At 38.4% G+C, this 72,089-nt stretch overlaps 1 protein-coding gene and 1 long non-coding RNA gene across 2 annotated transcripts in view; one reads left to right on the top strand and one right to left on the bottom strand.

The window, feature by feature from the left end:
* Positions 1–2,694, bottom strand: part of LOC132513387 (uncharacterized) — a 20,277-nt gene extending 17,583 nt beyond the window's left edge. The window contains exon 1 of the long non-coding RNA XR_009538456.1: positions 2,536–2,694. This is a non-coding gene — a long non-coding RNA (uncharacterized LOC132513387). The remainder of the gene's footprint in view (positions 1–2,535) is intronic.
* A 13,554-nt stretch (positions 2,695–16,248) lies between these two features.
* On the top strand, positions 16,249–39,117 carry FAM199X (family with sequence similarity 199, X-linked). The gene is made up of 6 exons (XM_060137784.1): positions 16,249–16,633; positions 24,410–24,629; positions 34,489–34,638; positions 35,025–35,186; positions 36,274–36,540; positions 37,824–39,117. The coding sequence occupies exons 1-6, from the start codon at positions 16,437–16,439 to the stop codon at positions 37,992–37,994; spliced, it is 1,167 nt and encodes a 388-aa protein (XP_059993767.1). The 5' UTR covers positions 16,249–16,436; the 3' UTR covers positions 37,995–39,117.
* The last annotated feature ends 32,972 nt before the right edge of the window (positions 39,118–72,089 follow it).

Genomic DNA, 72,089 nt, shown 5'->3' with positions numbered 1-72,089 from the left:
GGGATGTAGAGAAAAATCCTAACAAACAGGACTTGTTAAGTCTCCCCCAGTTTACTACACTTCCCTCACACTCCTTAATTTGTCATATTTCTCCATGACTTCCCAATCTTCGTCAAACCTAGCATAAAATACTCAGCTCTGTTTCTCTGGGTCTTCATTTCCCTATGCCGGCTCCTGTGTCATGGAAAACTTACATTAAATACATTTGTATGCTTCTCTCTTGTTAATCTGTCTTTGTCAGTTTAATTTTCAGACCCAGCCAGGGACCCTAAAAGATCCAAGGAAAACTTTTTCTTCCCCTACAGTGTCCTGCTGACTCCCTTGCAATGTGGATATGACAGACCCTTAGATTTCTGAAACATCCAGGGTACTGGTCATCCTAGCATCTTGCTGGCCCCTGAAAAGGCTCACAATAGACCAAGGCCAGTTTATTTGGACTTTTTTGTGTGTTTTATGTGGGTCTGCATGTTTGGTTTTGGGGCTTGGTTTGGTTTTGTAACTGGCCTGTGGGGAAATTTGGGATCCAACACTGACAGGTCTAGAATGAGTGACATTTCTAAAAATCTGTCCTGGCCTTTTTCAGGCTCATGGGAGGGTATGGAGGGTAGGCAGAACTGGGGACTGCCACCCTCCAGTAGGCTGTTTAGGTCAGTCCCTCAAGGAAGGTTTCAAGTTAATCTCTGGCACAGTAAGAATTCTGGTCCCTTCTGTGCTTTACAGTGAATAAACTGATTATTTCTTCTGAAGAGGAAGGGGTTTCATTGAGGGTGGAAAAATAAATAAAACTACTTATCACACCATCTCAATTCTGGCTGCTTATACAAATCTTTGTGTTGATTAGATTGTCCCAACTGTCTTTTCATGTTTTAACTTCAAACATAATTTATTACCAGAAGTTAGAACACCTCATTTGGGGGGGTGATGACACAAGCAGGGGTGTGAGTTCTGTAAATAACTAGCTACTTGAATATAACTCAGAAAGGGATCTGAAAAGGAAATAACTACTTTGTTTTTTAAACAATTTAAGGAACTCTGAACCCCATGAGTGAAGAAAAAGCTGATGCAAACCTTACTTTGTTTAGTTCAGGAAGATTCATCTTTGCTCTTCCATTCAAAACATACAAATGAACAACAAAAACACATCCGTTTTATTTCATATCTACCATGACTTATTTCAGACTTGTCTAACCTTTAGAACTGTGCCCAGTCTTCCCTAGAGATGTCCTTTCTGGTTTACTAATCTCAGTTCTGTTGAGACCAGTACTTCTCCAAGTGTGGTCCTGGAACCAGCAGTATCAGCATCTCCTGGGAACTTGCTAGAAATGTAAATTTGGGGGCCTACCCCAGACCCACTGAATCAGCAACTCTGTGGTGGAATCCAGTAATCTGTGTTTTAACAAGCCCCCCAGCTGATTCTGATGCACAGGAAAGTTTGAGAACCATTGACTTGGACTGTCTGCTATACTGTTTTTTCTCTGGTAAACAAAGCAGCAGTTTTGATGATTCAAACTTTTAAAAAGATTGCTTAGGATTCCAGGTAAATTCACAATTCCCTGCTATGAACTGAGTATGCTAGAAAACCAAAGAGCTGGCACAGAAGTGTTTCATATGGTTAAGGCAGAGAGCCCTTGAGTTCTGCACTCTGGTCCTACCCAGAGCTTGCAGGCTATGTGTGCAAGGGGAGGCCTTGATCTCAAGTTAAGAGTGACTCTCCGGCAGGGGTCCTGGAAGTGCCACTGTGATGGACAAATGCTCTCACCAGGAAAAAACGAGTTTGGGCCTTAAGTGCTACTCAGTCCTCCAGGTAGCTGCATCTGAGCTAAACAGGGAGGGAACACGCTTGGAGAAATTGCACATAGTTTTGCCCTGCTTATTTTATCTTTAAAATGTATGTCAAATCACCACATCAAAGATCATCCCAGATGGCAACCTCAGGAGAGTCTGTGGCACCCAGTAGGTTATCAAAACACTTGGGGTATCTCTATCTCCTTTTATTGTAATTGCCTGTCTCCAAATGCATATAGTAACTGACAGGCTGTAAGTGTCGAGGATAAAGGCTAATTCCTTTCCTCATACAGAACTTCTAGTACAGTACCCAGCACAGAGCAAGTACTTTGTAATTTGTTAATTTGTAAATTTGTAAATTTGTAAATTTGGTAATTTGTTAAAGGGAGTCAAGCCATCAAAAGTAGAATCTGAAACCAGGAGCCCAATAAAATCACTCCAAAGTCATCCCATATAGGTACGATTCATATGTGCTGGTGTCCCGCCAACAACACGTTTTCACCCTGCTGATTTTACCCTCCATTCGTCTATCCGCCACCTCTCCCATCCCAAAAGATTCACACAACTCATCACGTACGTAACATATTTACACGTCCCCTTCCGACACCCACGCCCTCAATTTTCGCCGCCGGGTCCGTCACTCTGTCAGTTCCCCCGTCTCCTCACCCCCTCTCACTTCCGTTCCCCTGTCCCAGCGCGGCTGGAGGCAGTACATGCCTACGCTTTCAGCCCAAAACAAGTGCTACAAACCTCCGCCTCGTCCGCCCTCCCGGTGGCGGCCGACGGCCCATGCCTTCCGGCCTCTGAGAGCAGTTGCGCCGGCAGTGGCCAGACCCAGCCTGCCGATGGCCCTTACTTAGGGTCGGTCATAATAGAAACGCGCACTGGATATTTCCCAGGCGCCCTGGGGCGACGTACAACGGAGCTCCCACAATCCTCTTCGCCTCCGATCGGTCCACCCCCAAACTCCGGTATTAACCCCTTCACGTCTATGTTCATTGGCCCATCGACGCCCCTGGCACGCAGATTGCTTCGTGGAGATTCCGGACACTTAATTGGTAAAATACATAAAAGACCGGGCCTGTCCCTTAGTTATAGTTATCTATTGAAGATTTTCTCAACTTGCTTGTAAGTTGACTTGTAAACTTACTAACTCATTTTTAAATAGGAGCTTAACTTGTTGACAACATGAACGGTTTATAATGATGCATTTAAGCTTCCGGACCTACCGAAACTCTCAATTTCCTGTTTCTAACTGTTCACCTTGAACCTGTGCCTTTTCTACCCTCCATTCCCCATCTCTTTTTGGTTCTTGACTGATTATTTAACTGCATACCTCAATGGTTAAGGGCACAGGCTTTGTAAACCTGACTTTCTGGGTTTGAATCTCCATTCTACCACTATGCAACCGTGGAATCTTGGGCAAGGGATTTAAGCACGCTATTCCTTGGCTTCCTCATCTGTAGAATGGTTATGATAGTAGGTTGTAGTGAGAATTTTAAAAGTCACATGCAAGCAGCACCTAAAACATTGCCTAGCACAGAGTTAAGCGGTATATTGAAATAGAAATTATAATTATTGACGCTAATGGATATGTCTTATCAGCTAAGACCTTCTCGCTGATAAATAATAAACAGCAATCATGGTTAACGTTTGAGCGTCTGTGGACCAGGTACTATGTTAAGTGCTTTACACCCATTTTTGTTGTTATTGTTTAATCCTCATGATCATTGGCGGTAGTTGTAAGTACTGTCCTTCTCTCTTCTCTTTGTTTTTCTAAGCAGCTAAGAAAATTCAGGCCAGGAGCTTCCCTGGTGACGCAGTGGTTAAGAATCCACCTGCCAATGCAGGGGACACGGTTTCGAGCCCTGGTCCGGGAAGATCCCACATGCCGCGGAATAACTAAGCCCGTGCGCCACAACTACAGAGCCTGCGTGCCACACCTGCTGAGCCCGTGTGCCACAACTACTGAAGCCCGTGCACCTAGAGCCCGTGCTCCACAACAAGAGAAGCCACTGCAATGAGAAGCCAGTGCACTGCAATGAAGAGTAGCCCCTGCTTGCTGCAGCTAAAGAAAGCCCACGTGCAGCAACAAGGACTCAACACAGCCAAAAATTAATTAATTAATTAATTAATTTTTTAAAAAGGAACATAAAGGTTCATATATCTTAAAAAAAAAGAGAGAGAAAATTCAGGCCAGTGAGATAGCAGATAACTCAATAACTTGCCCACGGTCACAGAGCTAATAACAAATAGAGCCAAGACTTAAACTCAGAGATGTCTTGGCCCTTCTCAAATATCACTGAGAAAATGGCCATAAATTCTTTTGGAGTGTTCTTCTTTTCCCTAAGAGTTGCCTCAATATCCATGCAGGTCAGGAAGGCTAGGTTCTCTTCAGAGACAGAAGGGACAGCAGGCGATAAAGCAAGGGTCTCTCCTTTGAAGGCTGACAGCAAAGATGACTAAAATAGCAAGTCAGAGTGAGCTCAATTATTGTGCCCTATTGTGCCCCACAGGCCCCATTACTGCCCAAGGCCACCGGAGATAAAATGTGCAGGATCCGCAACTCACCCCATCAGTCTCTAAAACTTGGGTATTATAAAAGATTTTGCTTGTTTTAAGACATCACCAAGAGACTCTTTAATATACTATTCTGACTCCACATAAAGTGGTAGTAATTTCCACATTAGCAGCAGGTAGAATAAGGTATTTCTACCTCAGCCCAAGAGCACAGGGAAATCTCCTCTTTCCCAGATAAAAACAAAAAAGGAATACCCTCCTTTCCCTCAGAGCCTACAGTACCCAGGGTCTTGTTACTCTTTCTCCACACCTACCCACTCCCACCTCCCAACTTATTCTCAGGCCGTCCACAATGGTTTTTTTCAGGAGAAATACTGGTGATGATAAAGGGACTGGTGAAGGAGAAGAAGGTAAGTCCCTAAATTTGCTGAAGGTAAACCAAGTACTGCTTTGTCCCCACTCCTGTACCACTTTTATAGCTCCTTGACCTTCTTTACTCCTTTATGGCACTTCAGAACACATTACCCTGCACACCCAGGAAAGCCTCTGGGCTTGAATTGCAGAAGAATCAACTTGCCTTTCTCTCTTCACAACACCCAACAATAGCACACGTGTCTGGGCTTGGTTTTCTACTTAAAGTGGGTCAACTGTACTCCAATAAATTTTTTTAAGTGGCTAAGTTTAAAAAGAAAAAGGAGAGATAGCATGAGAAAGCTTTTAACTTAATTTCCTCCATTATTTCTAGTGTCAAACTATTAGAAAATGTCAGCATAAGGGTAAGGCTGAGAGAAGTCCAGTTCCAGAGGCCTGGTGCAAAGCAAAAGTGTTGACAGAGGGAAAACAAGCAGACAAGGGTGTCTCTAGGGCCAGTAGAAATAAACAAAGCAGAGAGGTTGGGTGCAGATCTCAGACACAAACAAGAGACCCTGCCCTTACAGCTCCTTTCACCCTAAACCACATATCCCCATTCCAGAGACTTCATCTGCTTTAAATTCTCCCAACCAACCCTGTTCTTTCACTGCTGGGCATCTTGCCCTGATCACAGAAGCCACCACCAGCTGCTATTGCTTAGCAAAGAGAGTAGGTAAGGGGAGAGGATATTCCTAAATCGAATGTTAGAAAGGGAGATGTGTTCCCATCATCTCATCCCAGTTTTTCTCATAACATAATTTTAGAAAGTGTCATACATAGTTTGTGTTCAAGTTCTGCAGTACTTTCTGTGGTATTTTTCAGTTATATGTTTCTTAAGGGCTGATCTGGGGTCCTGATACACATATGACAGTGTTTCTATAGTGTACACACACTGCTGGTGCCCAGTTCAGGCCCCCTTTGCAAGGCAGATGGACGCACCCCCAGAAGCTGTGGGTGTTAGCAGCTAACTACACCCGCTTCCTTTTCTGGATAATTGTACTCTGCAGAATAAGAGCTTCAGTACTCTACAAGACTCCTACTCCCCACACACCCCTGCATCCTGCAGTCAATGACTGATGATGAGAGTACATAATGCCAGACTTTGCCTCAAGGTAGACCAATTTTGTGGTGCAAAATCTATCCCAGCACTCCTTGTGGGGTCAGGTTGAAGCTGGTTTCCAGCTGGCTTAAGTTTTTTCTCCCTGCTGTATCCTGCTTCCTTCACTCCCCTGCACTTGAGAGCACTCCCCTGATAAATCACATGAAGAACCCCCCTCCCCGCACCTCAGTCTCAGGCTTTGCTTCAGGCAACCCTCCCTAAGACTTTTTTTTTTTAACTGAAATATAGTTGATTCACAATGTTGTGTTAGTTTGGTATACAGCAAAGTGATTCAGATATATATAGATGTATATTCATTTTCATATTATTTTCCATTATGGCTTATTACAGGATATTGAATATAGTTCCCTGTGCTATACAGTAGGACCTTGTTGTTTATCCGTTTTATATCTAATAGTTTGTATCTGCTAATCCCAAATTCCTAATTTATCCCTCCCCCACCCCCTTTCCCTTTGGTAACCGTAAGTTTGTTTTCTGTGTCTTTGAGTCTCTCTCTGTTTTGTAAGTTCATTTGTATCATTTTTTTAGATTCCACATACAGCTCATATCATATATTTGTCTTTCTCTGTCTGACTTACTTCACTTAGTATGATAATCTCTAGTTCCATCCATGTTGCTGCAAATGGCATTATTTCATTCTTTTTTATGGCTGAGTAGTATTCCATTGTGTATATATACACCACATCTTTATCCATTCATCTGTCAATGGACATTTAGGTTGCTTCCATGTCTTGGCTATTGTTAAGTAGTGCTGCTATGAACATTGGGGTGCATGTATCTTTTCAAATTAGAGTTTTCTCTGCATATGTGCCCAGGAGTGGGATTGCTGGATCATATGGCAACTCTATTTTTAGTTTTTTGAGGAACCTCTATATATACTGTTTTCCATAGTGGCTGTACCAATTTACATTCCTACCAACAGTGTAGGAGGGTTTCCTTTCCTAAGACTTTATTTTATCTCATGTTTATCAGAGGACTAAGCAAGCAAGGCCCTCTGTAGGCCCCCCATTGTAGGCAGAACAGTCATAACCATCTCTGGGGAAGCCAGGGGTGAGTTAAGGTGCAACTAGATAGGGACCCTCAAATTAAACTTGGATATATGACCTAACAAATGAAAATGAGGCTCAGCCTATTCATAACATCTCTTGTCTTGCTGACATTAACAGACTACATTGACTGAAATTAGAAATAAAAGTAAATTATTTCATGCTTCATTGTAGTTCTTTTTCAATACAGAATCTGAAAAAAATCTTATAATTGTTAGAAAAAGCTATGTGACACTCCTTAAAAATTTGGTTAGATTGTAATTATTTTGTGATAGATATTCTTGCTCTAATAACACGCATCTTAAATTTATCAGTTGTTGGTTGTTTCATTTCTGTTAACTGTAAACCGTTACTGAAGATGGCCAAAGAACAAGCCCAAGGTTGGATACCCGATAAGGATGCTCTTATTAATCTAGAAGTGTTAAAAAAAAAACAGGCCAGATTACCAGTTTGCAAATAATAAAAATATATCCTAATTTAATAATTCTGCTATGACTCAGAAGACATATTGGGGTCATTATTATAAACCTTGATCATAATATTGTAGAAGTATATAGGTATTGGTTGAGTAGGGTTCAGGTTGAAAAAGGGTTTAGGTTGAAAATGACCAGATTTTTAAAATTACATTTGCAGACATACAAAGTCCTTAACTTCTGGCATCACATTCAGTTTTTTTCCTCCAACACATAAATCCTATTATATATCCTTTGTAAAACCACCCATACCAAAACAGTTAACTAAATATCACTCTTCTGGCTTAAAATAAAAGAGCCAAGGCAATTCTTTTCACTGGGATTATCCTCTCAATTAACTTCCATCTAAATTAAGACCTAAACATATCTGAAAACTTATTTCTGTATATTTGAATATATTCCTTTTAGTGTGACCTCTCATCATTAATTCCCTTTTTTATTTATTATTTTTATTTATTTACATGTATTTATTTGTATGTTATGTTATTATTTATTTCAATTCCTTTTTATTTGTTATTTAGCAAAATATATTGATTGTATCCTCCCTTGAAAAAAGTCAGGTTATGGAGGGTCTTTTAAGTGGTTGTTTTTGATTTGGTAACTGAAATAAGCATTTCCTATTTCATAAGAATAAAATATCATTATTAAAAAATTTATACTAATCTGAGAAATATTGGTTGTTTCTGAAAAGCCCTTTCTACATTAGTCAAATAAATCTCAATGTGTATAGGTCTTATGTATTATTTTACTTCTGTACAAGATTTTCAGTATAGCATAGGAAAGAATACTATTTTAACTTGCATAACACAGGTATACTGAAGAGGAGAGATGACTTTCCTAACTTGTAATAATGGTTAAATGAAGTCTTGGTAAGAGCAATTGAAGAATGGAGAATTACTCATTAAAAATTTTAAAGTGCTAAAACATTGGACTGGATAGAATTATACAGGGGAATAATATATCTTATTTCCTTTTCAGAAATAATAAGAAAATTATATGAGGGCAGATATGTACATTTTATTACAATAGTACCCTCTGTTGGTATTTCTCAAACATTTTCTGGCCACCAACCCTTAAGGGTTTCCATGATTGTATATGATTAATATCACATCATCCATTTCTAATAAAAAACATTTGCTAAGCCTTTCATCTTTCAACATTCACCAGTTTCACCACAAAAATTACATGAAATTTCAGTGTCACTGTTTGATCCAAAATGCCCATCTTTCCTGGCCTAGTTGACAGATACTCATATTCTAAAATCCCAGGCCAAGTGTCACTCCCGCTGTGAAGACCTTCCCAGTCTCCTTTTTCCTATGCAGAATTCATCCTTTCCTTAAATGTGCACTCATAGGTCTTTATACATACCTCTTTTAGACCTTACATCTTACTATATTATAATTATATGTTGTATCAATTAGCAATTGTGTTTGCCTGTCATTAAGAAACCCATTATTTTTCTATCACATAAAAGAAATCTGAAGGTAGGCAGTTCAATATTGTTACAGCAGCTCCTTTGATCTTTTTGCTATGTTTTCCAAGCTCAAGCTCTGCCTTCCTAACTCAAAGTTTCCTCAGTGTAACAATATGGTTGCTGTAGTTCCAGCCATCACACCTGTGTCCTAGGCAAGAATGAGTAAAAAGGTAATGCCTCCCAGCTTAGCAACTTCATAAGCATCATCACTCCTCCTCCCCACCCCAGTGCATGTATGTGCACACACACATACACATGGACAAAATTATGAAGCTTTCTAGGAAGCCCCACCCAACAACTTCCACCTATGTACCATTGACCTATATTTAGTCACATGGGCACCCCTATCTGAATGGAAGGCTGAGAAACTACATTATTTCCCATTTGGGTACATAGCCACCCCCCAACAAAACCACATTTTATCACTTAGAAAGAATGGGGAGAAAGGTATGTGATAGACAACTAGCAATCTCTGTCACATTTTTTTCACTTTTAAAAAAATCATATATGTTTCCTTACCTAGATTGTAAAATCTTGGATGGTTTAGAGTATGTCATATTTATTTTGTATTTCCAGGGCCTAGCATAGTGCAAGACACTGTTCACTGTTTATTTCCTTCACCTACAATATGAAGGGTTATTCTATGTAATCTGCCTAGATAAAAAAGATTTCATGTTTTACCAGAATAATTTTCCGTGCTTTGTATTGACTTTATCATGTCCTTGATTATTTAAGAAAACAAAGTTTCCTCACTTATGAAAGAGCTAATGTTCTTGATAGTCATATTACTTCTGTTTATTTTTAAATGCTTTATTGTTCCTTTCATATGAATAGCCAAATATTGTTTCTTTTCACCAACTCTCCTATTTTAAGTATCCAAATCTCCTGACTTTTGATTTTGTTTCCTTCCTAAGATTGACTCCTAAATGTAAAATGAAATAAAATAACTTTCAGGATATATTTTCTACCAGGCCCCTGGACAATCAAAAACTTGTTCTTTCACCTTAGAAAAAGATGCTAGAAACTATTATGTTTATTCAATATTACTATTGATGAGATGCATGGGAAGAGTTTTCTAATCAGAAGAGATGCTCAGCCTTCTCCAGGTTAAATTTGTATGGGCAAAATGTTATTAACATAAAAATTTCAAAATTGTATGCTAAATGGGAAGTACCTAGAGATTTCTCAAGGCCCTTGGTCTCCATGATGTTTCTATTTGTCAGAGTCCTGGTGATTCTTTGCCTGAGAATATTAGGCAATAGCAGTATAGCATGATCAGTTATAATTTCAGTTACTATTTTAAACCGCTTCTTGGCCACAACCTTCTTATTAATTTGAATCTAGCATCTTCAAGGCCAGTGGTTTTTAAATGAGGATGTGCATCAGACTTAACCTATGGATTTCCATTAAAATAAAGTTTTTTTGGTAACTGCTCCAGATTTACTGAATCTCTTTAGTTGGTATTCTTGATATCCTGTCAATATATATTCTTCCTGTATGTTTGGTATGTTCATGGTATAGAATGTACATTATATCTCTATTATTACTTTTCTTACAGTTTTTTCCTCTAAAAAAACTATGTTCATCTCTTTTTGTAAATCAGATGTAACATTTACTGTCTGATGAAAATAAGCTCAATCATTATCCTTATAGATATTTTGTCTAAAACTTTGGGAATTGGCTTTATTATTGGGATTGTCTCTTATATCATACATTTTGGCCCATTGGTTTGTCTTCTAGGAAAAAGGATAAGCAGATAATTTAATTCAAGAAAGAAAAAAGGGAGGGGGACTCTGACTAGAGAACTGAAGCCCTAACTACTTTTGGGGAATTCTGGATTTCTTTTTCCTCTCCTCAGACCTCTTAATTTCATGCTTTATAAGAGGCCCAGAAAGTAGAGGAAATCTTACATGCTGTGGTTCAGGGAATATCAAGCGATTTAGACAATGCCACTGCAGTGGGCTGAATGGTAACCCCCTGAAACATATTTCCACTTCCTAATCCATGAAATCTTTGAATATTACAATATATGGTAAGCAAAAAATAATAATAATAAATTTAAGGATTTTGAGAGGAGACCTCATCCTAGATTATCCAGGTGGGCCCTACATCCAAAGACAAGTGTCATTATAAAAGTGAGGCAGAGGAAGATTTGACAGACACACAAAGAAGGCAGTGTGATGAAGGCAGATGTTGAAGAAATGAAGCTACAAGCGCATTAATGCCAGGGCAGCTACAAGAAGCTGAAAGAAGCAGGGAACCACTTCTCCCCTAGGGCCTCCAGAGTGAGTGTGGTCCTGCCAGATTTCAGATTTCTAGCCTTCACAACTGTGCAAGAATAAATTTCTGTTGTTTTAAGCCACCAAGTTTGTGGCAATTTGTTATAACAGCCTTAAGAAACTAATACAGCCACTAAGATGATAGAACTTCTTGCCTCAGAAGTTCATAAAATTGAGCAGGCCATGGTTCAGAATTGAACTGTATTAGATATGATTGGCTTCTTGAGGGAGAATGTGAGCTACTTTAACAGTAGAATGTTGTGCTTACATCCCTGCAGACTTCTCTGAGATCTGTGATACTACTAAAAATCCAGGAAGTAAACCAAGAAATCAGAATTTGAGTAATCTGGAGAATGACCTCATAGCTGGTTCAGCAGACTCTTCAGATCAGGGATGGGATATATTCCCTTGGTTTAATATAGGCACTCTTGGCTCCTGGCTGAGAAGTGTACCACAAACTCTGATCATAATCAAACATACAAAATCTGATCATAATCCTTCTTTTAGTATTTAGTATTGTTTGTTTTGCAGTTTCAGATTGATGATCTCCATCACAGCTGTTGTTCCATCAAACAATTGAGCAAATGATTATATAGCAGAAAGAGCAGAAAAAGAAAAAAAAAATGATTATATAGCAGAAAGAGCAGAAAAACCTGATTATATAGCAGAAAGAGCAAAAAAACCTGATTATATAGCAGAAAGAGCAGAAAGAGCAGAAAGAGATATAAACCACTGTGGGAAACTTGGAGACTGGAACAACCATAGACAGAAACTTGACATATGATTGTGACACCTCAAGCAACAGTGAAAATCCAGAATGATCACACCTTAGACATTAATGATGTATTTAAGGAAAAACTGAGAGCCCAAACTAGCCCCACACTCAGCCTGGACTCTGAGAATCAAAACTATGCTTTACTGTCTATATTAATATAACTTTGCTGTTCCTCTGTCTTCATGAGCATCTCTTTATTTTCAGGACTGTCCTGCCCAGGCAAATGGTTTGATTGCTCATCCCAAGAACTTCCCCAGGATACAAGGTTAATATACAAAAGTGTCACTTTCCTGTATACCAGCAATGAACAAGTGGAATTTGAAATTAAAAACACAGTACTGGGGCTTCCCTGGTGGCGCGGTGGTTGGGAGTCCGCCTGCCGATGCAGGGGACATGGGTTCGTGCCCCAGTCCGGGAGGATCCCACATGCCACGGAGCGGCTGGGCCCGTGGGCCATGGCCGCTGGGCCTGCGCGTCCAGAGCCTGTGCTCCGCAGCAGGAGAGGCCACAGCAGTGAGAGGTCCACGTACCGCAAAAAAAAACCCCAAACAAAAACAAAAACAAAAACCCCCACAGTACTATTTACATTAGCACCCCCAAAATGAAATACTTAGGTGTAAATCTAACAAGATATATATAATATCTATATAAGGAAAACTAAAATTCTAATGAAAGAAATCAAACATGAACTAAATAAATGGAGAGATGTTTCACATTCATGGACAGGAAGACTCAATATTGTCAAGATGTCAGTTCTTTCCAAATTGATCTATAGATTCAATGCAATCCCAATCAAAATCCCAACAAATTATTTTGTGGATATTGACAAACTGATTCTAAAGTTTATATGGAAAAGCAAAAGACCCAGAATAGCCAACGCAATGTTGAAGAAGAACAAAGTCAGAGAACTGACACTACCTGACCTGAAAACCTACTATAAAAGCTACAGTAATCAAAACAGTGTGGTATTGGCAAAAGACTAGACAAATAGATCAGTGGAACAGCACAAAGAGTCCCAGTTTAGACCCACATAAAATAATCTTTAACAAAGGTGTAAAGGCAGTACAATGGAGAAAAGATACCCTTTTCAGCAAATAGTGCTGGAACAACTGGACATCCACATGCAAAAAAATTAGTCTAGACACAGACTGTATACCCTTCATAAGAATTTCCCAAAAGACTCACCAATTCTTCACTGGAAAGCATCAACAAAGTTTGCACCCTAAGTTTCTCTGAATTTCTTACCTCAATTCTTGCCTTGCTGCTTCCACCACTCTTAGACTGTTGTATCATGATTCTGAATCCTAATTGAGTCTCCACACTGAAATCTCTACTTTAAACCAAACTTCCAATTTTAATGAATTCTATCCTTACCTCTTCCCTCTGAGACACTGCCAAATCTTTGTGGAATAGATGTGCTCCCTTGCTGTGATAAGTAATATCCTCAAGCTTTGTTTTTCAGGTTGTGTTGGTGATATTTGGGGAGCTGATTTTATATATATATATATATATATATATATATATTATTATTTAATATATATAGATGTAGATATAGATGTAAATACATACACACTCATACGTTGCATCCATCAATCACATGAAAAAATTATAAGGGTTAGATCATAGATCATTGGGTCAAGTTCAATATTTTTCTATCCAATAGTAACTACAACGATAAAGATTGGTTGGCAATTCTCAATCCTGTTCAGTCTCTCACAACCCTCTTGCAGTTCATCAACTATCTGGGTACTAAGTTATGCATCTGAGGAAGGTAGATCACTCCAGAGTTTCCTTCCAGGCCCAGACCCTCAAAGAAGGTAGGGAACTAATACATACATATTAGAATTATTCCATTCCATTATAATGGAAGGGAGGGACGAATTGGGTAAATGCATTCAGACTAGGTACACCCAAGGGACAAACCAAACAAATTGAAGTGGGGCAAGAAGGGAGGATGCACAACAGTTATCAACTCCTAGTGGCTAAGAGCATAGTAAAGATGTATTAGTACGTAATTACCACGTATTTAAGTAAACATTACACACAGTGCGCATACTCTATGTACTGTCATTATATCACTGTTTCTCAGCTGAAAATTATATTCAAGGGAACTCTTAAAAGAAAAACATTCTCTCAGACCCAATCATTTATGTAAATTCTTTTTATACTACTATTTCTTAAATATAAACAAACAAAACTAAATATGAACTCTGCTGTTCATAAAGCTATTATACAAATTCAACACCAAAGTAAATTTACAAACTATGCACAAATAAAAAATAATGTTCATTTAATGTGATACATGATGTTTGCTGAGACAAAACTGCCCTTAGAAACCTGAACATACTACTGACTGGCCAGTGTGTGCTCTTGACCTTCAGCATGCTTGTATGTCTTGTGAGGACTCTCCTTTCCCATCACTTTCCTCTCGCAAACTACTGGAAAATCTTCATTTGTACAGTAAGCCATGAAGTAGGAGGTTCACCTCACTTATTTTCTCACTAGCTTATGACAAAGTAGTATTACCTTGTGCCAACTTGATTTTAAAAACAGACCCAAATACATGTCCAAATTATGTGGCAGCTGTTATCATTCAGTCATCCAGGTACTCCAGAATATGCTTGAAACTGGATGTAAAAGTAAGACATACTTGTAGAAAAACTCAGACTGTCATTGGATTCCAGTTTGAAAAACACTGTCCTATTAAAGTATGTGTACAAAATATATGTTTAAATTAGGCTATTTTGTTAGCTTCTTATTAAGACTTTCTGGTGCTATTACCTGAGTACCTACATTATAATGCAGCACTTGACTCTTGCTTCATTTGGACAATCAAGTCTCTTGTTTGTGGGGACTAAGCTATGGGCCATTCTATCTCACTAGTCCCAGGCCCCTGAGAATGGGTGCATTGGGACCGCAGTTCAAACCATCATCACTCTCACTTCTACAATCTCTAAATTAAGTTAAAGAAGACACACATACTCAACAGTTGGGTAAACAAATAACTGAAGCAAGACGTAAATTTTAAGGAGTGGTTGAGGAGTTGTTTTCATTATAAGTTGCATTGGTAGGACAAGGCACCGAGTTTAAGACTGTTTGGGGCTCGGGTGAAAACTCCCCACTTCTCCAACCCCCTTTCTCCTTCCCTTCCTCCTGCATTCTTTCACTGTTCCTCTTCTTTCCACCTACTTTAGTTCTATGCTTCCCTCAAAGTTCATTGTGATGTTTTCCCGTGAAGCTAAATATATTTTTATTGAGAGATTATGTCCTTATCATTTTATATTAAAATGTTCTTCCTTTTATGAAATAGCAGTAGGTAGTTTTAAAAATTGTCTTTGTTTGGCAAAATAAGTAATTGGCAATGTTGTGTTTTCCTCTGACTATTTTTAAAAATTTTACACGTCCAAGATCTGGAACCACTGTCTAGAAAACAGAGAAAAGGGAAACAGGTAGGAAGAAAGAAAAGCATGTAAGTTGATTTAAGTTGAACAAGTTTAGCGCCATAATATATCTTCTACGGGAGCATTGGCAGAAATACCTAAGTCTCATTCGGGAGTCAGGGAAGGCTTCACAGAGGAGGTAACGTTTGAGCTGGGCTTCAAGGATTAGCAGTGGAGAAACGGCAGGGCATTCCAAGCAGAATGCATAATGCGTGCAAGAGCACAGAGCACAAAAGAACACTACGTGTCCAGCAACTCTAAGTAGCCTGGTGGCCGTTGCGCAGTTCTGGGGTTAGGTGATCAAGGGTGAAGCAGGGACTATTTCTTCCTACTTGGCCCACTTCCCCTGCAGGTCATTGCACAGTGCTGGGCACACACACTTCAGGAGCTCAATAATTGTTGAATTGGGACAGGGTGATCGAGTGTGCTGGGAACCAGAGCCTCCGGATTCTTTCTCACGCACCGCAGTGTGACCTTGGCCAAGTCCCTTTTCTCAGGACTGCGGCTTGCTGCTTAGTAATCAGCCGAGGGTGAGAAAGCGGAGGAGGAGGTTGGCCTGAAGCGCCTGGCCTTTCCAGCGTCTGGAATCCCTGATTCGACGCGTGAAGGGCAGGGCGGGGCGGGGCGGAGCCGGAGGCGCGGGCTGCGGCGGGCGGAGATTCAGTTCCTCCTCCGCGCCAGCAGGGGGCAAAGGGAGCGGCTTCCCGCCGCCTTTCCCCTCCCTGCGGGTGTCGGGCAGACTGCTGCAGTTGCGAGCGGCGAGCGCAGTGGGCGGGCCGGGTGGCGGCGGCGGCGGCGGCGGCGGCGGCGGCGGCGCTGCACTGACTGGGTTGGGCCGGGCGGCAGCGGCAGCGGCAGCGGCAGCGACGGCTGAGGTGGTTGCAGAGGCCACTGAGGCGCTGAGTGGCCGGCAGGCGCCTGTACCTTCGAGCAGCCCCTTCGTGCCGCCCGGCAGTCCCCGGGCAGCGGTGGGCCGCGGTGCGCAGCCTGCCAGGGAGCTGCGGCGGGCACACCCCGGCGGCGGCGACAGCGGACAGGTTAGAGTGGGGGCAGGGACGGTCGCGGGAGCAGCTGGGGGCCGGAGAGGGAGCCCGAGCCAGGCCATCTCCAACCATGTCCGACGAAGCGTCAGCCACCACTTCGTACGAGAAGTTTCTAACCCCTGAGGAGCCCTTCCCGCTTCTGGGACCCCCTCGCGGGGTGGGCACCTGCCCGAGCGAGGAGCCGGGCTGCCTGGACATCAGCGACTTCGGCTGCCAGCTCTCGTCTTGCCATCGCACGGATCCGCTCCACCGCTTCCACACCAACAGGTACAAACCTCCGCTGAGGGCAGGGGCAGACTGCCCACACCCCTGCTTCCAGCCGGAGAACGCCGGGTTCTCCCCATTCTGGCCCTCCGCCTCGGGTCTGCGTTTCCAGTCGCCCCCTCCCCCACCTTCCTCCGCCCAGCGCTCATTCCCGGGCTCCTTCCCTCTTCCCCTCCGCATTTCACCCCTGTCCTCCGATTTTCCTTTTGGCCGGCATTTTACTCTCTCTCTTTTCCCCCATTCATCTTCTGACCCAGCGACTCCTCCCTTCCCCCTCCCGCCCCATCTGTACCCTGCGAATCCCAAACCCCAACCCTTGATTCTTAGATGCTTCCCTGTTTTCATTCACCCTCAAAAGTTTAACCCCTTCCATTTCCGGTACAATCCAATCCTCCATAGAGAGGATTTCGGATGGATCAAAATCAAAAGTCGATCTTTTTGAAAGGTGGCACTTTAAAAGCTAGAATCTTCCTTTTCCCAATTTTTAACCTGTCTCATAGCCCTATTTTCACCCCCCAACCCCCCATTTTTTTAGTGAAGCTCTAGGAAACCAGGCGATTCTTTTTTTTTTTTCTTTGCTCTATGAACTCTGCCCTAGCGCTTTAGGCCCTGCCAAAATGTATAAGCTTAAATCTGGAAGATTCCTTCCTGAAGCACATCCTTTGGTTTGCTCCCCCAGTGGAAGGATGCAGCGAAGCTTAGGATGGGCTTGCTTATACAAATTTATTCAGAGGGTGCATCCCCTAACTGGATTTATTGGAAGGTAGAATGTTCTGGAGAATTCTCTCATGCAGGCATTTGTGTTATATCAAATGTGGGGGATTTGAAGATGTTTTACACATACCCCAACCTATAACATAGGTGCATATTATATGTATATGTGTGTATACACACACACACACACACAGAGGCCTGGGGGGGGTGGAGAACAAGGGAGGAGGGAGAGAGAGAGGGATTCAGCTATGGAAAATACTGGAGTTGAATTAAGGAGTCTAGTTCTGATTTCTGGTCCACTTTACAATATGAACACGAACAAATCCTTCCACATTTTAATGACTTTTGCATGCTCCCCCCCAACCCCTTAAATCAATCTACAGAGTTACTAACCTTCTACCAAGTACAAGGAATATATAAAATATGATTCTTACCTAAAAGAAAGTTATAGTCTGGAAACAAGGTGTTACGATTAAATAATCATACAGAACATCGCTATAACACGTGTGAAAAGAAAACGGTAGTAAACTTGTTACAACTGTTCCAAGTCCTCATTGCAAAAATGAGGAAACTGAGGCCCAGAGAGAAAAGACTGTGCCCAAGTTAATAAAACCGAGTCAGGCAAAGCCAGGATTACTCCTTCGGAGCCAGTGATGAAACTTGGAACAGAACTAATGGCTCTAGTGTTATAAATGGTTGTTATGGTTTCTTAGACTAACTCACAGAAGCCCATGATGTGACTATAGCATGAATGTAACATATTTATGAAATCAAGTGTGCTTAGAATTGTTTGCATTGGAAAATAAGGTAAAAGAATACTTATGCACATATTTGATGTTTTAAGTTTTGCAGCACTGGAATAAATCATATACACAGGAAAGTTAAATGATCTCAGAATTAGCCTGCTCTGATCATGAGGGCAAGGGAGTGGGGACAGAGGCTGAGGGTAAGTGCTGCCAAAATGTGTGGGGGTGATGGGGAGTGAAGCATGGTGAATAATACATTTCTTACAGCTTGTTCTGTTCTTTCTCCTCCTCCCAATTTTATCCTTGTGTTTTTCTACCCCTTGTCTTACAGACCTTGGTAGGGTCAACGTTGTTTTCCAGCATGAGGTGGTGAAGATAGAGGGGGAGGTTCTTGTTCAGCCCCAGTTTTCCCAAGTCAAGCATTTTTTCTAGTTACTGCCTGCTTTTTTAAACCCCCCTCTCCTACCCTACTTTTCACAAGGCTTGGAATGGTAGCAGGTCTAGTGTATCTTGCTCTGTACCCTCCTCAGCGGAGATAAGGGGAAGCGGAATTAGCAATTCTTACAGCAGGTGATGTTTCTGCCCTAGGCTACCTTGCTTTTTAAATCTTTTCTCCTTCTGGAACGTTCTGCCTTCTTACCCGCTCCTCAGGATGGCGTTTGAGAGGACCATATGCTTCCAGTCATTTCTTTTCAGGGAGAAGAAAACAGCTAAATCATGTATGTGGGCAAAGTTTAGTTTAGGGAGTTCTTTTATTTTGGAGTTGTATGGGTCACAGCACATTCACCAATTCAAGCAACAATCCAAAACAGAAATCAGATCTGAATAGTTGAGTTCTGATATCGTGCCTTGGGTTTAATCATTATAAAACAAGTTTCATTGAAAATAGAAAGCTTGTCAATGGGTAGGTACTTGATTTACATTTATTTTGCTTCTTCCTTGTTACCTGATAACAAAACTATGGAGATTGTTTAAATAATGCTGTTGATAAGGGCCTTATGATGATGATGATTTTGTGTCTGCTCATTTACTGGACTCTGGGGTATCTATGCAGTCTTCGTTAATCAAGAGAGTCAAGGCACTATTACTTATGATTCCTAAGTTTGAATGTTCGTTGCGTTTAGAGTCACCTGTGACTTAGATTGGTGTGTCACTGGTCTAGGTTCAGTGGAAAATAAATTACATGAACATAGCCAGCTTCCTGAGAATTCACTTTTCTAGGAGTATCTTTTAGGATTTTATGACCAAGTTGGGTTTGTCTAGAATTGGGGGGGAATAAAATAAACGTCAGTAAGCCAAAAAAACTTAAAACTTATTTCATTTTTAATTGAAATATCAATATGGAATATATATATAGTTTTAAGGCTTTTTTTTAGTTTGGGGGACAGGATTTTTCTGGTGTAATTGTGGGTTTTCTCTTAGCATTTGTCCACGGTAACTTCCACTGTCATCAAAAAAGGATATCATTTAGCAAATTGAAAAAAATATAATGATATTGGTAGGTCCTATAATTAAGTTGCGAGATGAAGGAGGTTAGTATGAACTAATCAGTGTGTTATTCTCTTCCTCTTTCAGGAGTGCATCAGTACTTTGACATTGAACAATTGTGAAAAGCATGTGGGAGGACAGTGCCTCACTTTTGTATACCCTATTGGCAGGATACAAAATGAACTACGTATTGTATAAAGCAGTTACTCAGTTCTGTGATTTCAGAGCCCCATTTTCAATCACCATTAACTAGAAAAAGCCCAAGACTACCGTGTGCCTTTTGTTCTACCCACAGTTTTCCTGTCTTGTTAGAGAATTAGAGGTGCAGAAGAGTTGTGAGTACAGGTGGGAGAATCACGTTTCATGAAGTGAGATATATTACAGAGGCAGGAGGAATTTGGTTTGGGGGCTTGTTGTGACAAATTGAGAATGGGGATCAGGCTTTGGAGAACTATTTAGGCTAGAAATGTCGATTTCTAGAACAGAGATTCCAGTAGTGTGATAGGAGTGGAACTGTGGGGTTACAGAGGCTGAGAGAATAGAAGACACTTTTCAATAAATTTAGCAGGGAAAGGAAGGAGAGATGTGGTAATTTGAAAAAAAAAAGTGAAGGTTTCTTCATTTGTTTTTTGCCTTGTTTATTTATTTATTTTCCAAGAACAAATGTTTTAGCTCCTTAGAAGCAGCCCACAGGAAAGAGAGAAATTGAAAATACAAGATCAGGTGGGATGACAGGAGATGGATGGGATTAACTCAGAAGGCCAAATGGAAAAATTAGCCTTAGAAATGACATGGAATGTTGTTTACTTCCCAGACTGTAGAGGCGGTAGGAGGGATGGGTAAGGATCCCAAGACAATGGAGGTCGCTGGGAGGAGAGTTGGAAATTTGAATGAGTAAGTAGGGGGGTTGTGTCATCTGCTCTAACTTGGGACCTTGATGGCCTGTTGGGCTCCAGAGAAGTAGCAGAAGTCAGGGTGGCTGTATGGGGATTCTGGCAGGGAGTCAGTGATGAATACAAAGAGGACTGTTAACTGAGAATAAATGGCATGGATTTGGAATGGCTTTCATCAACTTGACAGTAGGACTGTATTCCACAGTGCTCATTGCCTCGATTCTTATCCTGAGAGGTAATAGGTCTACCTGAGAGAGAAAGGGCTGCAGAAGAATGTATGTGGTGCACATGCTTTTCTTAATTTTAGAAAAATACCACTGAAAGCCCTTCATCTGTGTATTCTTGCTGAAAAGCCTTGCAGATAAATGTTCTTGGCTTTTTATTTTTAATTAAAATTTGGGCAGCAAGCCTAGTTATTGAGTTAAACCCCATTTCATGGATTCTTTTCAACATTTCTTTTAAAATATGGAGAAAGTCTCCTTTGTGAATAATTGCATGGTTATAGCTAGGATCTTAGTGTTAGGTAGTTTTCTCTTAGTGGAATAAGATGTAAGGGCTTTGTAAATTTGAAGAGTTCAGTGCTGAGCACACGTACACAGTGCTCTTCCATTACACATTTGAAACCAACAGAACAGTCTAAAAGCATCTCTTAAATTTCTATTATAAAAGTTCATTATAGAAAATTGTCGGCATATACGAAACTATAAAGACCACTTATGATCCTTTTCACTAAAGATAACAGCTGTCAACATTTTGATGTTGTTAACCGTTTTTGTTTTTGTTTTTTGGCTGTGCCACATCGCTAGCAGGATCTTAGTTCCCTGACCAGGGATTAAACCCCCACCCCCGGAGTGGAAGCACCGAGTCCTAACCACTGGACCGCCAGGGAATTCCCTGTTGTTACTTTTAATGTTATTTCTTTGTACATACATAATTTTAAAAATCAGGATCTGGCTATATATATAATTTGTGACTAGGTTATTTGCAGTTACATTTTATTTTCTTTTTCAATAAATAGCCTGAAAATATGATTTTTAATGATTTTTAAAACACCATTATTCAGATATAGAGATATCATTTAATTATTCCCAGTGTTTTGGGGGCATTTGTTTTTCCTTTTTTTGCTATTGTAATATTGTTTGGACATGTTTGTATATACATCTTTTTTCCAAAATTCTATTTGGGGAAAGGAATAGATTCTTAGCAAGGCAATTACTGAGTCCAAAGGAATGAACCTTTTTAAAGCTCTTTGTATATACACTACCAAATTGCTTTTCAGGAAGATTATGCCAGTGCCAATTTAACATTCCCACCAGCAGTGGATGAAAGTACTTCCTACTTGGTTTTTATCTACCTTGTCTTAAAATAATATTTGCATATTAGAAGATAATAGAATTTTTAAAAAACTCAAAGTACTAGTTTTCTATTTTGTAAATGATTGTTTCAAGTATGAGACCAATTTCCTTGCCACTGTTAATTTAAAAAAAAAAGAAAAGAACAAGGAGCTAAGGCTTCTAAGAATACCCAGAACCTTGCAATATCTGTTATAAAGTTATAGATCTGGAAAACTGAGGAACATCCTGATTTTGCCCTAAGGTAAGAGCACAAAACCAAGCAAATTCCTGACTCCCTTGTCAGTGATGTAATGATTAGGTTATTAAATATGGCTTAGTTTTTAAAAAAGAGTCATTATTACTCATGAAGGGAAACACATTTCTACTAAGTTTTCGAAGCTAAAAAGAAATTCTTATTAAAAACAATTATCTAACAGCTTTTCCTAGTACACATGACACAGTGCTTTGGCACATTGAAGATGCTGACTAAATGTTTGTTGAGTGTGTGAAAGGACAGAACTTTCACTGTAATTGTCATTCACAGCTTTCTATTGCCTTATTGCATGACTGAGGCAATTTGGTTAATTCTACCAGGTTTGTTGATTTTTAAAAAATGAGGATACTGCTTACCTAGCAATCACGTGATGAAACTAGGTAATGTTACAAGGTATTCTAGGATTCTTAGGTGAGTTTTAGGTTTTTGCCTATTTATAAAAGTTTGTTGACTTCTGCTTTTATATTACTGAACTATAATAGTTTAGAGTGTGTGTGTGTTTCAGTACTTTAAAATACTTTACCTTTAGTACAAAGGAAAAGGTGCCATAAAATTGTCAGGATGCCCAAATTTTGTAAATCAAGAACTTTGGAATTAAGATTAGCTATATAAAATAAGAGGGGAAGTTTAAAAAATGAACACACGATTCAGGAAAAAACTGGATTTAATGAAAGGTGAGAAACAACCTAATGATAGGTAATAACAAGCTTTTATTCAGGAAGTCATTATTTTAGTACCTTATTAGTATCAGATATACTAAATCATGTCTTAAGGGTTAATTTCCCTAGGCTACTGCCAAAGCAATGAAGATTATCTCATTAATAATATAAAGCTAGTGGAAATTTATAAGAGAAAACAGATTTGTAGATTTCAAGATAAAAAAATTAAAAAAAATATAACCGTGCAACAAATAATACAGACAAAATGTTAATATCCTTAACATATAAAGAACTCTAACAAAATCAACAAGGAAAATATTAACACCTAGTAAAATGCTGTAGCAAAATAGCTAATAATTATTTTTAATTTTGCTCTTGCCAGTAATCAAAGAAATAAAAATTGATATAAACATGTCTTTCTCCTAACAGCTAGGTAAAATTTTTAAAAATGAAAATTTCGGTGCTGTTAAGGTTGTGGTGAAATGAGCACTTTTATGGACTGCTTTGGGGAGGGCAAATTAGTGCAGCCTTTTTGGAAAAGGCACTTGGCTAAGTATACTGTCACCCTTAGAAGTGTTCATATTCTTTGACTCAGTAATTTCCTTTCAAATAATCTATGTTGAGAGATTATATATATTTATATAAATAATTATAAACAAAACGGTTTCATCTCAGTATTATTTGTAATACCAAAAAAAGAATTGGAAACAGCCTGAGTACCTATTATTGAAGGAATAATGTTAAATAAATTATGATACATTGAATCAGTGGAATATTATATAGGCATTAAAATGTTTTCAAGTAATATAGTTGGGTAAATGTTCAGTATATAATGTTAAGTGAATAAAAGTAGGATACTAATATCTATCTACACACACGCACACACACGCAATGCTGATTCTGTAAAAATGTACATATTCTTGTAGAAAAAAGTGCCAAAACATTATGGATCATTTATTGTTAGTTAGTGGAATTATTGGTCATTTTAGTCTTATTCATCACTCCTTTCTTGTTCCAGCATCTTTGCAATGATCCTGTATATCATTGATATGTAAAAGTTATTTAAATATAAGAAACACTTTGAGCTTCTACCTGTGTACTTTGTTGGTGCTTTTCTCTGCCCTGCACTGGCTACTCTCTTCCTTTAATAATAATAGCTGCCATGTATTGAGCACATTTTATGTCTGCTGAGTGCTCTGTATGCATTTTCATATAATGTAAATAGTAACCGCGTTTTAAAGATGATGACCCAGACTTGGGGAGGATTTGTTTCGCTTCAGATCAAACAGCAGGCAAGTGACAGAGCAAGAATTTGAACTCAGTCCGGCTCCAGTCAGACCGATAGGAAAGTAGAGAATAGTGTATTGAACCCCATATACCCATCATGCAGCTTCAACAATTACATATGGCAGTGTGCTTTATCTATACCCCGACTCATTCCTCAACCCCTTCCTTATAATTTTGAGACAAATATCAGACATATTCATTCATAAATATTTTAGTATGTATCTTTAAAAGATAAGAGCTCTTTTGAAAATAATCACAATATCATTATCGTATCTAAAAATATGCTCATATTCCTCATAAATGTAATAATCGTATCCTATTTGTATCTTAAAATTGTATGGGTTCTGTAGTTTCTGTTGTGATTTCTTTTGTGTTGTTTTTAAGGTGGAACTTAACTTCCTGTGGAACAAGTGTGGCCAGCTCAGAATGCAGTGAGGAGCTGTTTTCATCAGTTTCTGTTGGAGATCAAGATGATTGCTATTCCCTATTAGATGATCAGGACTTCACGTCTTTTGATTTATTCCCTGAGGGGAGTGTCTGCAGTGATGTCTCTTCTTCTATTAGCACATACTGGGATTGGTCAGATAGCGAATTTGAATGGCAGGTAGGATTTTTTTTCTTATATTGCCATCATTACTCCATAAGTAGAAGTATGAATTTCTGTTTTGGTATTTTCATCTCTACCTCAAAGTAAATTTCTCCAATGTTTATTCAGTCCTGGAGATTCTCTGACAGCATTAAGAATTAGAAGAAATATGTATCCTTTATTTTTGCTAACGTACCTTTTAGGCGTCTCACGCTACAGATACCTTTTGTGCATTTTCATGTAATTTAATTGTATAATGTTCCTATTATTATATATCATTAGTACCTTTGTGTGCATTAATCCAAGCAAATTTTCTCTTTACTGATCCTTCATGTCCTTATAGGCACAATACCTTTACATCAAGGTCACGTTATATATCTAAGATCACAAACCACTGCGTAATACATAATTTTTCATTGTTATTAGGAATATAATTTCTCATTTTGTATTCTCTTCATATGTAGAGTTGTTTTTCACCTAACAATGTTTTTTCTTCTGTGGCACATATACCACATAAAATGGCTTTGTGGCAAATTGCACTCATCATAAGGCAGCGTTTCCAAACAGTCTTTTAGAAAATGTAGATCATGTTATGGCAACATCCGTTTTCTTTGTAAAACACAATAACGTTTGAAGAAGCGTTCCTTGCATACAGCAACTGTTATATTCAACAAATACTTGAATATCTACTATGTTTGAAAGCCATCTAAATACTTGAAGTTGTTTTCCAAAGGATGAATCAAACATTTTATTTCAAAAAAATTTTTTTTGATTTATTTATTTTTTTGCAGTACGCGGGCCTCTCACTGTTGTGGCCTCTCCACAACAGTTGCGGAGCACAGGCTCAGCAGCTATGGCTCATGGGCCCAGGCGCTCCTCGGCACGTGGGATCTTCCCGGACCGGGGCACAAACGCGTGTCCCCTGCATCGGCAGGTGGACTCTCAACCACTGCGCCACCAGGGAAGCCCTATTTCAAACAATTTTTATTAAAATATCAAATAATACCAAATAGCATAAAATTAAAAATAAGTCTCCAAGTCCCACTCTTCTGTAGTTACCACTGATAAAAGCTTGTGCAGATACAAGTGTGCTTGCACAGCGTTAAAAACACACAGAGGGACTTCCCTGGTGGTCCAGAGGTTAAGACTCTGCGCTTCCACTGCAGGGGCCACAGGTTCGATCCCTGTTCGGGGAAATAAGATCCCGCATACTGCTTGGTGAGGGCACCCCCCACCAAAAAAAAAAAAAAAAAAAAGACACACAAAAATGGGATCACACTTCAGCCACTGTTTGGCCCTCTGCTTTTTTCAACTACCTGTACTATGTCTCATTCTTTTTGATAACTGCATCATAATTTAATCAGTTCCCTAATGATGAATGTTTAGGTTGGTTTCAGTTTTTTCTTGTTATAAACAATGCTATACTGAAAATTAAGAGGTTTTTAAAGAGGAAAATATAATCCACAGCCCCTCTGTTTTTAAATTTTATTTTATTTCAAATGCTTCTATTTCATATACAGTTGTAAATATGATTTGGATAAAAATTTTTAAAAATTGAGATAAAATATACCATTTTAATAATTCTAACATGTATAATTCAGAGATTTTTAATATATTCACAGTGTTGTGCAGCCATCACCACTATCTAATTCCAGGACATTTCTATCACTCCAAAAGAAACCAATGCCTGTTAGTAGATAGTCCCAATTTCCCCCTGCCCCCATCACCTGGCAACCACTAATCTACTTTCTCTATGAATTTACCTATCTGGATATTTAATATAAATGTACTCATATAATATGTGGACTTTTGTGTCTGGGGTCTTTCACTTAGCATAATGTTTTCAAGGTTCATCCATGTTATAGCATATAGTATTTCATTCCTGTCTTAAGTCAGCTCGAGCTGCTGTAACAAATACCATAGACTGGGTGGCTTAAACAACAAACACTTATTTCTCACAGTTCTGGAGCCTGAAAGTCCAAGATCAGAATGCCGTCATGGACAGGTTCTGGTGAGCACCCTCTTCCTGGTTTGCAGATGATTGCCTTTTGCTGTATCCTCACATAGAGGTGGAAGAGAGAGATAGCTCTGGTCTCTTGGTCCTCTTATAAGGTCACCAATCCCATCACACAGGCTCCACCCTCATGACCTCGTATAAACCTAATTACCTCCCAAAGCCCCACCTCCAAATATCATCATGTTGGGGATTAGGACTTCAAGATATGGATTTGGGGGGTGACAAACATTTAGTCCATAACAGTTCCTTTTTATGGCTGAATATTCCATTTTATGGATACATAACATTTTGTTTATTCATTCATCAACTGATGGATTGTTTCCACTTTGGGGCTGTTATAAATAATACTGCTATGATCATTCAGGTACAAGTTTTTATATGGATGTATATTTTTAATTCTCTTGGATATACACTGGAAGTTGCTGGGTCATGTGATAACTTTATGTTTAACTTTTTGGGGAACTGCCAAAATGTTTTCCAAAGTGGCTGTACCATTGTACATTTTCACTAGCAATACATGAAAGTTCCAGTTTCTCCACATCCTTTCTAACACTTGGTATCGTCTGTCTTTTTTATTATAGTCATCCTACTGTGTGTAAAGTGGTATCTCATTGTGGTTTTGATTTGCATTTCCCTAATGGCTAATGATGAAGAGCATCTTTTCATGTCTTATTGGCCATTCGTATATCTTCTTCAGGGAAAATGTCTATTCAGATCCTTTGCCCATTTTTAAATTGCATTGTCTTTTATTGTTGAATTGTAAGAGTACTTTATATGTGATGGCTACTAGGCTCTTATATACATGATTTGCAAAAATATTTCCCATTCTGTAGGTTGTCTTTTCATTTGATATAGTGTCCTTTAATACACAAAAGTTTAAATTTTATAGAAGTCTAATTTATTTTTTCTTAGGGTTCTGTTCTTCTGATGTCATATTTTAAAAACCATTGCTTATTCCAAGGTCATGCAGATATTTCATCTTTTTCCTTCTTAGAATTTTAGAGCTTTAGTTCCTACATTTAGATCTTTGATCCTTTTGAGTTACTTTTTATATATGGCATAAGGTAGGACTTCCAAGTTCATTCTTTTGCATGTAGATATCCAGTTGTCCCAGCACCAGTTGTTGAAAAGACTAATTTTTTCCTTATCTAATGGTCTTGGTACCCTTGTGGAAATGAATTGGTCATAGATGTTTATAGGTTTAGTTCTGGACTCTCGATTCTATTCCATTGATACATATATCTATCCTTATGCCAGGATATCCTTATCCTTATGTTTTGATTACTCTAGCTTTGTAATAAGGTTTGAAATCAAGAAGTGTGAGTTCTCCCACTTTGTTCTTCTTTATCAAAGTTTAGGATCAGGTTGTCCATTTCTGCAAAAAGGGAAGTTGGAATTTTGATAGGGATTTCATTGAATCTGTAGATCAATTTGGGGAATGTTACTGTCTTAACAGTATTATTAAATATTTCAGTCCATGAACATGGGCTGGAATGTATTTAAGCCTTCTTTAATTTCTTTCAATGATGTTTTATAGTTTTCTGTGTTTAAGTTTTATAGTTCCTTGGTTCAGTTTATTCCTAAACATTTTATTCTTTTGATACAGTTGTAAATGAAATTGTTTTCTTAATTTCATTGTTTGGATTATTCATTGCTAGTGTATAGGAATACAGTTGAGTTTCGTATATTGATTTTGTACCTGCAACTTTGCTGTACTTATGTATTAGTTTTAATAGTTCTCTTTTTCTGTGTGGATTCTCTAGGGTTTTCTATATTTAAATCATGTCATCTGTGAATAGAGATGGTTTTCCTTCTTCATTTCCAATCTGGATAGTTTTTTTTTTTTTCTTGCTTAATTGCCCTGGCTAGATCTCCAGTACAGTGTTGAATAGAAGTGGCAAAAGCAGGCATCCTTGTTTTTTTTCCTGATCTTAGGGGAGAAGCTTTCAGTCTTTCACCTTTGAGTATGTTAGCTGTAGGTTTTTCACAAATGTCCTTTATTACCATATTGAAGCATTTCCCTTTTATTCCTAGTTTGTTCAGTGTTTTTATCTGAAAGGGTGTTAGATTTTTTTGTTTGTTTTTTGTTTTGTTTTGTTTTTGTTTTGCTGTACGCGGGCCTCTCACTGCTGTGGCCTCTCCCATTGTGGAGCACAGGCTCCGGATGCGCAGGCTCAGCGGCCATGGCTCACGGGCCCAGCCGCTCCGCGGCATGTGGGATCCTCCCAGACCGGGGCACGAACCCACGTCCCCTGCACTGGCAGGACTGTCAACCACTGCGCCACCAGGGAGGCCCCTACATTGATTTTTGTATGATGACTCACCCTTGCATTCCTGGAAGTAATCCTAATTGGTCATGGTATATAATCCTTTTAATTTGCTGCTGGATTTGGCTTGCTAGTATTTTGTTGAGGACTTCTGCATCGGTTTTCATAAAGGTTATTGGTCTGTAGTTTTCCTTTCTTGTGATGTCTTTGTATCACTTTGGCCTCATAGAATGAGTTGGGCAGTGTTCCCTTCTGGATAAGATACTATGATAAAATTCTCATTTAACATATAAACTTCTTCATGATCTGCAAATTATTCACTTAATGACTACATAATAGTCCTGGTACTCTAGTATGTCAGAACTTATGAAACCATTCCACTATTTACCTCTGTTTCAGTTTTTTTTTCTATTATAGATAACACAGCAGTGAGCATCTTTGTGTGGGTACTTTTTTTATTTTTCAGTGCCTCGTTTTTAAAAAAATTTATTGAAGTATAGTTGATTTACAATGTTGTATTAATGTCTTATGTACAGCAAAGTGACTTGGTTATACATATATATATATATATATATTCTTTTTCATCTTCTTTTCCATTATGGTTTATTACAGGATATTGAATATAGTTCCCTGTGCTATACAGTAGGACCTTGTTGTTTATCCATCCTATATATAATAGTTTGCATCTGCTAATCCCAAGCTCCCATTCCTTCCCTTCCCTACTTCCCAGTGCCTCATTTTTTTAAAGTGCACACTTAGTATTGAAAATAAGACCACAAGGATTCTTAACACAGTATAAGCAAATGGAGTTCTGATAATTCTGATAAATATTTTTTCTGCTTATTTCATGTGACTTAATTTAGAGTTATCATCCATAATGTTGCAAAATGGCAGGCGCTTTTTAATTTTAATTGCTGACTTCTTCACTCATTTTATGAGTAGAGTGGAAAACTATCCCCGACCACTCACTGTTAATGCACATGACTGACAACACTGAAACAAAAATAAGGCCTGCCTTAGTAATGTGTTTTCCACTTCTGAAATTGGAGTGTAGGTACTCTGTTACCATGGATATTTGCTGTTTAAATATGCTGAAAGGTTTAAAATGCTCTCTTGTCTTTGTGGGATCTCATAATCATGAACAGTAAATTACCCCAGAAGATAATTACAAATTATGTATTAGGATTAATGTAGGCTAAAAATCGACTGTAGTTTAAAAATTCGTATTACCTCTGTTGTGATTAAAATCTGCATCTGTTTAAATCTTTCTTTTAGACAGATGTTTCAGTTACTACTAAAGTAAATATAAATGATTCATAGATTCTCTGGGAAGAGAAATGCTAACTGCTTGGCAAGGCAGGATTTTAACCTTAGAATGAAGTAGCATTTTAGCATTTGAAGTAGCATGAAAACATCTTGCCTTGTTGATAGTTTTCTTTGCTTGCAGTCCTTTTACTATTAAAGATATATTTGACTAGTCTTAGAACTTGAGAAATTATTTTATTGTTGAGCAGGAAAGCATAGAAAATTTAAAGAGTGAGTAATTCAGCTGTCATGCTTGAAACCTAGAGGTACAGTTTGAAATTGCACATCAGCTGTTAAAGAAATGAGCTTACTCATAAAATTTTGCTGCATACTGCAGAAAATATGGCAGAGGTTTGATTTAATTCTCCTTACTTGTCACAATTACTGATTCTAATATAGATATACCAAATATTGTTGTCCATGAAAAATACGAGATGAGAATTATTAAGCATTTTTATCCTGAAATATATTATCAGTTATAAAATGGAAAATTGCTGGTCTAATAAATACACAGGAGCACATACAGTTAATTCTCCTGTATATCTGCAGCTCTAATCCCCTATTTCCAATTGACTACTTGACATTTCCAGTTGAATGACCTTATTATTTAATGCTAGCCCATTATCTGATGCTGAGTCCTTGATCAGTGATGCAACTTCCAATTACAGTGTTTCCATGGGGGGAAAAAAAAGACTCTGCTTTGTGACATGTCTTACAGTGTATTGTAAAATGATTATTGTCATTTCAAAGGACACTTGTACTTGCTTTTCTCATTATCACTGCAAACTCTCCATATCCCAAATTGCATTCTTCTCTCATTCCAAACTACCTGCAGGGCAGGACAGCCTGACATAGTCGAAAGCACTGGACTTGTGTCCTTCTTTGGATGGTGCCACTAACCGTATGACCCTCCCTGGATATCATTTTTCCCTTATTTGTACAATGAGGTGTAGGACTAGAAGATCTATATAACATTACTTCAGGTCTCTTGCCATAAAAAATGAGGTCTTTAAGGGTTGTATGTTAACCAGGGTGGGTTGTATGACCATGAAATGTTGCCAGTTTTCTTCTGGTCTCACATATGGCCATTTGACTATTATCCTTATCCATTCAGTTATCAAATAGTCTTATAAATTGTATTTCATTTGAAAATTTCCCTATCTGCTCCCATTTTTCTTTCCATTTTTGCTTATCTTAGTCCAGGCCCAGATCACAAGAAAAGAGCTTCCTAATTCCAGTCTTTCCTCTATTTTGTCCCCATACTGCTTTTTAACTCATCTTCCCTCAAGACCAATTTCATCATTACTACTTCTACTTAGAAATGTTATTGGTCTACTTCTTCATATCATATAACAGCTCTAGTTCATTTGTTAAACTTTCAAATCCCTAGCACTGATTTTCTGTTTTAATTATATTGGTCTCCTTAACCTCATCCTATGTTTTTTTCTTCCACCTATGGTTTTATTAACTTATTCTCCTTACCTGAATACCTTTTCCTTTTCCCCATGCTGTCATTCCAAGAGACTACCTTGTGAAATTTAACCCAGCCACTTTAGCAACATGAGATATTCTCTGAGGGTTTATGCTCCTTTTTAAAAAGGGTTTAAAACCATGGCAAGGTATAGAAAAAGGGACATACTGCGATTTATTGAGTATCACCCATGTGCCAGACATGTTACCTTTTGTAAATCTCTCAACAGTCCTTTGAGATGGATGACAGTGACCATAACTTACTGAAGACCCTGAAGTTCAAAGAAGGGAACTAACCTACACAAGATCACATGACTAGTGAGCAGTGGGGCTGGGATTTGATTTGAACTCTGTTTGGGGTCTTTTAACCTCTCCCCAGAAAAAAATGGCCAAAGAACCATTAATTGCCTATCTTTTTCCACCCACCCCCCCAACAAACATGTAAACATAATTAAAGGCACAAATTAGGGGGCTTCCCTGGTGGCGCAGTGGTTGAGAGTCCGCCTGCTGATGCAGGGGACACGGGTTCGTGCCCCGGTCCGGGAGGATCCCACATGCCGTGGAGCGGCTGGGCCCGTGAGCCATGGCTGCTGAGCCTGCGCGTCCGGAGCCTGTGCTCCGCAACGGAAGAGGCTGCAACAGTGAGAGGCCCGTGTACCGCAAAAAAAAAAAAAAAAATAGGCACAAATTAAAATGCTTAACATACAGTCTGGCACTTAGCAGATATAGGCTACAGGTGAATTCTTTTCTTAAGTTTTGAGAGTATAGATACTTTGAGAGTTCCTTTCTCTATCTAATTTATCAAAGGAGCTTGAAGTAGGGGAGGCCTTTCATCTGACGAGGAGCATCTCATTTTGTTTTAGGAACCCCAGGGAGATCTTTAACATAGTAATGTCGTGATTTGAAGTTTTTCAAAGGGAAAATAGCAAAATGTTTTACTGACGTTAAAGGCTGAAAAAGAGATGGCCTTCATGTGTGCATTCAGCAATCATTCTTTCATTACACTGACTAGATAACATTTGAGCTAAGGGTGAACAAGAAGTGTTAGTTAGTGAGATTTTAAAGGAAGTCATACAGATTGTTGGATGTCACTTATATGCTTAGATTCATCAATGACAGTCAAAGTGAAAATGTGGTTTTTAAGAGTAATAGCTAACTTGGATAACTTCATTCTAAATATCATGGTCACCTTGCGTAGTGATCAACCCCCTTTTTGTGGCTTCACTCATCTCTTCTATGCAATTGACTCCCCAGTGCCTGCCCCCTTGTAGTTCTCTAAGCTTTAATCTTGTAGCTTCAACTCACGCTAGGTATTTCCATTGATGACTTGTCATCTCAGACATGCGTTTGTTATTTGCTATATTTATATTATAGCACAAAAATTATATGTTTGTGCTATTGTATTATCTTTCCAATTAGAATATAAAGTTCTTATGTAAGGACCATGACTTAGGCTCCTTTGGATTCCCTGTACCTGTTACAGTGCTGTGGGTACAATAGGAGGCCAAACACATGTGATTGCAGTAATCTGCATGGATAAAGTGGCTTTTCTTTTTGGTAACTTCAAAAGCCTAGTAATCACCTAGAGTTCAGATATAATTGCAAAGTCTGTAGAACCAAAACAACAAAAAGGTGCTGTTTTGTACATTGTAAAAATGAAAACATTATTTTTTTTTAATTTTTATTTTTTTGTGGTACGTGGGCCTCTCACTGTTGTGGCCTCTCCCGTTGCGGAGCACAGGCTCCGGACACGCAGGCTCAGCAGCCACGGCTCACGGGCCTAGCGGCTCCGCGGCATGTGGGATCTTCCCGGACTGGGGCACGAACCCGTGTCCCCTGCATCGGCAGGCGGACTCTCAACCACTGCGCCACCGGGGAAGCCCGAAAACATCATTTTTGAAGATTGTTATGTACTCATTGTAGAAGAAAATATTTTATCTTTCTGAAAAATGACTTAAACACATTTATTTAAAATTAAATCCATTCTGACTTTTGGAGGTGATGGATATGTTTATTACCTTGATTGTGATGATGCTTTCATGGGTGTATGCATATGTCCAAAGTCATCAAATTGTATATATGAAATATGTACAGTTCTTTGTATATCAGTTATAACTCAACAAAGCTGTTAAAAGATTAAATCCATTCTAACTGATTTTTAATAGGCAGTATAAAATTATAGCACATATTTTTGCTGATTTGATTTTCTGTGTGTTAGGCTTCTTGCTTTCTCCTTTGTCTACACGTTGTCTCTTGCCATTTTTTTCCAATTTTTCTTTTATAATACTTCTGGTCTTTAAAGTATTTTTCTTTATATTAACAACATATTTTAAATTAGTTTAATTGTCTCGAGGTTATGAATACAGACATGAGGACAAGGGCCATGATTTGTCTTTATATTGGCAGTATGTCTAGCACAGTGTCTGGCAAAGAGCCAGGTGGTGGCAGATCACTCAGGTCTCTTGAGATGGAGTCTACTGCTCCTTATTCATTATGCTGTGTGGGTCCTAGCCTACATTCACATTATGAATTTAAAACCTTAATGATGATTGACTCTCAAGTTAGCATTTTAACAAGCCTTGATTGTGACTTTAAGCTTTTGGAAAATATCTCTCATTGAATAAGTGACTGTATATACAAAGAGTATGTTGATGTTGCTGCTTTGTCTAAAATAGGAGTGGATCAGAGTTAATGTCTTCTGATTCTGTATTTGTCATTAGTCTTTTATTAAAGTCATTTTTAATCAATACAAAACATGTGGCATTTACATTTTTTTAAATTTTTCTTTCCCTGCCCCCTTCTCCTTATTTTTATAAAGTTACCAGGCAGTGACATTGCCAGTGGGAGTGATGTACTTTCTGATGTCATACCCAGTATTCCAAGTTCACCTTGCCTGCTTCCTAAAAAGAAAAACAAACACCTGAATTTAGATGAACTTCCTTGGAGTGCAATGACAAATGATGAACAGGTAGCGATCTCAACATTCTTAATTAAAAGCATATATGTGGGGGACTTCCCTGGTGGTCCAGTGGTTAAGATTCCGTGCTTCCAATGCAGGGTATGTGGGTTTGATCCCTGGTCGGGGAACTAAGATCCCACATGCTGCCTGGTATGGCCAAAAAACAAACAAACAAACAAAAAACACATATATGTGAAGCTTGATTTATTGCCTATTTAAAGCTACTGGATAAATGTGGATTGCTTAGTAAATATGAATTTGAGTTCTAACTAATTGCTTTGCAGGGAACAAATATAATATTAAGTGCTTCTGATATTTAAAACATTAAAAATTACACACTAAAAGATCAGAGGTTTTGGCATTGATCTTGTTTATTGTAATTTTTCATCATTTAGGTGGAATATATTGAGTATCTGAGTCGTAAAGTCAGTACTGAGATGGGTCTTCGGGAGCAACTTGATATTATTAAAATAATTGATCCTTCTGCTCAAATATCCCCTACAGACAGTGAGTTTATTATTGAACTTAACTGTCTCACAGATGAAAAACTGAAGCAGGTATGTAAAGAAAATACAGATTGTACAGCTATTGAAAATACCATTGTTTTATAACATGTATACTTGAATAGTCATATGTAAATACATAAATAATTAAGGTCAAAATCACTGCTATGAAATGTGATATTAGAACATGTGGTTTTAAGAGGTTTCATGTACATCTTACCTGGCTGTACCTTTCTGGGACCATGTGGATCTAGAACCTGCTTTTTAGTTATGCAGGTTTTGAAACCTAATTTCACAATTTTAGGGGTGGTTAGGCTAAATTATAGATTTATTCTAACTCAGTTTACAGAAGACCAATTGACAGAATCAAAATATTGATTATTGAGAGCTGTACTTGAGTGAACACCTGAGCTGGGGGATTTGAATAGTCTTATGCAGTAATTGAGCCTGGCTAGGGTAAAACAATGAACTTTCCTTCTCCTATTCTGAGGTACACATTTCTGGTATCTTCTAAATATAGGCTTTACTTCTCTTTCTCTGATACATAGCTGAATGAGTACTTATGTTCTACTTTTTATTTTTTTGCATTTATCATGCTTTATGAATAATTTCTCTCAGTATTTCTCTCAACAGACATACTATAATTTTCTACATTCCAGCCCATTTTTCATTAGTATGGTAAATTGATGCCTTGCATTTGAAGACAGGTACTGTGGGCCCCTAGCTAAGATCTAGGAAACACTCTAATCTTAGATATAATCAGCAGCTTACTTAAATCATCTTAAGGTGCAACCTTTAAAAAATGCCTACTCTTATGCATTTTATTTTATTGTTAGTTTCTATTTGAGTGTTATTTTCTTATAATCCTAAATTCTATAGGCTAGTAGCCTTCCATTTACTGATTATATTTTATATGCTTTTAAAAATCTAACTCCATAATATCTATTCTAGAATTTTAAACATTGTCAATTTTTCTGGTACTTGTTTCTACATTTAGAGATTTCTTTTGTCTTTATATTCTACCTGTGTGCATCTGTAGCACATTTGACAATTTTAAGTACAATATTCTTCTTTTCTCCATTATTCTGAAGGCAGAATGTCGAGGAACAGCAGTAACCAATTTTTGTCTGTCTGTTCCAAGGTCAGAAACTATATCAAGGAGCATAGCCCTCGCCTACGGCCTGCAAGAGAGGCCTGGAAGAGAAGCAACTTTAGTTGCGCAAGCACCAGTGGAGTGAGCGGTGCCAGTGCCAGTGCCAGCAGCAGCAGTGCCAGCATGGTCAGTTCTGCAAGCAGCAGTGGGTCCAGTGTTGGAAACTCTGCTTCAAACTCCAGTGCCAACATGAGTCGAGCACACAGTGACAGCAACTTGTCTGCAAGTGCAGCAGAGCGGATTCGGGATTCAAAAGTAAAACGTCTAATCAATACAAAACTTTACCTTTCAATATTAACATTAGTATTCCTTCATATAAATTTCTTGAAGAGTTATAATTATCCTGCTGTATAGATGCCTGTGGGATTTGGTTTTAATTGAACAAGCAGGATTCTCTCCTATTGATCAAAGCCCTCTAGGCTGAGTGCTTTGAAATGCTGTTTTAACCCACAGCCATATTACCTTCAATTTTATCTGATTTTTATGTCTGTTTTAAGTAAGATAAATTGATGGAAATAATGAGTGAGTCTCAAGATTGCAATACTGACTGCAGCTTACTACTAAGCGGATCTTACTATGTTGCTGATGTTGCTGTCTATTAGCTCCTAAAAATGTTCTGTATGTTTTTTGTGTGTGTTAAATGTTTTCTTAATGTTTTAATCTTGAATGTTTCTTCTTAGCTCTTTTTAAAATGTAATCATGCTTTCTCTAATTTCTGTCTACTCTTCTGACAGTTGAAAAAATTCTGTATAATATTACTGGGCACATAAATAAGAAGTTTAAATGTGTACAGAATGGTTCTGTGATGCTTAGCAGGGGAGTTCGGTTCCTTGCAGTGGCGACAGTGTGGAGCCAACTTATGGATGATAAGGGTTTCTCTATAACTCTGGGAACCCAGTGGTGACAAGGATACACAGTGATTTCTTCCCTGATTCTTACCAAAGTAGCAGAAACATAGCCAGCTTTGTTGGTTGCCACGTGTTTTCTTTGGATATGTGGTCATTCCTTTTTGGCATCAGTTTGCCAGTGACAAGGAATAGAGTACCCACTGGGTTTCTAATGGACTTTTAAGATGGTATTTGCTTAATATGAAAAAGACATGGTTCTTTCCCAGCCATTGTAAAATTGCTAGTGCTTTTGGATGAAAGGCACCTTAAAAGCATAAGCATTAGAGATTTTGACAGTGTTCTCTATATTTGTATTGAGTATTGTTCATTACATGTTTCCTCTGCACTGACACCAGTGTGCCTTAATTTGATATAAAAAAGTCTTAGAAATGATTGGTTGTCCATAACTAGTCAAATGATAAGTTTCAACCCTTCCTTATAAGAAGATTCACTAGTCAAATACCATTGAAATAGAATCTTGAAGAATCGTTTTCATGTCTAAGCTAATGGCTCACTTACTGGAACCAGGATTGTACTGCAGAGGAATTTGAACATCTCTAATCAGAAAATATAGAATTTGATCCATAAAATACTCTGGGTTAGATAGGCCAGAACTGAACCTTACTGATTTAGAAATTTTTATTTTGACAGAAGCGATCCAAGCAGCGGAAGTTACAGCAGAAGGCCTTACGCAAGAGGCAACTGAAAGAGCAGAGGCAGGCTCGGAAGGAGAGGCTCAGTGGGCTATTCCTTAATGAAGAAGTGCTGTCCTTGAAAGTGACTGAGGAAGACCACGAAGCAGATGTAGATGTTTTGATGTAATAAGGGTGAATTTATCAGCATTCTTTCTAAGCATTATTCTATCTTTATTTGTTTACATGCATCTTGACCAAACTTTTGTTGGTTAGGGCTGTGCTGATGTACTATTCATAATTTAGGTCTGTGCTTCTCAGCAGGTGGTCCTCAGACCAGCAGCTTCAGCATCAGCTGAGAAGTTATTAGAAATGCATACTCTTGGGCCCCACCCCAGACTTAGTGAATCAGAAATTCTGTGGGAGGGGCCTAGCATTGTGTTTTAACAGGCACCAGGTTATTCTGCCACACCCTCTAGTTTTAAGAACCACTGATTTAGTAAATGTTTTAACTATTTAAACTTCAGGGTGGTTAAGTGGGCTTTTTCAAAGACTAGTACTTTTACAGTTTAGAAGACTTTAAGGTACTGCTGACAAATAGTTTATTATGTCAGTATACATATGTAGAGATCATAATTCAGTTTCCTTCTTAATGTTATGATTTCTTAGTTTAGTTTTTCTAAAGGGCCATAGCATAATTCTCATTTCCTAGTGGACATCTTTTTTCCAGGTTGGGGTAGGGTGTGGATTGCTGTTTACAATAGTGCCTTCATTAGGTTTAGTTCTATCTGTTTTCATTAATTATTAACTCAAAGGTGTAAAAACAGGCCCTGATACCTTTCGTTAGGTTTGTTTTTGTTTTTCACTTTATGTAAATTCAGAATCCTTTCTGCAAGTGATGACTACTGAGAAAATAATGTTACTAGTGGCGAATTTTAGACATGATGCTATGTTGATTAATATTCAAAAGGAGAAATCAATTAAGCAAAACAACCAATTCTACTTTTCCACTGCTTTTTGAAATTTTAGGCTGTGAAACTGCCTTAAAGGCAGAAAATATCTCTATCAAGTTCTTTTGTAGGTCTTTTTATTTTCAGCACAGCTCTAATTTTTAAATATTTGGTGTAACAGCTTCTGGCATGTGAACAGGTTAATGTTCAAAATTAACTAAAGAAAACCCTTACAGTTCTGCTAAACTCTATAAATCGCTAGAAATACACTGAGCAGTGAGATATAAAAAAAACTTAGCTTCTTGGCTACTAATAGAACTCTAATTTTAAATGTGAAATCATGGAGTCCCTTTAAATGTTTTCATGGAGAGTTTGTTATGAACATTAGAAGTAGTGTGATTCCTTTTATTTTTCCACACATCTTTAAACATTCACATGGGTTAAAAAAAAAGGAAACTGATACTACTGACAATCAAGCTGCTTTCTGACTTTCATAATTTTCTTTTTGTTGTGGAAACTTGGGAGGTAATCATAATTTTGTAGGAGGAGTTGTAATCAATACTTTTTTTTTTTTTGCGGTACGCGGGCCTCTCACTGTTGTGGCCTCTCCCGTCGCGGAGCACAGGCTCCGGATGCGCAGGCTCAGCGGCCATGGGCCACGGGCCCAGCCGCTCCGCGGCATGCGGGATCCTCCCAGACCGGGGCACGAACCCGTGTCCCCTGCATCGGCAGGCGGACTCTCAACCACTGCGCCACCAGGGAATCCCTAATCAATACTTTTTTAAACTCTAGAGTCAGCGGTTGATAGATTCCTACTTTTTTTTTTTTACATTGTATCATATCAAGTAACCTGTTAAAAAGATTAACAACTTAGATTCTTAATTCTCAGTTGATAGAAAGGCTTAACCTTTTCTTACAGTCATGTGTTTTGAAATTTTGATTTTATTTTGGTTCCTCAAAGGTTAAAGAATTGAAACTGAGGGAAAAAATTGATATATTGCAGCTTTGCTGAGGACTGTGGTATGGTTGTAACATTTCGAAGACTACTAAATTCATACTTTAAATTTTTACTAAAATAAAAGTATATACAGTTATCAGTTGGAGTAGTCCTTCTGACTTTCCTCCTACCCCCTCTTTGTGCTTCTAACTAGCTTAGAGGGCCCAAAGAGAGCTTGGGGATAGATCCCAGAATATTCTGAGGAAGACAGAAAGGGTCCACCTCGTTGTTTTCCCTTCCAAATATATGAAGAGTAAATGGAGAGAAGAGCAAATACAGATGAATTCTCTACCTGCTCTTAGCAAAAGCAAAATTCCAGGGAAGGATTGCCTGTTTTCTTTACCTACTCTTCAAGGAAAACAGGCTACTTTTGGAAATCATAGAGCAGCATTTATCTATTAAATACTTAGAAACAGTTTACTTGACAGTGACCAGTAAAAGAAAATCCTAATAAGACCAATTCCTCTACTCTCCCAACAGTCACATAGTCTTATTACCCTAGATTTAACTTAAGTCACTATTAAACAAGTTTACCAAAGCACCACAGAGCCAATTTTTAAAGTTTATAAAGGTTTGAGTGTTTATAGTAAAGTGCGCCATGAAATTTTGTGTAAACTGGATGCGCTGTTTTTACGGTACCATAAATTAGAGATAGCTCGTTAAGTTGGCTTGGAAGAGATTGAAAGAATGAAAAGAAAAGAAATTAAGCAACTTGGATTTGCTTATGATCGAAGAGGGAGATTACAAAGTTTTTCTCTACCTAACCCCCCCCTCAAATAAACAGCAGAAAAAGACAAAAAATTCTCGTCTTTGTTAATGTGCTTTCCTTTTTTTTCGGTTTTATTGCCTCTTGTAGGTAATTCAAGTTTGAATTATTTCTTTCTTGGAATAAGTAATAAATTGAGTCTGGTCTCCTTCTGAGTTCAATTTAAAACAAATCCAACTCAACATTTATTTCTTTTTAAATATAAACCCCAACTAACCAATTAATAAAAATGTGAGATTTATTTGCTCCAGTGTCAGTTCTCATCTGTAGAGAGTTGATGTTGGAGCAAATAAGTCTTTCCTTTTAAAAATAAGCCTTCTTAACTGAGGGCATGATAAAAAATTAGCCTTGTTAACTAAGGGCATGATAAAGTCACATCAGATTTATCCAGAAACATTTTATTAGAGATCTTGTATGTATGTCAGTTATATCTCAACAAAACTGGAAAAGAAAAAGATTTCATAGAAGCCTGTCAGTCCCTACCACAGCTTTTAAAAGTGTGAACCTTGAATTTAAACAAAATGGCATGTCTTTTTCCACAGTTTTGCAACGGAGTTAAAGTAAGACAATGTAGTATAATGTGTAGTGGAGTATAAAGGGCTAATTCATTCTATCCCAAGAAGAACTTAGAGTAAAATAACTTTTTTTTCTTGAGACTTGTCTCATTTTTAGTTAGGTGTGTTGGCAGTTTTGTCCATTTCGTCAGTCCTTTGGGTTAACTAGATATTGCTGAATTAATCCCAGAAACTGACTTGTAATTTGATGACTCCATGAATTGGGTGGACATTTCATTTTATTTAGCTCTTAAAAGTGCTAAAACCCCTCATGAAGGAAAAATTTTAAGAAACTATTGTTATAAAGGTATCCAGATTCTGATGAGCTTTAAAAATTGTGAAATTGATCAAATGTCTTCATATTTAAGCCAAAAATGTTAGTACATGACAAATATAGAAGTCTTGTTCCCAGGATTCTCTAGCAAAATTTTTTGTTTGTGGCTTACTCTATATAGCCTCATGTGCCTTAAAGGTGAACTCTGTACTTTTCGTCAATATCAGGCTTTTCCAAACTCAAAAGTAATCTAAATGTTTTAATTCGTTTTATAAAATGCCCATGCTGTTGGATATCAGTAAGCAAAGGCATTAAGTCGAGCTACGTAATCAATGATAAGAGTGTATAACAAAACAAAAACCTTCAGATCTCAAGTTTCATTTGCATAACTTGATTTTTGGCCCAGCTAGATCATGGAAGAACATTGAAGTCAACTAAAGTATAGCTTAATGTATTCTTTTATCTTTTCCCCTGAAAAAAGTCATAAACCAGAATACTTTTTTTTTTTTTTTTTTGGCTACGCTGTGTGGCTTGCGGGATCTTAGTTTCCCGACCAGGGATTGAACCCGGGCCCTCGGCAGTGAAAGCACAGAGTCCTAACCACCGGACTGCCAGGGGATTCCCGAGAATACTTTTTAAAACCAGATAACTCTGGAAAGATAATTTTCAAGGCAAAAATACTTTCAAGAACAGAGATTATATGGCAAGTTGATTCTCTTGTTAACTTTAGGGATTCTTTGTATTCATTCATGTAATAGCTGAACATTCCTTTTCCCTTTAACAAATTACCTTTTAGCACTTCTATCTAGAAGAAAAAACGTTTGCTTCAAATTGGGAGGGGGTTACTTAAAGTCAGTATATAGTATGAGATGGTTGATAGGAAAATTTCCAGTTACATTCAAATAATAGTAGTGATGTTGATTACGCTGACATTCAACATGTCTAAACTTAGAGGTAAATTTAATCCTTAAAAGGACTATTAGGTAGAAAATAAGTATTTGTATACACATGTACTGTGGTAATTTTGGATTCATTTTAAGTCTGACAAAGTAAGATAAGTTTTATCTTTACAATGAAATTATGCTAAGTAGCAGGAAGTATCTGAGAGATATTTAGACCTAGGCATCCCTGTCAGTATCTGGAACGTAGCTCCTTAGAAATGCTTAATTCTTATTTCTTTGGAAAATAACTTATTTACTTATTCCAAAAGGCTTAGAAGGAACTATGAAAATTCCTCTAGGTTAACTGGCTATTAAGAGTAAGAAGTCAACTATACTTTGATAAAATTTTTTTTAAGGATAAAAAAGAGTAAGGAGGTTGCATGGTATAGCTGAGTTGACTCACTAAAATTTTATTTTCATATTTTTTCTAATATTAAAATTATTTGTTTTCAGCCCCCCTTCACAATTATATTTTAAATTAAGGTTATTAATGTTGTAACCTAGATCACATAATGGTAAATTAATTTTTAATTAGATATTCATACTGAACTTGGAGGAACTGACTTGGTCTTCTCTGATTTCAATATGTAATACTTTTTATTGTTAAATTTCTTTGTTACATCTTTGTGGTCGATGGAACCTGTGGAAATATGTGTTATTTTTTTGTGGTGAGGGATGGGGGTAGAAAAGAGGAGAGTTGTTCTAATTATACATATGCATTTTGATTATATAAAGGTAGATGTAGAATTAATATGTATAAATGACAAGTTAACACTTACTTATTCTGAATTGTTCTAAGGAACAGTGGCCTGAAGCCATGGCTTGTTTTGTGGAGCTGCTTGCTCTTTAATAGTAGCTGACCAATTGGATTTAAGTTGAGACTTTGGGGTTAGGTTATCAAGCTGAGGCTTTTAGGAATGGAGCAGACCATGTCTGTTCCTATAGTGGATCAATTTCATTTCTCCTTTGAGTACTCTAATTTAGATATAGGTATTATCCATTCTAAATCTTTGTGTTGGGAGTTTTATAGAACTGTTTTCAAAAGCTATTAAGGATAAACACAAGTATATGTAAAACATTTCACAGACGGTTAAAATTTTCAATTTTTTGTTTTAGTTTCAAAGGTTAGTTATGTAGCATCAATATCATAACCAAAGCAAGTAGGAAGTTGACTGGTTTGGAGAATCTTCAAGTAGTCTTAAATACTGTAATGTATCAGGTTGTTAACCAGGATTTTTTTCCTGTATTTCTGCTAAATGTATTACTATATTAATGCACTTTTGTATATATAACTGTCTTCTGTACATTCTGTACTTACTACAATGTATATAAAAGCTGTTTTTCCTGAAGCTGTGAGGGAAAAGCAATAGCTGTAATACAAGTCATTTCTATTTTGAGTTTCTTCTTGTACTTGAAAGTAGTTGTTCAGTAGTTAAATCTAAATGAGTATATATGGTTGTAATTAAAATGGCAATGTGGCAGAGCTGTCTTTTGAAACTGATTATCAGAATGAAAAGTGTTTTGGTTATTAAGAACTCTTGTAATATTTTAAACTGTCTCTTTTGATGTACCATGAATTCTTACAAACCCACTGCTGCTTACTACTTTATACTTCTGATTCTACTCCTTTTCATGTCTCATCCCAGAACATTTATCAACAGAGAAGAATTCCTCTCTTTTCTTTTGCTCATGGTTTGGTTAAGGCTCCATAAACTTGTGTTTTGTGAAAGCTCCAATTTCTCAAATGTCATTGGCAAATCATTTTTTTTCCTGGAAAGATCAGATTTCTAGAGAGATTAGCATTCATAGTAAGTGAAAATTAGGTCTAACAGTGTTTACAAAAAACCAGATCTATTTTCCTTATGTATTGTTCTAGAGTCTTTTTAAGTTATAATTATATAAATGTCTGTGAGCAGTTTTATGTATAGGTACAGAAGCAGTTCAGCTTTTCAGCAGCAACTTTATCTCCTGCCACTAGAGGGGGGTCTGTGGTTGCTCTCTCCTTCGGAAAATGTCTTAACTGCTTTGCTTTTGTTTTTAATTTCAGAGGTTGGAATCGACCTCATGCTCAAAATTTCTTTTGTGATATTAAATGCTTTGATTTGTTAGTCAAAGGTAAGTTAATTGAGCTTCTTTAATAAAGCCAATGTTATTCATGCTTTTCTGTAATCTTCAATTTTTAATAAATGAGTTAGATATTAAGTGAAGTGTCTGTGTCTGTGTGTTTCTTAGGTAGTCTAGAGCTGTATATGCTGTTCATTATGGTAGCCCCAGCCACGTGTAGCTATTTAAATGAATTAAAATTAAAGTTAAAATTTAGTTCCTTCGTCCCATTAGCACCACTTCAAGTGCGCAGTAGCCGCAGACGGTGAGAGGCTACTATATTGGAAAAAATACAGAACATTTCCATCATCACAGAAAGTTCTGTTGGATAGTACTGATCTAGATATTTGATGTTTTATGCAGCGACCACTATCATCATTTTACCAATAAACAGTAATCAGTGACTCAGAACTGCTGCCCACTAATCATTTATTAGTGATTGGTGTGAGAGGAAGAGTGAGCTGTATTTCATTTTCTACTTCATTAAAGCCACTATCTATGTTGGGAACTTGGTGGTTTAATGGAGAAATTTCTCAAATATTGACTATTTCATTTGACTATGAATACAATTTAATGTTTGAATAATGTGGAAATTGGGTGCCAGTTTCTGTTTTGATTGTTGCAAAGAGTGATACCATGGAGCTTTCTATGAGTTTATCCTTCTCTGATGCAAAATCAATTTTAAGTGACAATACTGGGACATAAATTTTTAAAGAATCCATTTTTTAAAAACTGTGCTTACAGATACGTAGAAGTATAAATTTCAGAATCATCCCTCAGAGTGCTTCTTTATTCTTGTGATGTGAGAACCTTAATAGAATCACTGTTACTTAGGTCTGACAATCTCTACCTTCTCCCTCACTATCAGTTTGAATCTCTTGGTAAGTGGGATGTTTATATTACATTATCTGTGTTTGTTAGTAATAGCTTGATAGATACTAGATTTAGGTAAAATGTTACTTCCCTTTGTAATGGGTGAATAACATTAATATTTTTAACATTCCAGTTTATTCATTTGGTTGCCAGGATACCATTATATGCTTTTTTTTTCCTTAAGAACAGCAGATAATTGAATTGGTACATTTTCTGCTTTGTCTTATAGAAATTTTGAAGTAGGACAGTAAAATGAATCCCCACATACCCATATTTCAGCTCTTCTCTCATGGCCAATCTAGTTTTCTTTTTCCTCTCTACCCACTCACCTTAACACTGATGATACTAAAGCTCACAGGTAGTATACTTCATATATCATCATATCTCATTAAAAATAATTAATATCAAATATCTGGTTTACTTGTTTGAAATCAAAACCATAACCATTAGTCTTAATTTCAAAATCATTCTGCTTTTGTTAGCACTAAGGTTGAATAATAATTTTTATTATTGCTTGATAAGTCCTGATGGTGTGTCTTGAGCACATTTTCAGTGAAAACGAGATACGTGTTGCTTTTAGATAAAAACAAAGTCCAGTTTTTTTCCATACTTCTTTGTTAATAAAGCCATGGAATAATTTGGATAGCAGGCAATAGGGAGGGAAATAACTGTTCAAGATAAGCTGAACCAGGTATTTTCTGTCTCACCTACCTCTGGGTTAAAAAATGTTCAGCCAAATTGGACCACATGGTAACGATATGAATGTCTAGTATTTGTAAAGAGTTATGCATGGGTACTATAGGGGACATAAGGTAAAAATAGAGATTCTTATGCTTTTATCCCTTAGAAATTAATTTTAGAAAATCTTTTTCAACAGATGTGACCGGGACTATTGGTTCTGGTTTTCTATTTTAACTTACTGAAGTTTATACTTTCCAAATAAATTGTAGAATTTGAGAGCTTGAAAAGACTTTAGAGATCATTTAGCTTGGTGGTTCTCAAACTTGAGTGTACATCAGAATCCCGTGGAGGGCTTGTTAAAACACAGATGGCCAGGCCCCACTCCCGGAGTTTTGATTCAGTAGGCATTTTTAATGAGTTCCTAGGTGATGCTCATGCTGGTCCAATGAACACATGGAGAACCACTGATGTAGTTCAATCCCTTTTCCTCTTCCAGTTTGCAAATGAGGAAATTGACACTCAGAGGAAAGTGACTTCTTTGCTCCAAACTGGTTAATGACACAGCCAAATCATCCAAATCCTGAGGTGCCTTGTTCACACCCCAAGCCCAATGCTTTTCGTATGGTGCATTTGTTTCCTTCAGAGAAGGTGCCTCCAAAGGATTCCTTCTGAGTCTTTTCAGAACATTTAGATTTTCTTAGTAGTGGTACATCTTTATTTCCCCAGACTGGGAGTTTCTGAGTTAGAGTCTAGGGATTAAAATTGTCAGCAAAAATGTTTTGCATGCTGATGTACTTTTCTGGGGAGGGCTGTATATCTTTCATCAAGTTCTCAAACGAGTTTTCTTTCCCCTAATGGGTAAGACTCTGTTCTTTTAGGGCAATTTTGGCTTTTAGAAATAACCAAGGTTCATTTGGAGGGCTGTCTGGTGGTTACGTGCCGGTGAGAAAGCTGGCTACGTTTGGTCAATGAGGTGTGATTTTAAAAGACTGTCTTTCTTGTATGGCCTAAAAACTGGCTTTGATGTATATTTAAAAAAGAGTTCCAAAAGTATTTTGGGCAATGACAACATCATTGGACTAGGTGTTTGGTGATGACATGAAATGTGGATCTTATTAATTTGAATATATTAGCTCTGGCTTATTGATTAAAATAGCCTTCATTACTTCATAATCATAGCATGTATTCTAGAGAAAAATCTTCCACTAATGTTTTAGAAATACTGGGTTAGATTTCATGGAATTGTTTATCAAGTCTGAGATAACAGAACTAGATGGTAATCTGAAAAGTTGAAAGAGGTATAGATTTTTTGATTTAATGGTCATTAAACCAGTCTCTCTGTTTTGTAGATGAGAAGCTTGAGGCTAAGAGAGATGAAGTGCTTCATCCACGTCCTATAGCTGAATGATGACAAATTAAGGACTAGAATCCAAGTCTCTTGAGCTATAGACTAGTGCTCTTTGCACTGTATAACACTGCTTTGTATCATGCTGTTACTTTTCACACTGTTTTGAGAGAAATCACTATAAGATTTTGGTATAGAGCAGTAAAGTGTGGACCCCACACCAGCAAAATCAGCATTACCTGAGAACTTTTAAGAGGTGCAAATTCTCAGGCTCCACCCCAGACCTATCAAATCACAAACTCAGGGGATGAGGGCCTAGCAATCTGTGTTTTAACACGCTCCACCCCCACCTGGCTGAGAATTCTGACGCATACCTGAGTTTGAGAACCACTAATATAGAGTAGTAATTCTCTACTCTGGCTCAACACCAGAATCCTCTGGGGAATTTTTAAAAAATAATCGTGCTTAACCACCCACCCCCCTCACTCACCCAGGCAAATTAAACCAGAATCTCAGGAAGTGAGGCCTGGACATCTATTGTTTTGTAATGAGCATTTTATTTTGGAATAATTTTAGGTTTACTGAAAAGTTATAAAGATAGCACAGAGAATTCCTGTATATCTGTTACCCAGTGCCCTAATGTTAACATCTTATAACTATGGTACATTTGTCAAAACTAAGAAATCAACATTGGTACATTACTATTAACTACAGATTTATTCAGTTATTTCTTCATTCATGATTTGATTTCACTAGTTTTCCCACTAATATCCTTTTTCTATTCCAGAATCCAATCCAGGATCCCTCATTGCATTTAATCATCACATCTCCTTAGCTTCCCCCAGTCCGTGACAGTTTCTGTCTTCACTTGTTTTTCATGATCTTGACAAATATAAGGTGAATTGGTCAGGTAATTTGTGGAGTGTCATCCTCAGTTTGGGTTTGTCTGAAGTTTTTCTCATGGTTAAACTGGGGTTTTGAGATTTGGGGAGGTGAAGTACCATTCTCATCACATCATCCTGAAGGGTGCATCCTATCAACGTGACTTTAACACTAGTCATGCTAACTTTGGTCACCTGGCCATTGCAAAGCTATGTTTTCCTTTTCATAGTCTGTTCTTCAGAAGCAAGTCTCTTCTCAGTCCAGCCCATACTCAGTGGTGAGAGGAAATACATTCTACCTCCTGGAGATTTGCCTCTCCATTTATTTATTTATTCAGTCATTTATATCAGTATGGATTCATGGATATTTATTTTATACTTTGGGTTATAACCTAATACTATGTTATTTATTTTGTTGCTTAAATTTTTCCAACTTTGGATGTCGGGAACTCTTTTTTATTGGAGTATAATTGCTTTACAATGTTGTGTTAGTTTCTGCTGTACAATGAAGTGAATCGGCTATATGTATACCTATATCCCCTCCCATTTGGACCTCCCTCCCCCCCCATCTTAAAGGTTGGCTCCAGTGTCCCTTTGACCTACCCCTATTCTTTTGTATTTTTAGTACTTTATTTTTGGCACTACATGATGCTCCAGCCCTAGAATCAGAATTTCTCCAAGGAGCTTTTGAAAAGCTCCTCAGATGATTCTAGTACAGAATTAAGTATGGGAACGACTGATATTGAGAGTCAACCATATTCTTCTGTAAATCTCCTAATGCCATGATCAGACCAAATCTGATGTTGTATTTTCAAAAAACATAGTCATCTTTGATTCATTTCTCCTCCTTTTCCTTCCATGTTCAATCTTTTCACAGAAGCTGTTTTCTCCTTCTCAGCAACAGGAGCGGCATTTTAGAGACTTTAATGTTCATAGGATCTTGTTAAAATGGCAGACTGATTAAATGGGTCTGTGGTAGGAGCCCAAGATTCTGTCTTTCTACCAAGTATTTAGGTGATATGAGTGCTGCTGATCCATGAACTGCATTTTGAGTAGCAAGCATCAGAACAACGTTCAGACAGCTTAGGACATCTCAAGAGCCTCCACAGTCGGCCTGACTCCAGTCTACTTTCCAGCTTCATCATCTATGCATTTCTTCATTTACCCTACACTCAAATCAATCAGTCTACTCAGCATTTATAGTATTCACCTTCTGATGTGGCCCCCAAAGTTCATATAATTCACTCCTTTGTGTAATCCCCTTCCCTTAGGTGTGGGCTGGACCTAGTGACTTGCTTCTAACCGACAGAATACAGCAAAATGGATGGGATGTCACTTCTGTGATTAGGTTACAAAAGACTGTGACTTCTGTTTTGCTTATACTCTCTCTTGTCCCCTTGGTTGCTCACTCTGATGAAGCAAGCTGCCATGCTGTGACATGCTCAGTGAAGAGGCCCTCATGACAAGAAACCAAGGGACTGAGGCCTTGGTAGTTCTACCAAGGCCTGTTCAGCCCATGAGGAACTGAATCCTGCCAACAATCGTGAGGTGAGCTAGGAAGCAGATCCTTCCCAGTGGAGCCTTGGAATGACTGCAGCCTTGTGAGAGATCCTAAGCTCAAGCACCCATCTAAGTCATGTCCAGATTCCTGACCCACAGAAACTGTGAGATAATAAATGTGTGTTGTTTTAAGCTGTTAAATTTTGGGGTAATTGGTTATGCAGCAATAGATAACTAATACATTATTTACTAAATATACAATGAAATGACTTCCTGTTGCATCCTTGTTATCCTGCAAAGGAAAACTCAGCTGTGGCTTCCTCATCTATGTATTCAGCAATAGGATGCTTATTATGTAGTAGGCACTGTGGTAAACACTAGGAGATAAGTGGTAAATAAGCAGACACAGTCTCTGCCCTCACACAGCTTACATTATTTTGCTTTGCTTTTCAGAGTTTCACAAAAGATGGAACCAAGATGCATTTCATTAAAGGAAAGCTATTTTTTAATGCCGAGAAAGTAGGAAGGAAGTAATCTAAAGGCGCTTTAGCCTGTATGCCATTCTTTCTTACAATTAGCAGGGTTTATTTGTCTTCCCCACTAGTCCTCATTTTCATTTTTACATCCCCATGGTTCCTTCCTTGCACATGTGCAAATAACTTTGCTAATTTAATATTAATAATAGCTTTGTTAATCTGAGATTAATGAAGATTTAAAATCAAATAGAGTTCTTTACAAAATCCAAGCAATGATGTTCTTCATTTTCTCCTGTTTTTGAAAGAGGATATTTATTGAAAGCACGAATACTGTTTGTCTCTTTGTAAAGCCCTTTTCCTTTCAACATGATTTAGGTCATGATAATGCTACTTATTAAGGTTACAAGTTCTAGTCATTGCAACATGAAGTACAGCCATTTATAGGCTGATGAAATGAAGATAATTTATGATTCTCTAATGTTGTAGTGACATGTATTGAAATTCTCTTATTTTAAAATTTTCTTCCATTAAAATAGTTCTCTTAGTATTCTATTATTCAAAATTTATCTGTAGGTATTTGATTTCATTTTATATATTTGTATAATACCATGTATGATAGAAATATGCCAAAATATATTTTAAGATAGTCATCATTTTAGGTTAATTGTGTACAAATTTCCTGAATACTCTGATGCTTGTGTCTGTTTATAGCTAGAATTAACTCATTAGCTTATAAATTTAGAGTTTCTAACTGCCTTGCAAGGGAAGGATAGTCACTCAGTGAGCCTAGCAACACTGATTTGTGATTAATCATTTTACTTAGTGACTCATCTATGATCACAGTACAACAAAAGTTTCATGTTTGCTTAATGGTATTAACTCCATTTATCTCATGTGCAGTCAGAAAATTGCCTTGTCACCAGAGGACTATATCTAAATAAGACAGTTATTAAAAGATTTATTTCCATTGAGAGTGTGACCATTTAAAACCTCCCCAAAGAATTCAGATTAAGTAAATACTTTATTATATAATTTAAACCACCATCATTTGTAGCAGAGGAGTTTGACACCTAGCTTTTCCTTGACTTTTTTTGTCTTAACTGTATATTTTTATTTATTTTTTTATTGGAGAATAGTTGCTTTATACTGCTGTGTCAGTTTCTGCTGTACAGCAAAGTAAATAGCCATATGTATACATATATCCCCTCTTCTTTGGATTTCCTTTCCAGTTAGGTCACCGCAGAGCACCACGTAGAGTTCCCTGTGCTATACAGTAGGTTCTCATTTTCCTTGATTTTTGAAAGAAATATGTTTTTAAGTTAAAAATTTCAAATTCTCCATCTACCTTTCCCCACGTTACCACATACATTTCTTCAAGTAGTTGATGTTTTCCTCACTTTTTAAATTAAATTGTCGACCAGTTCTATCTGATATCTGATCTTTTTGTTAAATTTTGTTAGTTGTTTTAAGTCACCATTTGGTATACATGTAAAACACTATAAAGGAATAGGAAGTAAACACGGAGGATGCCTGATTACCTAGCACTTCACATTGGATGGAAATGATGCCATCCTTGTTTGCATACCTCTGGAAGAAATTAAGTGTAAATTTTGATGGCCTGGTTTATATGTGTGTTCTTTGATTCAGGATTGTGCATAGCTAGTTGGTTTGAGTTCGAATGAACTAAAATGAAACCAAAAGGATACAATTTGCAAAATCCGTACTCTAGGAAACACAACAGAACAAACAACCGAATTTCCTGAACAAAAACTTGCAAGGAAAACAAGAAGATGGAGGGGGAATCCTAGCAATTAAAAGAGATATGAGAGGGACTTTCATGGTGGTGCAGTGGTTAAGAATCCGCCTGCCAATGCAGGGGACACGGGTTCGAGCCCTGGTCCGGGAAGATCCCACATGCTGCTGAGCAACTAAGCCCGTGCACCACAACTACTGAGCCTGCGCTCTAGAGCCCACGAGCCGCAACTACTGAAGCCTGCGTGCCTAGAGCCCGTGATTGACAACAAGAGAAGCCACCCCAATGAGAATCCCTCACACCGCAACGTAGAGTAGCCCCTGCTTGCTGCAACTAGAGAAAGCCTGCGCGCAGCAACAAAGACCCAACGCAGCCAAAAACACTGACTGGATATTCAATAATCTCAAATATTAAAGAATAATCATTAATTTTTCCTAGTGTGATAATGATTTTGTAGTTATCTTTAATTTTTAACAGTTTTTATTTTGGGGATCTATACTGGCATATTTATGGATGAATTCATATGATGTCTGGAATTTCCTTCAAAATAATTCAGGTGTGTGGGTAAAGTATGTGGGGTAAAGATGAAAGAACGTTGGTATGATTGGATAATTGTTGAAGCTGGGCAGGAGGTACATGGAGGTTAATTATATCAATTTTTAAATATGTTTGAATATTTTAATAATTAAAAGTTCAAAAGTATGAGGGCAATATAAAGTCATTTTAAAAATCAAAAGCAGAGATTATCGCCAACAGACTCTCTAAATATGTTTCTAAATATGTGATTCAGGAAAAAGAAAAAAATAATCTGAGAAGGAGGTCTGATATTCAAGAAGGAAGGATGATTACACTTAAGATCTGTGCATTTCCCTGTGTGTCAATTATACTAAAAAAGAGACATGTCTATGACATGAAGACCCATAACAGTGGGGAGACATATATCAGGCAAATATTAAAAGAAAGGTGGTTTAGCAGTATTAATATCAAACAAAATAGACCTGAGGGCAAATATCATTACTACAAAGAAGGTGATCACAAGTAATGATGTTTCAAGTTACCATAAGAATACAAAAATTCTAAACTTGAATGTGCCTAACAACCTAGATTCAAAATATACAAGGCAAAATTTACAGAACTACAGGAGATATTGACAAATCCATATCATAGTGGGAGTTTTGAACAATTTTCTCTCTGTATTTTTTAGACCAGGCAGATAAAAATTCAATAAAGATATAGATTTGAACAACACAATTACCAGGCTTAACCTAATGGAATATATAGAAGACTATGCCAAAGTATTACAGAATTTTCAGCAAGCCGACACAGCAACTGAGCAAAGTTTTAAAAAATCTTCTTCAGACCACTTCCTCTGACCACAATGCAGATAAATTAGAAATTTTTAAAAGATGATTAGGAAAAACCCATATTTTTGGAAGTATGAAAATGCACTTCTAAGCAACTCGTGTCCATGAAGAAATTCTGAAATTAAAAAATACAACTGAATGGAGAAGAATATTATGCATCAAAACTCATGGTATGCAGCTAAATATTATTCGTGGGAAATTTATAGCCTTAAATGTTTATATTAAAAAAAGAAGAAAGGCTTAAAATTAATTCATTAAGTGTACAAGTTAAGAATTCAGAGACAGAACAACCAAGTAAAACTACAGAGAACAGAAGGCAAGTAATAATAAAAATAGCAGAAATGAACTAGAAAACAAAGCTGCACTCTACAGAATCATCTTTGACATCATCCTTGAATCCTTTCTTTAACTCACAATCTACACTCAATCTATCAGCAAAGCCTGTTGGCTCTATTTGCAAAATTTGTCCAGAATTTGAACACTTCTCACCACTAGCATTGCTACCACTGAGGTCTAAGCTGTCGTCACATTACTTGCCTTTAGACTGTGATGCAAGTCTGACACATGTGAAAACAGAGAGAGAAGAAAGGAGAATTGGGGAAGACAAGCCTCAGATTGCAGCACAGCTCTAAAAAATCTCGGCCAGCTGAATGGGGTGCTCTGCAACGATTACTCGTGTGCAAAGATCATCCTGTGCTGGCTAGAAATGGCAAGGCTTTGTACCACTACCATGCTCAGTCATAGGCTGAGAGCTGCCTGAGAAGCACATGGTCTCAACTTAAAAACAGCAGGCCCTAAAGGAACCTGCATATAGAAGCTGTTGGATGATTGCATTCTTGGAGGCTGATTGTCTCTGACTGGGGCACCTTCATGGCTACCACAGTATTCATTTTTCTTTGATGTTGTCAAGATGAGACTCAGGACACGGTACAGGGCTCAGCAAAGTATGGCCTGTGGGCCAAATCCAGCCTGCTACCTGGTTTGTAAATAAAATTTTATTGGAACATAGCCACACCTATTCCTTTATTTCTTGTCCATGGCTGCTTTCATGTTACAGTGGCTGAGATAAGTAGTCAAAATATAGAGGCTATATTGCTTATGAAGTCTAAAAACTCACCCTTTACAGAAAAAGTTTGCAGACCCCTGACTTAGTATATATTTAGAAATATGCAAGGCACTGTGGAGTCTATGAAGTTATATGTTAGCTTTCTTTTAGGAAGAGTTAGACATACGCACAAATACATATGATTCTAGGGCTATCTTACAAATTCTATTCTTCATACTACATGTAACCACTTTGGAAGAAGCAGGGATTTGAGAAGGGCAGTTCTATATTCTGATTTAGGCTTTTAAAGGTTTATTCTGGCTGCTCTGTGGAGACTATTATAGGAAGACAAAGATGAAAGCAGGAATATCTGTCAGGAAGCAATTGGTATAGTCTAGGCAAGAAATGATGGTAGTTTGGACTAGGATGATAGTGGCAGAAAGGGAAAGACGACATTTTCTGAGATGAGGAAAACTGGGAGAGGGATTGAGTAGTGTGAGAATCAACGTTTTGTTTTGACATGTTGAATTTGAGGTATCCAAGTAGAAATACCAAATAAAAAGTTAGAAAAACGAGGCTAAAGTTCAAAAATGGTCTGAATGATGATGTAAATTTGGGAGACAGCAGATAGGTAGTATTTCAACTTAAGCCTAGATGGAATCATGTATCAAGAGAATATAGATAGAGAGGTGTTTCTTATGACCAAGACTTGAGACAACAACATTAAGCTGTTAGGGAGAAGAAAAGTCAGAAGAGGAGCTCGTGTAGTGTTTCTGGAAAGAGGCAGTGAACAACTGTGTGGAATGCTACTGAGACTAAGATGAGGTAGGAAAATGGTCCATTGCATTTGGCAACATGGAGGTCATTGGTGACCTAAAAAGTAAGCAGGTTTTTTTTTTTTTTAATGTTCAGGAGCAGAAGCTAGAATGAAGTGGGTATAAGAAAAAAATGGGAAGTAAGGAAACGAAGATAGCCAGTGTAGAGACAACTGTTTTGAAGCACTTTACTATGAAAGGGAAAAGGGAAATGAGGGGTAGTTGGAGGGAGATGTGGCATCAAGGGAAATACTAGAGCTAGTTTGAAGGCTTTTAAGCAGGGTGGTGACCCTATTAGTGCCTTAGGAAGTCTGATCATCCTTATCTTCTTTTGCAGAATAGAACTTACAGAGAGAAAGCCAGGTGAGAGACAATTAGAGTCTCAACTAAGGCAATGGTAATGAGGATGGAAAGTGGGGACAAATGCATTCTTCATTTTGTAGAAGCCACTTGCCTCAACTTATTTTTTTCTGAGATTTATATATATATACATACATACACACATAAATATATATATTAGCCATTCTTATCTTGATATATTTCTTTCTTGAATGTATAACTCACTTAGATTTTTCCTTTTCCTATAATACTTGAATTAGCATTAAATGTTAGAGATGGAATGAAACTAATGAAACTAATTAGCCGGCTCTAATCATGTACCACGCAAGCTGCTACATTGCCCTTTGTTTTATTACTTATACTTTGGAATCAGAGAGACTAGCTTACCATTGCTGTGTCTCCCACTTTTTAGCTATGTGATGCTGAGAGAATAATTTGGATTATTGTGAGGCTTATGTGAAGTAATATTTTAAAATAAATGTTTCAAGCAGGATTTCCACTCTGGTAATGGTGGGCTAGGAATTTGCACAAAGCTCCCATTGAGGGATACCATGAAAAGTGTATGTGTATGTGTACGTGCATGCATTCACACACACACACACACACACACACACACACACGTGCACGCACACACACACATACACATACATTACTTCAAAGCAATAAAGAAATTTGGAGGCCAAGATCTAGAGGGCCAAGAAAAGGCAGAAACTCAGAGAGGTGAGTCTGACATTTGCGGCAACTTTTCCTATAAGGCCTCTGTTGATTCCAGAAGACACTGTTCTATGACTGAGAAGCCAAGCAGTACCTTGACAGCTTCAAGGGGCAAGGAGATAAAAAAGCTGCAGTCCAGAGCTCACCAAGGAGAGAAGGGCCTGACAACTCTGCCCAAAGCTTTTAGTTGGACTTCAAAAGGCTACATCCTAGGAATAATGGGAAACTAGAAATAGACCAATCCTTGCAGGAACAAAAGCCCAGTTTCCAATAATCTCAATCCTTGAAATTGGATTAAGATAATACCAGATTGCTTGGGATTCTAGTCACTTGCAAGAAAGCTCTCTGGGTAAGGCAATTTCATTCTAGGCCTCAAATTATCTTTTGCAATTGTTCATATGCAGTGTTCATCACTCATTCAAAAATAACTATGTATAAAAGTGAACAAAATGTTGTGAACAAAAACCAAGAAAAACAACAGATAATAGAAACAAGCTCACAAGTACTCCATATAATGGAGTTATCAGACACAGACTTTAAAATAACTATCCTTAATATGGTAAAGAATATAAAAGGCAAGATTGACAATTCAGGAAAAAGACTAAAAACTGGGCAAGAGACTTCTTAGGTACTTCACAAAACATCCCCAAATGGCCAATGAACATATGAAATGGTGCTCAATCTCTTTTGTAATTAGGAAAATACAAGTTAAAACAATGAGATACCACTACATACTCCTCCAAATAACTGAAATTAAAAAGGCTGACAATACCAAGTGTTGACGAAGGATATGGAGCAATAGGAACTCCCAGACTTCACTGCTTGTGAAAGTGTATTTTGGTGCAACCACTTTAGAAAAGAACTTGGCATTATCTACTAAGCTTGAATATATACATGCCCTTTGACAAAGCAGCTTTATCCCTGGGTATATATACAACAGATATGCATGCATATGTGCACCAAGAATATTCATAGCCACATTATTTGCAACAACCCCAATTGAAAGCAGTCTAAATCTCCATTAACAAAAGAATGGAAAAATTTTAAATGTGCTGTCTTCAGACAATAGCATACTATATAATATAGTGTACACAAAACTGTATGGATGAATATCACAGTTACAATGTGGAAAATAACAATCCAGACACAAAAAGAGAACCTATTGTATGGTTCCAATTATATGAAGGTCAAAAACAGGAAAAGCTAGTCTCTGCTGTTTTAAGTGAGAGTGATGGTTGCCTTTGGAGAAGAAGAAATAAGTAGTAATAGGGAGAGGGCATGGGGGGAGCATCTGGGTGCTGGTTACAAATTTGTAGTGACTTTGTGACAATATACGGAGTTGTACATTTATTTCCTATGCACTTTCCTGTATGTGTTATACTTTACAATAAAAAATTAAATATTGGGCTTCCCTGGTGGCTCAGTGGTTAAGAATCCGCCTGCCAATGCAGGGGACACAGGTTCGAGCCCTGGTCCGGGAAGATCCCACATGCCACGGAGCAACTAAGCCTGTGCGCCACAACTACTGAGCCTGCATGCCACAACTACTGAGCCCGTGTGCCACAGTTACTGAAGCCTGTGCACCTAGAGCCCGTGCTCTGCAACAAGAGAAGACATGGCAATGAGAAGCCCGTGCACTGCAACGAAGAGCAGCCCCCGCTCACCACAACTAGAGAAAGCCCATGTGCAGCAACAAAGACCCAATGCAGCCAAAAATAAATAAATAAAATAAATAAATTTATTAAAAAATTAAATCTCTCTATCTCATTCTCCAATTCCAAGCTACTTTCACTCACTGTTCATTTGACACTCTAGAATATATCCAGTTTGGCTCTCACAACTTCCTCACCTCCTCTGTGAAGCCCTTCCTAACTCCTCCACATAGAGTTGTAGACTCCTTTCTTTGGTCCCTTACTGTATCATAATCCTTATAATAATAGTCTTATGTGTTGGTTGTGTCTCCTACTACAAAATTGTAAATTCCTTGCAGATAAAGATTATTCATCTTTTTACCCTCAAACTGAGTGGAATGCCTGGCACCACAGGCATTTAATACATATTTGTTGGTAGAATGAGTTGCAAATATTATCGTTCCCATTTTACACATATGAAAACCAGTACTCACAAAGGTAAAGTATCCAGCCTAATGTCACACAGCTACTAGATCGTTGAACTAGGTCTGAACCCTGATTCTAAAGCTGGTGCTTCTGTCCTCTACAGTGAAAAGTTACCTGTGTTAGTCTACTTAATCTTCACTACATCTTTATGACCTCAGTACTAGTATCATCCTCATTTTATAGATGAGGCAGCTGAGGCTCAGAGTTGTTCACTAACCTAGATCATACCCCCAGGAAGTAGTTGATCTGTGATTCAAATTCAGGTTTCCCAAATTCTTAAAGCCCTTGCTCTTAACACCATCACAATACATTTATGGTGTACCTCATAATACATTTAGAGTACATAGTACTTCATAATACATTTAGATTTGCTTCCTGTCAAAGCAGCATACAAATACAACATTTTCATTTCAGGGTTTGGTGGTCAGAAAGTTCCTATTCTAACTTTATTTTGCTTCTTTCAAGGTGGTACCTTTTTGCAGTAAGTTTCCAAATGGGATTTTTATCTTTGAAGCCTCCAAGTTACAGATAGTGGTCAATAGAACTCTGGACCAGATCTGGGTTTGAATTTGGGCTAATTATGTAATCTCTCCAAATCTCGATTTCTTGATCTCTAAAATGGGGCTAATGATAGCACTTATTTAATAAGACTGTTGTATGGATTAGTGCCTGACAATAGAATTGCTATTGTATCATTATTGTTGATGACATTGCTTAAGTTCCTGTTTTATGGAAAGGACAAAAGAAGCATGAGAGAGGTGAGGCAGTTATCTCTTCTAGGCTGTGTTCACCCACAAGGATTTACTTAAGGAACAAGTGCACTTGTAGAACCTGACTGGATTTTGCTCTAGTTTGTTCTTTTAGGATAAACTCTGTTAAACCCTGTTTTCATTATTTCTTCCTATTCAATAACCAAATGATTTTTTCCCTCACTGCTCTTTAAATCATGTACATCCTCACCCTAGCATCTGTGGTTTTGCATCCTACGTGCTCTTCCTCTTCCCTCCATACCTTCCCATTCCTCCAATGACAGCATTCAATGCTTCCTAACCTGGCCCCTGGGCCATGAGCTGGCTGCTCCCCTCTGATCCCCCTCCAACCCCCAACACACTCAGGTCATTGATCCTTCTATTCTAGTCTCTTCACCTGGAAAGCTAGTTTCCCTTCTGATCCATGGACAAGCCCTTTAAGACCTGGCTGAAGACTCCTATCTTCCAAGTGTCTCACTCATGTACTCAACAAATATTTTTTGAGTGGCTACTCACTGGGAATATTGAACTGAGAGACAGACAAGACGTGCTTTCTTTCCTGGAGCTTACATTCTAGAGGTTGGGGGGGAAGAGAGGGGAAGAGAGAGAAATGGAGAAAGTGAGGGAAGGAGAGAGAAAGGGAGAGAGGGGAAAAGGAAATGATAATTTCAGGTACACAAAAGCACTATGAAGAAGATAAAATCAGGTGATGTGATGGAGAGTGACTGGCAAGTGAGTCACTTAAGACTTGGGAAGACTGAGGAGGATAAATTTAAGCTTTGTCTTAAAAGACAAGATTAGGAAGCAGTCATGCATTCTTGGCAAAGGGACCCACCAGGACAAAGAGACAGCACAGAGCACAGTACTGCATACCAAATAGGCAATTTGCAGATTCCTGTTGAACACATAAGGATGGCTGCCTATTACCATGGCTTTTCTAATTAAAATGTGATGACTCTTTCTTTAGGCAAAATGGTTCATGATTTTTAAAAAATTCATTCCCATACAAACACTGTAATTGATAACACTAGACCTAGCTCAATACCCACACAGACGAGAGAAGGGAGAACAACTAAGGTCACCAAATAGATCTGGCCAGCCACCATCCACTTCCATTGGATTTGCTAACCAAGCCTTGTGGTCTTGCCAAGGTCCAGCTGGACTCCTGGAGCCACCATCATATGCACAGTGCACTTTACAGGGGCATACACTTCCTAGGAACGAGATGCTTTTTAGGCCAGGGTTCAGGCTAAACAAGAATACTACCTGGCAGCACCCAGTGATTCCCTAAGAGGGTTGTTTCCAGGGAGCAACATAGAAAATGAGTCCCTTTATGGGTTAATTGCCAGCACAATATATCAGCAGAATTGCTACAATTCTCGGGGACTTCCCTGGTGGCCCAGTGGTTAAGAATCCCCCTTCCAATGCAGGGGATGCGGGATCCATCCGTGGTCAGGGAACTAAGATCCCACATGCTACGAGACAACTAAGCCCGTGTGCTCCACAGCAACTGAGCCCGAGTGCTCTGGAGCCCGCATGCCACAACTAGAGAGAAGCCCACAAGCCTCAGAACAGGGTCCACAAGCCGCAATGAAAGATCCCGCGTGCAACAACTAAGACCTGATGCAGCCAAATAAATAAATACATATTTAAAAAAAAAAGAATTGCTACAATTCTCCTTAATCTCCTCTCTCTGGGTCTCCACCTCTCAGTAGCTTCCTCTCTTTTCCACCAATCTGCTGCAGGGTTGAAATTCTATCATAGGTCATTTAAGATTTATTTCCTAGAATCCTGTTAAAAAGTTTACAGCCCTAGGAAGGGGAACATGCCATACCATTACTTCCTTTTAACATACTTCTATAACCTGATTAGGCAAATTGTCCTAAGTGTATATACAACCTGGACACAGGAGCAGGCTTCCCAGTAAGTTCTGGATGCAGAGTCAGAACAACCAGCAATAGTTCTGCCACTGCCTACGCTCTGCCCTTCATGGGTGAGGGGGAACAGAAGAGTAAAAAATGAAAAAGAGTGAGATGAGCAAAGTTTTTCTTTGACACTACCACCCTCTTTTTCTATACAATCCTCCATGCTCTCATTACCCTTCCTTCCATCATGTGGATTTGCAATTGAGAGTTGCTTAGAAAAAGAAAAAAAAAGTCAGATCCCCAGGCTCTATGCCTAGGGATTCTGATCCAGCAGATCTAGGTGGGACCTGGGAATCTATATTTTAACACTTTCTTCCAAGTGACTCTGATTCTTGTCTTCCCCATACCACACTGAGAATTACTGATTTAAGGTCATAGAGATGACTGGAGGGCAGTTGCGACTGAGGTTTTACACCTGAGTTTGTGCATTTGGGCTGATGTTGCTACAAAGCCTGGAATAAGGATAAGTCATTTATAACAAAATACACTACCTAGGCGCTTGCTGGTCAGAGCAATGATTTCTAACAACTTAGCAACCATGTTTGAGGAAGAGTTCAGAAAGTCATGCCAGGGTGGGGGATGGGGAGGAAAGTGAGACAAAACGGCTGCCACTGACCAACTGCACATGCGCAGTAAGGGGGAGATGTGGAGAGTGGAGATGGTTATCGATCTCAGAGGGGCTTTTCCTGTCCAGATATAAAGGAGCATAGGCACCTACCTGAGCAGGTATAGCTATTAAAGTGGTGTTACAGAGCAGAAAAGACAAGAGGGGTGCTCCACAAGAAGTGGAGTCAGGGATGGAGCTAAGAAGGGACAGGACTAGAGTTTGAACCTATGACCCTCTCACTCCAAAGCATTACTTTTTAATCCTTCCACTATTTGAGGAACTCAGCAGAATTCAGTTCAACTCAATAAGCCTTCATTGTTGGCAATATTGTTCTCATGGATGTTCTCTGGACCCTGCAGTAACTACAAAGATGATGATACTAAAGCACTCTACTCACATTTTGTCATTTATCTTCACTGCAGAGGTAGGTACTATTATTGTTCCCATTTTATAGATACTCACATTGAGGCACATAGGCGTTAAGCAATTAGTCCAGATCACACAGCTATAAGTTACAGAGCCAGGATTTGAACCGTGGCAGCAAGACTCCTGAGCTTCACTGTCCAATTTGATAGCCACTAGCCACAAGGGACTATTGAGCACTTGAAATATAACTAGTTCAAATTGAGACATGCTGTAAATTTAAAATATACACCTGGTAATTTAACCAAGGAGGTGAAAGACCTGTACACTGAAAACTATAAGACATTGTTGAAAGAAACTGAAGCAGACATAAATAAATGGGAAGATATTCCATGCTCCTGAATTGGAAGAATTAACATTGTTAAAATGTCCACATTACCCAAAAGCAACCTACAGATTCAATGCAATCCATTTCAAATTTCCAAGGACATTTTTTTCACAGAAATAGAACCAAAAATTCTAAAATTTATGTAGAATCACAAAAGACCCTGAGTAGCAAAAGCAATCCTGGGAAGAAAGAACAAAGCTGGAGGTATCTCATACCTTGATTTGAAACTATATTACAAAGCTGTACTAATCTAAACAGCATGGTACTGGCAGAAAAACAGTTACATAGGTTGAGAGATCAGAAATAAACCCTTAAGGGACTTCCCTGGTGGTCCAGTGGTTAAGACTCCATGCTCCTAATGCAGGGGGCCCAGGTTTGATCCCTGGTCAGGGAACTAAATCCCACATGCCACAACTGAAAGATCCTGCATGCTGCAACTACAGATCCCGCATGCCTCAACGAAGATCCCACATGTGGCAGCAAAGATCCTGCATGCTGCAACTAAGACCTGGTGCAACCAAGTAAATAAATGAATATTTTTTTAAAAAAAGAGAGAATATTTACATTTATTTAAAAAAAGAAATAAACCCTTACATATATGGACAACTAATTTATGACAAAAAAGCAAAGAGCATACAATGGAGAAAAGACAGTCTCTTCAATTAAAGGTGTTGGGAAAACGGAACAGCCACATGCAAAAAAATGAAACTAGACAGCTGTGTTACACCATACACAAAAATCAACCCAAATGGATTAAAAACTTGAATGTAAAACTTGAAACCATAAAACTTCTAGAAGAAAACACAGGCAGCATACTCTTTGATATTGGTCTTAGCAATCTTTCTGGATATACCTCCTCAGACAAGAAAAGCAAAGCAAAAATCAACAAATAGGACTACATCAAACTAAAAAGCTTATGCACAACAAAGGAAACCATCAACAAACCAAAAAGACAATCTACTGAACGGGAGAAGATATTTGCAAATCATATATCTGATAAGGGGTTAATATCCATAATATATAAAGAACTCATATAACTACTCAACAACAACAAAAACAAACAACCCAATTAAAAAATGGGCAGAGGACCTGAATAGACATTTTTCCAAAGAAGATATATGGATGACCAATAGACACATAAAAAATGTTTAACATTACAAATTGGTCCTTAGAAAGATTAATAGTGAAGGTGAGGATAAGAGGAAACATGGGTACATTTGGGAAAAGGCTAGTAGTCTAGTTTGGGACACATGGTACAGCAAGGAGAATAGAAGATGAGGCTGGATAAATGAGGATCAATTCTTAGCAGGACTCAAATATCAGGCCATGAAGTTGGGACTTTGTGTTGTCCATTACAGGGAGCCACAGACAGGTTTCAAGCAAAGTTGTCATAAGATGACTTGGTTTTAGGAATGTTAGCCTTCCAGCTGTATTGAGGATGGCAGTGGAGATGAGGTTGGAGACGAAGAAACTGGTGATAGGAAACAGTTAGGAGGCTGTACCAATAATTCAGGGGAAAGCACAAAGCCCCTGAACTTGATTGTTGGCATTAAGAATTAGGAAGGCATGGGTTGACATGGAAAATAATGCTGAAGTAGAATCATTAGATTTGGCAGTAGGTTGATGCAAGTCCCAGAGAGTGAGTCAAGGATTCAGTAAATGCAACCAATGGGGTTCCCCAGTTTTGGGGACTGACAAAGCAGGTCAAAAGTGTCAGGGGTTCCTGCGTTCTAGACATAAAATGACTTAAATGACTAACCTTAGAGTCTAGGCTGGCTCAGTGGCAAGTGAAGGCTAGCAGGAGGGAGGACAGGAGGGAAGAAGAAAGACAAGCCTCGAATCGCTGGGATCTCAGTTTTCCTGTCTGAAAAAAGGAGATTGAACCAGATGATCTGTTAAGTGTCCTTCCAAGGCCAATATTCATTCTAAGACTTGTGCTGACAGTAGAGGATGTCAATAGGGCATAATAAAGTTACTATTTTGTTCTCAAGATCTATTTCTATTAGCTGCTTCTCCCATCCACTCCCACCCGCCGGAACTTGTGATCAACTCTCTCCAAACAAAGTTTTCTATTGCAAAAAATTTCTAGATGCTAAATTTGATGACAGGGATGGGAAAGAAAAGATAACTTGTGAAATATTTAAAGATCAGTTAAACGGTTTGCTGCCCAAGAGGCTACAATGACTAAGAGACGAAGGAAAAAATATATAACTTAACTACAAGGAGTTACCGAACCAAAGTGATTAGCATCAGCTTAAAACTTTCAGGCCTTCCCTTCTTATTGATTTTAAGCAGAATCAACCCGTAAACGATAATAGTGCAAAATTTAAATTACCCACAGCAAGTGCCGCTTTTCAGGGCCTGTCAGACAGCGTGCTGTTCTTTCAACTGCACTTTGCATGTACGAAACAAATTAATGTGGACAGAAAACAGTTGTAATTTGGGCCAGTTTACCAGTGTATCTTTTCACTGCATACAATTACTTTTGACATTAAATGGTCTTAATTACACATATAATGTGATCCATGGTTTTGTACATAGATAGCCCTGCTGATGAAGAGAGATGATCCCGGTAGCAAGCGCTGCTGTCAGGCTCCTTCAGAGGCTGAGGAGAGGAGGAATGACCAAGAAGGTAGAGAAGCAGGAACAAATATGATTTCAGCAGGGAGGGGTCCACAAAACGCTTCTCCCTCTGGGAATTTCACGTGGGCAGCCAGAGAACAGGGAGGAAGCCTGGAAGAGAGTGGGGTCCTCGGAGGCAGGGGTAGAGAAAGTTTGAAGACTATGTCTTTGTGGTTTAGGATGCTATAAACCGATGACTTGGAAGCTGGAATGCTAAGTGACAGCGTAGTCATCCAGTGCCCTTACAGCAAAATTAGGTTGCCATATTTGTGATGTCTTTATTACAATATGTATCCAATGGACTCTAGGAACCACTTCCATCAGTACCAGGGATTGAGAGAAGCTTTTAAAAACACAGATTCCCTGACTCCCAGGCTCCACACCAGACCTACTGAATTAGACTTTTTGGAGGTGAGGCCTAGGAATATACACTTTAATACGTTCCCAGATGTTTTGGATGCATACCAGAGTTTGAGAACTATTACCTCACTAGAGCAGAAATCCTTGAGGTGCGTATCGTGTCCTGTGTAGTGCCTGGCACAGTGATGCTTAGTGAATTATTACAGAGCAAGAGATTCTAATAAATGACTGGCTTTTACATTACTTGCCCAAAGCCAAGTTTTCTTTTCCTTCTTTGTTAGTTCTTCAATATCTGTGAGCAGTAACAGAGTGATAGACTTAGAGAACCCAGTATAGGCAGAGAATATTACCTCCTTCAGAGAAAATTGAGGCTATAGCTTCAAGTCCCTCAACTTCCTCCTTGCCTTGCTTCTGTTCTTAAGCAGAAAGAATTCAGTCTATTACCATTACAATATTAACTGGAGATTTTTCATAGTTGCCTTTAACAGATTAAGGAAATTTCCATCTATTCCTGGATTGCTAAGAGTTTTTTTTTTTTAATCAGGAATGGAGGTTAAATTTTGCCAAATGCTTTTTCTGCATCTATTGAAACCGTTTTTCTTTTTTGTCTGTTAATATGGTAATTACACCGATTTTTGAATGCTTAAACTGTGTGTTTCAGCAAATCATGGAAGATTCCAAAAGTTTTCACTAAATACTCTTAACCGGAGATAATGGCTTAGCTTTGGTCCTAACTTATATGCTGAGATAATTTCAAAAGTTAAAAAATTTTTGGTTTGTTTCATTATTGCTGATTTCTTTTTTTAAAAAAGAATAATATTCCTGTATTGAGAGAAACTGAAAAGGTAACATGATTTGAGGTAGTATAAAAACATAAATGCTTTAGGGAAGTGTTTGCTATATATCTTGTATATGTGTCTATTGTATTTCCATTTTGTTAACACTATTTAAAGAGTGATATTATCATGCTCATTTTCTGTTAGACCCAGCTTTATTTGCCTGTGCTTACAGGAGGCAAGTGATCTTAGGACTGAAAGGAATGATCTCCCAGTAAATTACTGTTAGCTCTGATACCGGATTCTCACTACCTTCCCCATTAACCATCTAAGTATCTGTGGAGATAACATTGCAATTTGTTTGCTTTATCCTATACTTGTAGGTGACATCCAGCTCTTCTCAGTCAAAGAAGTGATAAAGTGTTAGAGATACCAGGTCGGCTTCTCTTGGAAAGTTTACTTTGATTATGTAGTAAGTGTCCTGCTGTACAGTAGCCAATGTCAGTTTGTTCACCCTATTTGATGGTTCTTCTTTTTTATGGTTGATTGGACCAGGGCAGATGTTTGTGTGAAAAGTCAGGCAGATTATTCTTTTTTCGTGATCCACGATAAATAAGATTCTCATTCTCACTCCAGTCTCTCTCTCCCTTCCCCCCCCCCGCCCACGAATACAGCCACTTATATAAAATAGACAGTGTTCCTGTCACTACATTTCATTATTTGGACCTCCCCCTTTCCCCAAACTGGACCATCACAGCCACAGAAAGTATCCTTTTCCCCCAAGGTATCATTAGATCTAGACCTCTTTTGGGCAGACCTTATTCCCTATTGCCAGCCACATTTAGGCATTGTTACATTGCTAGTAGAAAAGCCTGATGCTATGGCTTCTCTCCCTGTCCATACTGCTGCCAGAGGGAGTTTCCTAAAACACAGGCCTCCTCTAGTCAAAAGTCTTCAGTAACTCTCCGTTACCAACAGAATGAAGATAAAGCTTCTTAGCTTGGCATTCAAGGCCTCCCCAAAGTTGTATTGTATGATAGCATCATTTCTTTTTTTTTCAACATCTTTACTGGAGTATAATTGCTTTACAATGGTGTGGTAGTTTCTGCTTTACAAGAAAGTGAATCAGTTATACATATACATATGTCCCCATATCTCTTCCCTCTTGCATCTCCCTCCCTCCACCCTCCCTATCCCACCCCTCTAGCTGGTTACAAAGCACGGAGCTGATCTCCCTGTGCTATGTGGCTGCTTCCCACTAGCTATCGGTTTTACATTTGGTAGTGTATATATGTACATGCTACTCTCTCATTGTGTCCCTGCTTACCCTTCCTCCCTGTGTCCTCAAGTCCATTCTCTACCAGACCTACTAGAGGATAGCATCATTTCTTAAAGACTGTCCCCACCCCCAACTTTGCTCTCGTTTCTTCCCCACTATGCTCCGAACTGCCTTGCCTCTGCTCCTTTGTGCAGGCTGCTCCCGCTGCCAGAAATTCTCTACCCAACTTCTCTGTCTGTTGAAATTCCATTTATCCTTCAAGGTTCAAGTAATCGTCACCTCTTCTCTCCTTCCATTCAGAAGTAACTGCTTCCTCCTCAATACCTCTGAATAACATTCTTCAGCAACCCTGGTGGCACTTGCCTAATATCCTGCTGGCTACTGTCTGCCACTGGAGGGCAGGGACCAGGTCTGCCCTGTGTCTGTAGCCTCCATAATGTCCAGCACAGTGTCATGTCATTTTGGGTCTTACAATGCTCTGCATGATCTTGCTCTTGCCTGCTACCTTAGCCAAATCCCTAGCCACCCTCCTCCTTTCCACAGCACACTGGCTTTCTGTCAATTCTTCAAAAGTGCCAACTGCTCTCCTACCTTGGAGCTTTTGCCCACACTGTCTTCACTGCCTGAAATCCTTTTCCATCCATTCGCCATCTGGTTAACTCCTACTCATCCTTCTCATGACAGCTTAAAACATTGCTTCTCAACGAAGCCTGCCTTGACCTCTCAGAAAAACTGTATGTTTATCACCTCACCAGACATCTCATGAGCTCGCAGTCACGGGAGAGGGAGGGAGGGAGAGTGCAGGTCTCAGAACAGACCTACCCTCTCCCTCCACTGCCATGGCTAAAGGCCTGCCCTGTGGGTTGTTGGTCAGGAGTGAATACTTTGGGTTTCAAGGATAACACAAGACCTGCTGCTCCCCAAGGATGCCTTGCCCTTTCCAGTCCATTCTCTTGCCCCTTGGGGCACAGTGTTTCTTAAGACTGTGCCAAGTTACCTGCTTATCATGAAAAAGAGCAGCAAAATGTGCCAGAAAGAAGAGTCAGGTCAGGTGGGGCCTAAAGCTTCATTTGTTATCGTGAGACCTCTTGTCTTAGAACCTCATGATGTCTTGGTTCTCAGTGGTCTGGGATTTGAGATCAGAACTAGGTAATAAGAGTAAAAGATAAAGTTAGACAAACTCAGAGGTAGGAATGGAGGATGGAGAACAAAGCATATATGGGAGCAGGACTTGTAATGAGGAAGATCAGGGCAGAATGATGGCATTCTAATTTTGTTGATTTTGGAAGGGCTTTCCATTACTTTCTACTGCTTCCGAGTTGTGAAATTTGCCTAAAGTTAGCCTTTTAGGCAGAGGTTACGAATTGGCAATTGCAGTCTGGATCTGGTCCTCAAACTTGTTTTAGTTGGCCAACACAGTGTCTATAAAACATATTTGAATTAGTTACCAACATTTAAGGACTGGAAGATTTCATATAAAACTTTTATTTTTGGCTTCTGTTGAAAAAAATTGGAAAATCTGGCTGCCCAGGCCCACGTTCCCATCCAGCAACAGTCAGCTGGAACTGAGTACCGCCATCCCTTTTGGATGAGACATATTCTTTCCCAGTTTTCCACAGTTCCCATCCAATTTGCTTCACTTATTTATGTTACCTGCCTGGCTCTGTAGGAATGTGAGTTTGCAACCCTTGACTTTTTCAAGTTTTATTATGGAAAAAATCCAACATATACAAAAGTAGAGAGAATCATAAGATGAACCCCCATGCACACACCATCCAGTTTTAACAACTGCATTCATAGCCAATCTTGTTACGTCAGTGCCCTCACCCATTCTCCAGCACTGCTACCTCCTACCCCTGGATTATTTCGAAGCAAATCCAGACATTATATCATCTTATCAGTAAATATTTCAATATGTGTCTCTAAAAGATAGACCCTTTTTATCAACAGAACCATAGTATTACTATCACAGCCAAAACATGACCAAGTATCCACTCTAACGTTTTAATTCTTCTCCATGTTATTCACTTCATTTGATTTCCTTTCTCTTTCTTTGAGGAGAAATAAGAATAAGAAGTGTTGGTCTAGGAAAGGGGAATGGGAGTAGAAATATGACTAGGATATCCTGTTCTCTAGAAAGTAACAGATGGAATGATTCCTTGTGTCTGTGTGAGATCTTTATCCCTTTATACGTTTCTGATTTTTTTAAAAAATATGTCTGATTTCACTTGCTCCCTAGAACAACTTTGTTTGCATGGGGCTGGGTTTTGCTTTCACAATTTTGTATGAAACCACATAGATACAATAGGTTAAGTGGGTTTTGCAAATTACAGAGATAGTAATAGAGCTGCCATAAGAACCCAGACCGCCTGACTCGTAGTCAGGCCTCTTTCTGTTGTGCTGCATATGAAAGGCATATGTGATGATAGGACGCAGTATAGAGTAATAGTAGTGAGCCTTTCCTGAGCATTAACTCTGTGGCCAGGAGCTGTGATAGGTACATAAGTTATGTTATATTATTATTCCTCTCATCAGTTCTCTATTATTCCAATCTTAGAGAGAAGAATGCTGAAGACATAGAGGTTAGGTAACTTTCTCAGGAACAAATAGCTGGAACAAACAACCGGCAGAGCTAGGATTGGAAGCCAGATCACTCTAACACTAGCATCCCTGTGCTTTACCACGTTATTAATCTTGACAGAGGAAGGGCTTTAGAGTCAGAAGGACTTGACTTCGAATCCTAGCTTTTATTCACTTTGTGACTGTGGGCAAAAACTGTCTCATCTTCATTTATTTATTTTTTTCCTCATCTTTAAATGGAAATAATAGTACCTAACTCCTAGGATTAATGGGACGATCAAATAAGATCATTCATTTTAATTATTTAGCACATCACTTGGCACAGAGTAAAGGCTCAATAAATGAAAGCTACCAAATGGGGGAGGTTTATAATAGTACTCTAGCCACCAAAGTGCCTCAGCAAAAGGATCAGTTCTATCTTACGTTATCCCAGCAACATGTGGCTCATGATTGGTGTTTCTATACATTTCTATATGGGAAGTAAAATGAAAGTATGCTCTATACTTTGAAATGAAAGAGCGTTTTTCATTCTAATTCTAAAGATTTTAATTGTCAAAGGCACAACAGGTTTGATGTGGAAATTCCGAATCCAGTCTGCCACAAAGCCTCTTGGCTTTTCATCCTAAGAGCTAACTTCTCAGATACTTGGAAACTAGTGCCAAGTGATCCTGGAAACCTTTTCTGGAGTTTAAGGGGAAGACGTATGTTTGAGAAAGTCTTGGGAGGGTGTAAACATTTCACAAATCTGGTCAATCGCCAGCCCCCAACCCCAGGGAGATGGTATAATGGGAGGGTGATTTCAAGCTCCCGTGCTCACTTTTCCCCATTTCTTATCACCTACAGATTCCAAAGTATTTTAGGGATGAGGTCAAAGAGCAAAAGTGGGTGGGCTAAACAAAGTGGTATAGAATATACCAAACAGAAACAACTAATTTTTTGAAAGATATTGCCTATGTTCTGGGAGCCAAAAAGGCAGGGGCCAAGGGCAGGCCTGCTAATTTTTACTGGCCTCAGGGAAATAAGGTTAAGGGCAGAGAGCACAAGGGTCCGTATAAGGAGAATCCTTGCACAGCTTTCACTTAGCTAATGTATTAGTTTCCTATAGCTGCTGTAAATAATTATCGCAAACCTGGTGGCTTACAATACATATTTATTATCTTTTAGCTCTGTAGGTTAGAAATCCAACATGGGTCTCACTAGGCTGAAATCAAGGTGTCAGCAGAGCTGCATTCCCTTCTGGAGGCTCTGGAGACTAGTATGTTTCCTTGTCTTTTCCAGCCTACATTCTTTTTGACTCATGATTCCTCTCTTCCATCTTCAAAGCCATCTTCAAAGCCAACAAGGCCATTCAGAGTCCTTTTCACATCTCATCATTCTGACCTACTCTTCTGCCTCTCTCTTTTACTTTTAAGTGCCTTTGTGCTTACATTGGGCCCATCCAAACAATCCAGATCATCTCTCTATTTTAAAGTCAGCTGATTAACAACCTTAATTCTATCTTCTACCTTAATTCTCCTTTGGCATATAACGTAGCGTATTCACAGGTTCCAGGGAATAGGACACGGACATCTTTGGGAGGAGGTAGTATTCTGCTTACCACAGCTGCTGAATGTTAGAAAGAGAATTGGCCCCTCTTACTAAAGAGAGAATAGATTAGGGACAGTTGTGGGACTTCAGCAATACCAACAGATTATTTAAGTTTCAGGTGTTATTTGTAAAATGGCCTGCTATACACCTGCTCTTGAATGGGAAGATAGCATACTTGTAAGTATGACAATTTGTTCCCAATGATTTTCTAACTTTAACACAATTTCGATTAAAAGGGGAAAATAATCAAGAAAACCAAAAAATAGTCTTAAAAGTAATAAGGAAGACTCATCTCACCACAAATTAGAGCAAGCTACAAAGCAGTAATCTTTAAGATGGTCATGCTGGCTCAAAAGTGAGATATTTATCAATGGAAAAGAGGAGGGAGGTTGGAAGTAGCTTTAGCATATATAACATTAACAGATGTCAACTATACACCATAAAGCAATGAGCAAAATATTTTATATTAAGTAAGAACTTTGAAACAACTGGATAGCAATGCAGAAAAAATTAGAACTACACATCTACTATAGGGCACAATTGATCTCAGCTGGGATTTTC

This window comes from Lagenorhynchus albirostris, chromosome X (assembly GCF_949774975.1).
Source record: "Lagenorhynchus albirostris chromosome X, mLagAlb1.1, whole genome shotgun sequence".
Classification (NCBI taxonomy): Eukaryota; Metazoa; Chordata; class Mammalia; order Artiodactyla; family Delphinidae; genus Lagenorhynchus; species Lagenorhynchus albirostris.
The sequence above is the reverse complement of the archived record's forward strand: the minus strand, read 5'-3'. Positions and strand labels throughout refer to the sequence as shown.

What these genes read in the sequence shown, in the direction of transcription:
- FAM199X (XM_060137784.1), top strand. Translation starts at nt 16,437, where the DNA reads ATGTCCGACGAAGCGTCAGCCACCACTTCGTACGAGAAGTTTCTAACC. An exon ending in ATAGCGAATTTGAATGGCAG is followed by an intron (nt 24,630 to 34,488) that starts GTAGGATTTTTT and finishes ATTTTTATAAAG; the next exon opens with TTACCAGGCAGTGACATTGC. An exon ending in CAGATGAAAAACTGAAGCAG is followed by an intron (nt 35,187 to 36,273) that starts GTATGTAAAGAA and finishes GTCTGTTCCAAG; the next exon opens with GTCAGAAACTATATCAAGGA.